The following is a 70,230-nucleotide window of genomic DNA, read 5'->3' as shown; positions in this document are numbered from 1 at the left end:
TTCCGCTCTTCCCCACTTTTTTGCTTTCGTCCTTTAGACGGGTACTCTTTTTCCTTTTTACGGTTTTTCCCTCTGGGTTTTCCGTGAAAAGGTTTTAATGAGGCTCGGCCCTTAGTCTGCTTTTCTTGTGCTTTCAAGGGTTCTCTTAGGTTTTTTCCTTTCTTTTTTCTAATAATTTCGCATTTTAATAATATATATATATATAAGGTTAGGTTCAATTGAGATTTCTAAATATTTTGCAAAATTACGAAACGTTAAACAAATCAATAATTGTGATGAACATGTTAATAATTTTGATGAACACTAGTTCGAATCCTGAAGTGAACATATTAAATAAAATATATTGCGTTTATCAAAATTATATACATGTTCATTAAAAAATTTCAGCGAAATTGATAACCATTAGATTACATAAAATAGATGGATGAGATCTAATCTCAATTCTATAAATATTTAGAAATCTCAATTTAACATTTCTCTCTATATATATATAGAGAGAGTTATTGTTCTTAACTTCTTATAATGAAATGTTTTCACTAATTTTTAAAATTGATGTATAAATATTCGCATTGGTACAACACTAATATATAGAGCTTAAAGTTTTTTTAGGCCCATAACTTTGACTATTTTGCAAATGTAGGACAAATTTTTTCGGGCTTGCAATTGTAGGACAAATTTTTAAAATTTGAGCATAAGTATGACAAATTGAGTCCGAAAAATCAAGTTGTCTTGCAATTGCAAGCCCAAAAATTTTTGTCCTACATTTGCAAAATGATCAGAGTTACGGGCCTAAAAAAACGAGAGAGAAGATAGAATTTTTTTAAAATTTTTAATCTTTAAATAAATATAACTTTTACAATTCAAATCAAATATTTACATAAAATATGTCAAATTAAAGCTCTTATTGTGATCTTTAATTTGATATGCATATTACATATTTTATGATTAGTCGAATTTTACAATTTTAGAAAGAAATAAAATAAAATAATTAAAACATAAAAAAATTAAAAAATATAGTTTATAAATAAACCTTGAATTCTATTATAAATTCACATTTCCCACTGAAATTGAAATCTTGTCTTTTTAATGGTTATTTTATTTCCTTTTTTTCTTCCCCTATATTTCTTTTCTTGCATGGCAAAAAATTTAATATTTTGCCACTCCAAAATTGTCACTCAAAATATTTAATATGCATATCCAATTAAAGATCACAATAAGAGCTTTAATTTGATATATTTTATGTAAATATTTGATTTGAATTGTAAAAGTTATATTTATTTGAAGTTTAATTTTTTTAAAAAAATTCTTTCTTCTCTCTCTATTTTTAGGACCGTAACTTTGGTCATTTTGCAAATGTAGGACAAAAAATTATGGGCTTGCAATTGCAGGACAAATTGATTTTTCGGGCTCAATTTATTCTACTTATGCTCAATATTTAAAAATTTATCCTATAATTACAAATTCGAAAAAACTTATCCTACATTCATAAAACAGTTAAAGTTATGAGCCTAAAAAAACTTTGGGCTCCTTATATACACTATATTTCGGGGGTTTAATTTATTTAATTGACGATCTCTTCGGACCAAAACGAACTTATAAATGTTCATAATTTATTTATTGTGGTCCATTTAACTCCATATCCACATGTGACGATTAGCTTTTTGCGTCATTCTTGAAAATGACTACTATTAATTAATTGAATTTTATCATCTTAATAAAAAAAGCAGCCAGTTCATTGTTGTAAATTAAATTTTAAATATTATGTGATTGGTGGGTGAGCCTCTTTGCCGACTGACCTAAACCGACCTACCAATGTATATATATTTTAAAGAAATAAAAAATTACTCCCTCCGTCTCACAAAACATGACACAGTTTCCTTTTTGGGTTGTCCCACGAAGCATGACACAGTTTTGTAAATGGCAAAAATTAAAAATAATTAGGGGTTATAACTATACTTAAGTAATGGACTAACCCATCTCAATTAATAACCCAATTTGATTAAAAAAAATCCTGAAACCCTAAAATCAGCCCATTTTACATTCTGCCCCTTATGCTTTCTTCTCTCTCGCCCCAAGCGCCGCTCCCCCTAATTCGGATCTAGGGTTTTCTTCCGCCGCTCTCTGTCGTCTTCTGTCGCCGCTCTCTCCTACGTTTAATGGCAGGCGACGATGGGTGGGTTAACCCTCGCCTCACCCTCACCCTTGTCTCGCCCCATCGTTGGCCATATGAAGTTCACTCTCCCCCTCGCCGCCCCTCCACTACGATTGTCTCTGCAAGCGGTGGGCTCGCCGGCGGCGAGGCAAACGAGCATCCATCGGGCCCCCTCCTCCTCCCCCACCCCAAGTGGAGGTATGGTAATTTACGGCGACCTCCTCCCTCCTCCTCCGTCCCACTCCATCGCCACCCCCCCTTGTCCACCGATCCGTATTGGATCCGCGGTGGTCTTCAACCATTCGAGCTAGAAGCTGAATTTGACAGGGATGATGAGTATCCCGATAGGCTTGGGGTCGCCGGCAGCATGGAGAAAGCACGGTACGAAACTGGAGTGGAGATGATGTCGCCCATGGATTTTGCCCCTGTCTATTTTTCTTGGAAGCCGAGCACGGAGGAGTGGGCCGAGTGTGTTGCCATAGCAGATAAATAGTGCAAAGAAGAGGGTTTCTTATCCCTTGATGAGGTGATGACGTTCTAATTTTTGCTCTGAGTTGTTGCTCTGAATTTGGTGGTGCGCACTGAATTGCTGCTCTGAATTGCATAGCTGATTTGTTTTGATTTGAAAAGAACAGATAGTAAACATGACTAAAAAATGTTAAAACATTGTTTATGAGCTGCTAAACATCTGTGCTCTGATTTAAAAAAAAAAGGTTAAACCATTGTTTATGAGCAACTACATATGTGCTCTGATTTACAAAATGAAACCCAAAAACTTAAGTTATATGCTTATCAGTATTCTTCAATCTCATCTAAACCAATGCTTTGCACTATCTCTGTGATTCCATCTTAGCTGCCCATCTCATTTAAGTAGTCTATACACCCTTGAATTAACTCCACTGGGACTTCCAAGTTCTGTGGCAGTTGGTTTGACCTTCTAAGTGCATCTTTTTCCATGTGTGGAATCTTGTAACAATTCTGCCCCTTAAACTTCATGATTTCCATCATGCATCCCTGTAAACTAAGGAAAACATTATTAAGGGTATGAGGTGATAGCTTCTCAAAAGAATCCACAACTGCTTGTAGTAGTTCATCTACTGTTTTGCACGCAGTCTCATGTTGTAACGATTGAATGGCTCGGAACCATCCCAAGTCATTTACGTTACAATCTGGGCTGTTTGGTGATTGTTGTGTGAGTCTAATGTTGAAGCCTCCTTGACTAGCTGCCTTTCAGAAATATGGATCAATATCTAGTATGTGAGGCCTCGCATTGTCTTGTTGAATGAATATATCTTTGCTAGCTCCCTCTGGCCACTTAGCCATTATATAGGTTCTATATATACTTATATGCATTTACTTTTTACATAACTCGAGTATAAAATAAAACATCGCTGATGCACCCTTTCGAAAATGAAAAGAAAAAAAGAACATCTCTGATGCACCCTTTCGAAACGATATGCGTTAGCATTGTAATATTCTCTTCACATTTAAAATGTCTCACGTTTTTCTTTTTGAGATGTTTTATTTTAAATATTTTATTTATTTTTGTGGAAAAAATTAAGTTTAATAAATGAGATTTTTTTAGATTCAGTCATATATCTTCTTTTTAATTCTACTATAACAAATCATTTAATTAAAAAAAAAGTTGAATGTTACATAATAAACATTAAGACGGTTTGTAAGGTAGCCATATAAAACAATGAAATCAATAATTGTCCTTAAAACATAATTTCAATAAATTATAGTCAAAATTAAGTGTTATGGACAGAATTATCCCATTTTTTTACGGATGAAAAAACACCGATAACTCTATTTTCCTCACTTTCGTACTTTCTCACTCTTTAAAACTTTAGTCCGCCGTCGCGCCTCCACTCCACCACTCTAAAGTACCTCTCTCCAAATATATACACACACACACACACATATATATATATATATATATATATATATATATATATATATATAGGATCGCATTATATAAGTAGAGAATGGAGAAATATTGAACATGTCAATCGAAGTGGTTGAACATATGAATATATATATATATATATATATATATATATATATATATATATATAGGAAGAGGTTCTAATAAAAACCTCTGTTAAAATGAGAACTAGGAACCTAATCTTGACCTTTTAAATATTAGATCTAACAGTTATGATTTAGTCAACAAAAGAAACTGTGCATCTATTATACTTTACTGTGCACTTAAAAAATATGCAATTTATGCAATTGAAACCAACAATGCAAAATACTCAAGAAAATCGAAATTGTGCATCTATGCAATTGAAACTGTGCATCTATGCAATCGAAATTGTGCATCAGTAGTTTAATCTCAGCCATCTATTTTATTTAAATCAATGGCTTTAAATTGGTTCCTAGTTTTCATCTTAAGAGGGGTTTCTATGTTAACCCTACCCTATATATATATATATATATATATATATATATTCTATGGAGACCACGAATTGTTGAACGTTCATCAAATTATATTGAATATGTCAAAAATTTCGTTGAACGTTATCAAATTATATTGAATATTTGGAGGTTTTGGGGTTCGACCCTATATCCATTCAACATAAAAATCCGTTGAACGTTGCGCGAACAAATGTTGACCGTTAGATTAGATAAGATCAACGGCTGAGATTTGGTTTATATTCTTTGAATATTTAGTGGTCTCCATTGAACTTCTACCTATATAGGAGGAGACTAAAATAAAAACACATTTAAAATATAAAATAGGAACTATTTTCAGCCTTTAAATCATCAAGATCTACGGTTAATTCATCACCTTGTTGGATGAATTCATGATCCTGAATTCGAATCTCATAGATAACGATATGTTTACTTTTTCGGATTCAAACATTTATACAACGAATTCATATGTTCAACATAGAAATCATTCCTTTACATATGATTTTCCTAAAATTAAATCTTAACCATTAGATTGTGAGTAGGTCAATGGTATAAATATATTCTTATTTTATACTCTAAGGGCCTGTTTGATATGGGTTTAAAAGCAGGATAAGTTAAATTAATATTGATTTATGTAGTGTTTGATATTATGTGTTACTAATATGGTCAACTCCAAGTTTATCCCAAGACCCTAGCTTATTTTGTGGGATTAACCCACACTAATTATCCCACCTCCCCCATGGGATTAACCCACACTAATTATTCCACCCCCTCCATAGGCTACTAATTTAGGTATTTGATATGTTAATCCAACCTATTTCAATGGATACCAAACACTTTTTGGGATTAATTACCAATGATATCAAACACCCATCTGAGATTAGAAATCATGACTAATCCACACTAAATTATCAGGATAATTTATATCCTGATTAATCCAATACTGAAAATCAAACGGGCCCTAAGAGCTGTTTATAGCCTAGCCCTCCCATATATATAGGGAATGGTTCCAATGAGATCACGTTGAGATTTTAGATTGATTTGCAAGAGTTGATTTAATGCATCCTATGACTTATATTTATTTGAAGGGGGACAAAGTTTTACCTAGGTATGAATCTTGGAGGGAGCAAAGATTTTATAAATTTTTATTCATACATAGATTTTATATAAAAACACTCATAAGTGTATAAAATATAAACGTTTCTTAATGTACGAATTTTATGTAGAACACGTATGAATTTATCCAACAGAGTTACGAATTGTGAAAAATAAATTTTTGTTACCTTTTGGATTCGAACTCAGGACCACGAATTCATCCAACAGGGTTACGAATCAACCGTAGATCTTGATGATCTAAGCGCTGAAAATCATTTATGTTTTATACACTTAAGAGTGTTTTTATTCTAGCCCTCCCCTATATATATATATATATATATATATATATAGGGTTGCGTTAAAATAAAACCCAAGCTTAGCCTATAAAATAAGACTAAATATAGACGCTTGATCTGTTTGTAATGGACGGCTAGATTTTATTGAGATGTAATATATGCCATAATTGCATATTTGGAGTAGGGGATAAGAAAGTAATTACCATTTTCCTTTAACTATCATCTCCATAAATAAAGGGATCACGTTTCCATCATTATCTCATTCCATAATCTACGAAAATGGAATCATCTCCATATGATTCGAATTTAGCGCACCATGATATATTCATTTCATGAACTAAATTTAGCTATTAACTAATATTCACGCTATCATGAATTTATTTCTATATGATCCTTTAAGTCCATGAATTTTACATCTTTTCTGTACGAATATTTTAATGATACCTATATCAATGTTTTCGCTCCTTTACATCGTTTCTGTATGAATTTTAAGCATTCCATAATTCATACAAAATAATTCATACATAAACAAAAAACAATTCATGCAACCAGATTATCCCAAAACCTAAAAATTCATACATAAACCAAAAATAATTCACGCAACAGATAAAAATTCATACATAAACCTTTCATCTGTTTGAAATAGACGATCAGATTATGTTCATGAATCAACACGTATTTATTCATGCAGGGACTGTGTTTTGATTCATGGAGGGACTGTGTTTTAGTTATGCTCATGGATTATTTTGTTTTTCATAATTTTTATTTCTGGAATATGTACTTGAATATATTTTCATCTACATTAAGCTCTTTATGATCTCTTTCATATCATTGCAATTCATGAATTTTATATTATGTCTGTATGAATTCTTCACTTAAACAATGCTCATTTCTCTAAAATTTATGTTTTTTCATTTTACTTGGCAGAATCGTGACATAACATGAGTCATCCTAATATTTGAATTCATCATTCTTTAAGATGGGCTTCCAATGTTGCACTTATTCATTAAAATGTATAAATATTTATCTGTCAATCGATGAATTAAACAACTCATGATTTACATCAAATCTTACCAATGCATGAATTTAACTAACAGATGTTATGAATTTTTCCTGTTTCAGATTTAACTTTATGGAATAAGAAATATATATATCATGCATAGTGTAGCACGAAAATATTTCAATCACATCAATTATCAAACTACTGAAATGGCGTCACTCCCTGGAATAAACTAATATGTAATAATTGCAAATCTTAAATTTCCTATTTAGTTGTTGCTTGAGGCTACAATAATTCATACGAAAACCAAAATAATTCATACGTAAACCAAAAATAATTCGTACGCAAATAGAAAATAACTCGTACGAAAATAAAAAAATAATTCACGCCTCATCATCCCCAGTTGAACGCCGAACATAGCACCGCCGCCAAATCCAGACGCCGAGCAGCAGTGCCGCCACCACCACTGCTCACGCCTCTTCACACCACCTCACACCAGGTATATCTCTCACGCCTCTCTGATGGGTGTGTTTTAGTTATTTATATTCGTGTTGTTTGCCATGGATTATATTCGATATTACCCATGTTGTGGTGCTTTTGGCGCAGGAATTAGATGGATTAGAGATGGATGCTCGTGGATGGAAGAAGTTGGTGAAAGTCGAGAATTATGAAAGAAGTTGATTAATTTTGGAAAAGATTTAGAGATTTGGGCTTTGGAAATATTTATCTTGTAATTTATTTAAGCCAAATACTCTTTCAATTAAACTTTTGGGCTTTAGTGTTTTGGGAAGGGCCGAAACCCACAAACTTTAGGGTGTTCGGCCACTTTGTGTTTAAATAGATTAGGACTCTTAATTTTTGGTAGTAGCCGCACAATAGTTAGAATTTAATTAGGTTAGCATCTTTTTGTTTATTTAACAATAGCCGCAATTTGAGACCTTAGGGGAGCAGTTGACTTTCTTGGAGATCACTTTAAATTCATGCAATTCATACTACACGTTGGGAACAACATTAGTGGAGATAGGTTTTAATTGTTCTGCTTTAGTTTTAGTGCTTTTTGGAGAATTGCGGCTGGATTCGAGTCAAGGGCAGAAGACTTTGGTTAAACTATTTCAATTATTTTAATTCAATCGCTTTTAATTATTTCGTTAGTTTTAATTTACGTTTTATTTGTTTATTTCATTTTGATTATTATGTTTTCTTTTATTTCTTTAGTTGTTGTTAATATAATTATGAGTAGCTAAACTTTTAATTCGGCGAGAATAATGAAACACTAATTTAATTATCTGTGAGACCTAATTGGTTTAAAATTGATTCCTATTGATTTCGATTAATTCCTAGGTTTAAAGATAATTCCAATTTTATTTAAGTTTGGCCAACTTAGGTTTAATTGGATTACAGTCAATTAGCACCTCCAATCCGTAATGGTTGGAATAGGGCTGATTAGTGGCAAAACTACTATGTTCGTAGTAGGAATTAATTGGTATATTAATTATTACTAGCGTATCTAGGATAATTGGTATAAATTGGGTTCCTTCACCTTAATGCTATTAGAATATTAAATCTAAGACTGGCGTATCCAGCTAGGTTATATTTTAATAAGGGAAATAGACAAGACTAGCGTATCTAGCTGTCTATCGACAAAGTGAGTAGGAATTGGGGTATGTCAGTGCGTATCACGGTATCCTATAACTAATTGGTTGATAGGGATTAATTAATTATTGCGTCAAGGATCATAGATTAAATTAGTGTGGATTTATTTGAGCCGAATTACCCTTTTTATTGATTTACTTCAAGAGTTATTTTTATTTGATTAATTTTGCGTTCTTAGTTTAATTAATATTTTCTCAAATTTAAGGCGTGGTGGCATCACCAAAATATAGATTTTAGGGATTTGAATGATTTTACCTGCTCTCTGTGGGATCGACCCTGCTTACCATGATACTAATTTATTTTGGTAATTCCGCATGAATTATTTGGTGGTATACGACGTCCACCACTCTCACATCAGGTTTCTTCGTCGTTCATCCTCGCACCACCCATGTTCGCCGCTCCTGCTCATAGTGCCGCCGCCAGATCCAGACGACGAGCAGCAGCGCTGCCACCACCACTGCTCACGCCAATCCATCCCCGTCCATTGTCGCGTCGTCCAGATGCGATTCAGAACCACCGCGCCACTCTTCAACAGAACGTGCGACGACAACCGTCCTCTACCTGTGCCGATTGTCAGGTGTTTCTGGAACAAAAAAACTTTTCCAAAAAAATAATAGAGAACATGCGATTCATCTCACCCGATGTATTACCCTTGGTCCGCGCCATTGTCGTCGCCTTGTAAACGGAATCAGAATATCACACTCGACGGAAATGGATGAACTTTAGGTTCTACTCCTCTACTGGTGCTCTTATTTGGTTTTAGAGAATATGAGAAGATGAGTTTTTGATTCAAATCTTCAATTCCCTAATTAATTGTGAGAGAATCGGAAAGTTGTGGGTGTAGATATGGAAGGTCAACATAATATGTCAATAATACCCTTCTGTGAAACAAACGTATGAATATTTTGTTTTATCTAATGAACTATGCAATCCACCTAAAAATTAATCCAAACCCTTGATTACCATATTATCTACGATCATAAATAAGTCTTATTTTATAGACTAAGGACAGTTCATTGAATAGCACTACCCTATATATATATATATATATATATATATATATATATATATATATATGAGAAGTCTAAAATAAAAACATATTTTAAAATATAAAATACTAACTATTTTCAGCCCTTAGATCATCAAGATCTACGGTTGATTCATTACCTTATTGGATAAATTCATGGCGAATCTCATAGATTGCAAAAAATTTATTTTTCGCAATTCATACATTTACATAGAAAATTCAGACGTGTTCTACTTCTACATTGAATCTATACATTTTAGTGAGTTTGCATTTTATATTTTAAGATGTGTTTATGCCGTAACCCCTCCCTATATATATAGAAAAAGTTTCAATTGAGATTTCTAAATATTTGTAGAATTGAGATTAGATCTCATCCATCTATTTTATGTAATCTAATGGCTATCAATTTCGCTGAATTTTTTTGATGAACATGTATATAATTTTGATGAACACGACATATTTTATTTAATATGATCACTTCAGAATTCGAACTCGTATTCATCAAAATTATTTACATGTTCATCACAATTATTGATTTGTTCAACGTTTCGCAATTTCGCAAAATATTTAAAAATCTCAATTGAAACTAATCCTATATATATATGGGAGGGCTACGGTATAAACACTTTATGAATTATATGTAAAATATGTATAAATTTTGTTATGAAAATATATTAATTCAAAAACTAGGTGGTGTTGGATTTGTATACTGAAAGCAAGAACGTTTTATGCTTGTATACAATTATTCCTGTGTTCACTATTTAATCTTCTATCTGATTGTGTTCATGATTGCATATGTATGTCCTTTATCTCTATATAAGTTGATTCTATGGTGATTAACGGATCACAGAAGGTCATATAATTGGAATAAACTTAAGAGATATAAATAGATCACAGCCGAGATAACTCTAGGACGAGTCGTTTGTCTAGGCTGCAGTATAGATGAAAATAGTTTGTCTTGACTATTTGTCTATACTGGTACGTCATAACGTATTGATAGGATCACAGTGAGATGTATTCTTCTATCTGACATAAGTGAAGAATCAAGATCTCGGTGACATAATAGAATCTTAATACTAATAAGATTTCAGATATATATGTTGATTCGTGTATCGCTTTGATTTACTATGGGTGAGAGTTATATATTAACTTGAGTACTCTGTATCTTGGGTGATAGCGGTCAATATATGATATTTGGTTATCTGTATTAGTACCTGTATCCGGTATAGGATAATGACATCCCTTTAAGGAGCTCAATAAGGTTTATTGCGTTAAACCATGCAGGTTGATTAAGTTCAGGCGCAATAATAAGGTTTGAGTGGTACTGCTTAAGGATTACAAAGAGATTAATTAATTTAAGTTGTTAGAGCTTTAATTAACAGCTTAAATTAATTAATGGATGTCGGATATTTTAAATACAGAGATTTAATAAGTCTAAATACAAGCCCCGACTCATATCGGTAATAAAGGGGTAAGTCAGTATTGATTATTTAGTGGAATGAATTAATACTTATGAATTAATTATGATCTGGGCTGATCATCAGAATTAATTCATTAGAGGCCCATCTTTATTCCTTGTATCTGATCCCTGGACTGGCCCAAAGTCTCCTGAGCCCAGTAAGAGTAAAATTCGCCCACTTCAGTTGTTGGAGTCCTAGGACTGTGATATTTAAATACAGATATCTGCTCACAGAATAAGACACACAAAAATTAGGGTTTTATAGAGAGCAGTAGGGGGTGCCGATTTCTAGGTGGTCGAATTCTCTGTGGGAATTCTCATAGTTCGTTGTCCATCCAACGTTGGGAACTGAGCGGGATACAGTTCAGAAGATCTGAGCTGGAGTCAGATTTTCGCAGGAAATTAAGTTTTGGCAGTTTCCGAAGAACAACCATAACTTACTCTACAGAACTCGAATTTGGACGAAACAGGTGGCCACGGAAAGCTCTTTCGAAAAGAAAGAAGTCGTATTTTTGGGCAAAATATGATTGGAGGACGTTTGAGGCTTCAAACAAAGGATTGAAGTTGGCTGACCTGTTCAGTGACGAATTGATGAATTCTTAGGAATTCTTCAGGTATTTCTAACTCCAAGGTGCTACACTTGAATTAATAGAAGCATGCTAGGTTTAATGAATTAAGATAATCCAAGAAACGATCTTCGGGCAAATCGAGTATTAATTAAGTTTAATATTGCTTCAATTGGTATCAGAGCCCGGATTAGCTTTCTTGGCTCTATCTGATAATTCGCGTTCGATTAATATGTGCGTGTTTTTTTTTTTCTGCTGCTATTCTTCGTGGTCTGTTGATTCGTGGGATACGCCGTTTTGACGTTGTAATCATTTTTCCACCACGAGAAAATTCATGGTTAGATTAGAATTTCAAATTGTACTTTATTTTTCGGCTGTAATCTGTAATTATGGTAAAACGAGACGAAGACGACGACGATCAGACGTAGAACGAAGAACAGGTTTTTGGAATGGATGAACAGGTTTCAGGTTGTGCTGTCGCGAGCGTCCGCGAGCTGCTGCACTCTGGCCTCTGGTCTGTATAATGCTCTGGCCTCTGAGCTGTCTTTGCTCTGGCCTCTGGTCTGTATGCTACTCTGGCCTCTGAGCTGTCTTTGCTCTAGCCTCTGGTCTGTATGCTGCTCTGGCCTCTGAGCTGTCTTTGCTCTGGCCTCTGGTCTGTATGCTTCTTTGATCTCTGAGCTGTGTTCTGCTCTGGCTTTGAGCTGACTCTACTATGGCTCCGAGTTGTTTCTGCTCTGGCCTTTGAGCGGTCTCTGCTCTGGTCTCTGAGCGGTCTCTGCTCTGGTCTATGAGCGGTCTCTGCTCTGGTCTCTGAGCAGTCTCTGCTCTGACTTCTGAGCGGTCTCTGCTCTGGTCTCCGAGCAGTCTCTGCTCTGGCTTCCGAGCAGTCTCTGCTCTGGCTTCCGAGCAGTCTCTGCTCTGGTCTCCGAGCGGTCTATGCTCTGGCCTCTGACCTATCTCTGCTCTGGCCTTTGAACTGCTGCAGCTCTATTTAGCGAGGCTACTGAGGAAGTGGCGCACGAATCTCGAGGCAAACCCTAGGGGTTCCCAAACCCTAGTTTCAAAGACAGGCCTGATGGAGCTGTTTTGGGTCGAGTTTTTCATTTTTAAGTTTTTCTTTTCTAAGTTTGTCAGATGAGATTTCATAAGTTTGTTCTTCATGTTCCCAAACATCCACACGCGTGGCTTACTTCATGTTTGTTCTTTCATAAGTTTGTCAGATGAGATTTCAATAAAAAAATATTTAAATCCATTAAAGTAGTGGGAGTTATGCAGTAAATGACCACACGCGTGGCTTACTTGTATGATTTTCACGAGTACTTTGGAGAATAGAATTAAATAAGATAACCAAGAAATTAAATTGAAAGCGGCATGGTCCTAGTGAGTATGTCAATTTCGAAGAATTTAATTGTCAAGGTTAAATTGTGGTCATTGCTTAGATATCATATCAAGTACAATGTACAACTCCCCGCGGAGTCCCTTCTTGATGATGATATGGTCTAGTTAAGGTTCAACTATTAATTTCTTTTGTCAAAAGGTTAAGTTGACATGGATGGAAATTAAAAGACTAGATGTATAGTCTGGTTGAGGAGTTCGTGTGTAAACGTCCACACGCATGGCTTGCATATGAGATTCCTTGGGCGGTTGGAGGTTTCAATCAATATTGTTTTATCAAAAGGTTACAATATTATTGTTACGAATTATGTGCTTCATGTTTTTACATGTTTAATTGTTTACTTTCAGATATGTCTATGTCTCCTATTGTTTATTTATTCTTGCACAAAGTCTTTAGCCGGTCCATATATATATATATGGAAATGCATTTTGGAGTTTATCTTCATCACGAACTAGCACAAATTTTGTGCTTCTTATTACTCCACGTTCTATCTGTCTGAACGATGAGTTAACTGATGGGAAAAATGAATTGCATAAAAGGTGACATAAGACGAATAATGTGGTTATATGCTATATTATGAGAATAATGTCACAAATCTTGCAGCTCTAACATCAGGGCATGGACGATGCTCTTAGCATCATGCTGAATCTCAAGAAAATGTTCGAAGAGTCGGACCGAGCTGCTCGTTTAAATTTGATGAGAATAATCTTATTATTTTTATGAGCGAGCATAGCTCAGTGCACGAGCATGTCATGCACTTGGCAAACTTGCTTGATAGACTTGACTTGCTTAGTGGGAGTATCGACGGTGAAGCAAAAGTCGATATTATCCTGAGCCATCTTCTCAAGTCTTTTAATTAAGAACTTCTGCCTCAACGCTGTTATGAGCAAGAAAGATAATACTCTTTTCGAGTTGTCGAATGCTCTAGTTACGGCTAAGGTAGTTATGCGAAAGAGATGTGCAAGCACTTGTTATTGCCAAAGGAGGGCCATCTTCTTTGTCGAAAGACGGGAAGAAGAAGGGTCCAAGGGGCAAGAAAGACAAGGAAAATAGTGGGAGTAGTGGTGTGATAAAGATTGAGTATTGGAGAATTTTTCTTTCAATACTCAATGCAAAGGGTTAAGGTACTTCACTTGCTATAGTAACTGAGACATGTCAACTCGTTTTCTACTCAGTTGTGAGTAGTGGATAACGAGAGAAACTGATCATGATTGTTGCACCTTGCATGGCTTTTTGAGTTGACAAGGAAGCTGAAAAGTGATGAGATGATTGTCTTCATAAGCAACGCGACAAGAGTCGCAGTTGTTGCAATTGGAGACTTGTCTTTATGTTCTAAAAACATAGTTTAGTTTTCTAGAGTTCCTTATCATGTTCCAAAAGTTTGAATAGATGGATATTATGTCATTTTTTATAGTGGTGTCTCTATCATAGGAAATGACAAAATTGTCTATTCTGGTATTTTTGAACATCTCTCTTTATACTATAACTTGTCTACATAATACCTTTATATTGCATGTACATCATCGAACAAAAGAAAGAGAAAAGTTAAGGCTAATCTCTAATGAGGATCTTACACATATATTGATACCCTAGATTAGCTCACATCTATCTCAACAGGATCCAAAGGCTAGTGTCTAAATAGTACATTGGATTCAATCCAGGTTGTACCATTTGGAACCTGCGAATCCTGTATAGAGGAAAAGATGGAGACCGGGTCATTCATGGTAAAGGGGATAAAGGGCCAACAATGTGTTAGGAATGATCTTTTCTTATTTATTGTCAGTGTTTGGGATTCCAACCCAGTTTACTACACCATGTAATCCCTATATAAGATGGTGTGGTGGAGGGAAGAAATAGGTCACTCTTGGAAAAATATGTTCGATGATGAGTTATGCATCTTTGCAATTAGTCCTAAAGAATCATAAGGTGGTTATTAGCAATGACAAACGATTCTTAGAAGTGGATTATGTGAATAATAATTCATCCAAGTCAAATATTGTACTTCAAGAAATTGAAAGCAATAGACAGGCGATTCCATAATCCAGCCAAGTGTGCAAGAGTTTGTACCACAAGACACTACACACACTGTTGACATATACGTGCCACCACAACTCCATTGTAGTGGGAGGGTTGTGAGACAACTCGATCGATTTATGTTCTTGGGAGAATCTTTAGATTCGGTCCGTGATAGTGAATATAAGAAAATCGACCCGGATATCTACTTAGAATTAGTGGGAGACGAGAATGATTATTCCTGGCACGCCTCAATGGATTCAGTAATGCAATCCATTAAGAAAATGGGTGTATACTAGAAAATCTTGCTACCAGAAGGCAATAAAGCCATAGGTTGCAAGTGAGTATACAAGAGAATGATAAGTCCGAATGAGCAAGATCGTAGCTTTTAAAGCTAGACTGGTGGCGCAAGGTTATACTCAGTATGAGGGTATAGATTATGATGATGTTCTTTCGCTAGTTTCTATGCTCAAGAATTCGGACCATTTTACCCATAGCAGCTCACTTAAACCATCCAGGTCTGGCAAATGGATGTCACAATTTTTTTTCTAAAACTGTTACCTTGGAGAAGGTAGGGACATCTATGTGCAGTAGCCGTAAGGTTACGTGGGGGAGGAAGAGAATCATCTCGTGTCATCGGTGATATGGTTTACATTGCATTTTATGTAGATAGTAGCCTCCTAATTGGCGACAATATGGAGTTATTATCAGACATAAAGTAGTGGTTATCCGAATAGTTTCAGATGAAAGACTAAGGAGGTATAGTATACATCTATGTGATCAAGGTTATAAGGGATCACTAGAAAAGGATGTTGGGCTTATCTCGAGTGTCTTACATTGATACTAAGAATACTCGTTTTAGTATGCATACCGCCAAGAAAGGATTGCAACCTTTGAGCTATGGCGTTCCTTTATCTAAAGACATATGTCTTAAGATGCCTATTGAGGTTGAGGAAATGAAGGAAGTATTCTACGTTTCCGCAGTAGATAGCCTCATGTATGGATTGCTATGTACGAGATCTAATATTTGCTATGCAGTTAGCATGGTTGTAAGATATCAGTATAGTCCTAGTTAAGGACACTGAACTGTGGTAAATTATATTCTCAAGTCCCTGACTAGAGAATAAGGATAGTTCACCAGTTAGACAGTTTAGTTCCTTTTTGGATTATACGGTTTCGGATTTCCAGGCTGACCGGAACAAAGAATAATTACCGCGAGCTATATGTTTTCCTTGGGAGGTAAAACCATTTGGTTTGACCACTACCTCCAGGATCTAAGAGTGATTTCTAGTTTGCGTGAGAGGATCACCTTCGTGATAACTCAAGTGCAGTTGTAAACTCTAAGGAATCCATGAACCACAAGGGGTCAACACATTGAGAGTAAGTACCAAGTTATACGATTATTCATAAATCGAGGTTATGTGCTCATAGAATGAAATAACTCATGTTGGAGAAATTTACTAATCTTTCACAAAAAGACTTATCGCAAATGGTCATTGAACGATGGGAATGCGATTGAGGCCACCCACTTAGGAAACTTTAAGTATAAGTGGGAGAAGTATTAGGTGACTGGTTTTTAGATGCATTGTATACTAAAAGTTTGCTTTAGTATAAGTGGGAGATTGTTGGATTTGTATACTGAAAGCAAGAACGTTTTATGCTTGTATACAATGATTCATGTGTTCACTATTTAATCTCCTATCTGATTGTGTTCATGATTGCATATGTATGTCATTTATCTCTATATAAGTTGATTATATGGCGATTAACGGATCACAGAAGGTCATATAATTGGAATAAACTTAAGAGATATAAATAGATCACAACCGAGATGACTATAGGACGAGTCGTTTGTCTAGGCTGCAGTATAGATGAAAATAGTTTGTCTTGACTATTTGTCTATACTGGTACATCATAACGTATTGATAGGATCACAGTGAGATGTATTCTTCTATCTGACATAAGTGAAGAATCAAGATCTCGGTGACTTAATAGAATCTTATTATTAATAAGATTTCAGATATATATGTTGATTCGTGTATCACTTTGATTTACTATGGGTGAGAGTTATATATTAACTTGAGTACTCTGTATCTTGGGTGATAGCGGTCAATATATGATATTTGGTTATCTGTATTAGTACTCATATCCGGTATAGGATAATGACATCCCTTTAAGGAGCTCAATAAGGTTTATTGTGTTAAACCCTGCAGATTGATTAAGTTCAGGCGCAATAATAAGGTTTGAGTAGTACTGCTTAAGGATTACAAAGAGATTAATTAATTTAAGTTGTCAGAGCTTTAATTAATTAATGGATGTCGGATATTTTAAATACGGAGATTTAATAAGTCTAAATACAAGCCCCGACTCATCTTCGGTAATAAAGGGGTAAGTCAGTATTGATTCTCTAGTTGAATGAATTAATACTTGTGAATTAATTATGATCTGGGCTGATCATAAGAATTAATTCATTAGAGGCCCATCTTTATTCCTTGTATCTAATCCCTGGACTGGCCCAAAGTCTCCTGAGCCCAGTATGAGTAAAATTCGCCCACTACAGTTGTTGGAGCCCTAGGACTGTGTTTTGTCTTTAAATACATATATCTGCTATCATAATAAGACACACAAAAATTAGGGTTTTATAGAGAGCAGTAGGGGGCGCCGATTTCTAGGTGGTCGAATTCTCTGTGGGAGTTCTCATAGTTCGTTGTCCATCCAATGTTGGGAACTGAGCGGGATACAGTTCAGAAGATCTGAGCTGGAGTCAGATTTTCGCAGGAAATCAAGTTCTGGCAGTTTCCGAAGAACGACCATAACTTCCTCTACAGAACTCGGATTTAGACGAAACAGGTGGCCACGGAACGCTCTTTCGAAAGGAAGAAGTCGTATTTTTGGGCAAAATACGATTGGAGGACGTTTGAGGCTTCAAACGAAGGATTGAAGTTGGATGACCTGTTCAGCGACGAATTGATGAATTCTTAGGAATTCTTCAGGTATTTCTAGCTCCAAGGTGCAACACTTAAATTAATAGGAGCATGTTAGGTTTAATCGATGTACGGTGAATTAAGATAATCCAAGAAACGATCTTCGGGCAAATCGAGTATTAATTAAGTTTAATATTCCTTCAGATGGTGCATTTGTTGTAGAGTCAGTAGGATTTTTTTGGACTTTGAAAGTTTGAGGGTATTTAATCCAGACTTTTGAAAGTTTTTAAAAATCTAGAGGTATTCAATATGAATTTTAAAAAGTCTTAAAGTACTTAGGTATCCAAAAGTCTGTGAATTTTAAAACTCTATGGATTTTGATGGATTATCCTTCAAAAATACAAAGAAAGAAATCTCACCTTGTTGGAAAATTTATGGAATATCCTAATTCCTTGTTTTGATGATACCAAAATCCATATGACTTAATTGTAATAGACTAGAACCTTTTGAACTCAAGTGTTAGAGTTCGTTTCTAGTTTAGTTAGCAGTTTTGAAGACTGAAGACTGAAGGACGAAGGATTGAAGACTGAAGACTGAAGATACCAACTGAAGTATCAGTTGAAGAATCAGTTTGGAACTGATTACTTAATGCATGCCGCGTGGATTCAGCGGACTGATACTAAAGTCAAGTTAAACATTCTTCCTCGGACTGAACCTCCAACGTTCAAAGGAAGCAACGTACTCAAAAAGTACAGCCGCATTAAATGCAGAGATCTCAGGATCATCCCTCTCTGCAGAGGTCATTCCTATTTGGTGGCTACTTTATCAGAGACGTCACATCTCCTGCTCTTCAACATAGCCGTTCTCACCAAACAAGGAACCTCGAAGATTGAAGCCTCAGCCCAAATTCGAAAAGCTCTCCAACGGAAGAAATCTTGAAGACGTTCTCTGCCAACGAATCTATTCAAGACCTCTCCTATAAAAAGCGCTCGAGGATCACTTCAATCTTCACCGATTCAACAACATAAGCTGAAACTCTGCCAAAATAGTTTCTCAGCCAAAAGCTTAACCTCCCCAAAGCTTGAATCGAAGAAGAGAATTCCAAAGCCAAAAATCAGTCACTGCTGATTACACACATTCTCTTAGACCTTAGGCAAACCTCTGTTCACCCAGAAGCCTAGGTCAAACTAGCTCCAAAGAACTTGTTCTTTGAAGTTTAGTTGGCAGGATTTCAAGCATCCCTTCGAGATAGAATCGAGTGTTTGAGTGAAAAGGAGTTCAGAAAAGTACTCTGACTCCTTGAGATCCTAGTGTAAGATCGTGCTAGGAGTGAGAAATCCAACGGAGTGAAGTGTTGGTACTGAAGAGTGGAATCTTCAGTGGTACGGTTGTGTGCACCCGGCAAGCACACGGTTCGGTTTGCAGTGCATCAGTTAAGCACTTGCAGAGTAGATTGTTGGTCTGATCAATCGACCTGGATGTAGGAAGTGTTTTCCGAACCACGTAAAAGTCTCTGTGTTATTTACAGCTTTCACTTTTACATTCTTACTTGTGTTCTTACTTTTGATAAACTGAATTCTGATTAACTGCAAAGAGAAACCTAAGACTAACAACGTGCTCAACCGAGGCTATTACGAAACAAAGTTATTTCCGCTGCGTATGTTATCAGTCTGACTGATCTGTCCTCTGATAGTCAGGAAGACTTGTAACATCTCTGTCTTAGCAAACTCGACTGAAGCCTTAACGTGCATCAGTTAAGTTCCAGTGACTTAACTGATAACTTCTTACTGAAGAGTATTTCAGTATCAGTCGTCAGCCCTGTTTGGTCAAAACTCCTTTCTGTTAACAGGTGTCTTGTTTGCTTGTAAAGTTTCGTTTTGATCTCTATCTTGAGATACCTCTGTTTTAGAGGAGAAAAATAGCCCATAGGTGTATTCCCCCCCCCATACACCTATTCGAGACCCTCCGGACCTAACACACCTCATTACACGAGATTTCTATGAATTCTTTCACCTCTCTTCTGTCCAGTGCTCGCTCGAGACCAACGAGCGTTTGTGCTTTGAGCATCAAGCATCTCAGCGTTGGGTGAGCTGCAGCGGACGTTAGTGCTTTGAGCATCAAGCATCTTAGCGTCGGGTGAGCTCCAGCGGACGTTAGTGCTTTGAGCATCAAGCATCTCAGCGGTTGTTGTGCTCCAGCTCTAGTTCCAACAATCGTTGGGTATCGGCTGACGTTGGGTTGCTCTGATTCCAGCGGTAGCGGGGCTCCAGTCGACGCTGGGTTGCTGCATTCCTAATACCTATCAAGTCTATGAAAATTCATGAAAATCAATATAAAAAAAAAAGTCAGCCAAACTTTGCATAGTCTATGGATTTCCTAAACCCACGAAAATCCATGGAGTTTTTAAAGTCCAAAAAATCCAATGATTAATGATGATCACAAAGGGATTGGAGTGCAGTGCTTCTTAGGTTAGATTTACTTGTTCTTCTCTGGTTTATTTTTCTTTTTCAGTCTTCGGTTTGTTTTGGTTGTAATTTTAGATGGTGAGAGCACGGGTTATTTATGAGCGATGGTTAGGTCGGAGCTCCTAAAGTAGCTTCCTTTCATTCTCCCGTCATTTTTTTCGTAGACGAGTACTCTTTTTCTTCTTTAAGGCTTTTCCCGATGGATTTTCCTTAAAGAGGTTTTAATGAGGCTCGACCCTTAGTCTACTTTCTTGTGCTTTCAAAGATTTTTTTTAAAATTTTTTTATTTTTCTTTTTTCAATAAAGTCGCAATTTAATGATCACAAAGGGATGGACTCGCCGTGCGATGAGATGTATGAGCTTTTGTGCATGCTAAAGAGATTTTTGTCTTTGATATTCGTCAGGCTCGTCGAGAGGCTAATAGAGTCGCTCGTTATTTAGCGAATTTCGTTATATGATCTAATGGCGTAATGATCTAAAAATTGGATTTTGCAATATGACTGACGGATATTGTACATCATAATTTAATACTCCCTCCGTCCGCCAAAAGTGGACCATTTTTACTATATTGGGCGTCCGCAAAGAGTGTACCACTTTCCTTTTATAGAAATGGTCCCACCATCCACTTTAATCTTTTATCCTTACAAACACTCTTTATTTACAAAAAAACCACCTCAAATCCAATTTCAACCACACATCTCATAAAGTGGTGGGACTCTTTCTCCACTACATCAAAATCATCACCAGTTTTATTAAATCCCGTGCCTAGCCAAAGTGGTCCACTTTTGGCGGACGGAAGGAGTATAAAATTTCACTTTTGCCTAAAAAAAATCATCATGAATTTAATGAAAATCTTTATGGTCTTAAAATAAATTTTTACTTTTAACACGTAGTACTCCCTCCGTCCCACGAAGCATGACACAGTTCATTTCGACACGGGAATTAAGGAGAGTGTGTTTAGTGATTTAAATGTCTTTGCTAATAAAGTGAATAAGTGTTTAAGGATTACTTTTGTTATTCCTTTTATTTTGATGATTCCAACTTCGTATTTTATTTATATTTTATTATGATTATTAAGTATGATAAATTAATTAATTAATTATTTAAATAATCAAAATACTGAATTTTTTTAATTTCTTTTTATATACTGTATGCAAAATCTTATAAATACTAAAATTAACTAAAAGCTGGACAAATAATCTTATAAATATGAAATCATTTCAAATTCACTTGAAAAAGTGGCGGCAGAAAAAGTGTGCATCCAAATTTTGTTGTCTGCCAAAATACAAGGCAATTTTCCCACCAAAACCTAAATTACAAGTCTATTTAACTACAAGCTACCACAACAAAGACAAACCTAACAAGCTAAAATGAGAAAAGATCTAACTACAACATTAAGAAACCAAGTGGTGCAATTCATCCTCCAAGGCAACATCAATGGAAAAGAGCAATATGGCATATTAGAGGAAGCCCGACAGAAATTTTGTACCTCTCGTTCCACTATTGCTCGGCTGTGGAGGTCTGCAAAGAAGCAACATGAAGAAGGCGAAGTTATAAACAGTGTAAGTCGAAAGATTACTACAAAGCGTAGAACTCAAGTTCACCTAGATTTGAGTATTCTTTCAAATCTTGAATACACCAAACGAGGCACAATTACGAGGCTTGTAGTTGGTCTAGAAATCAGTAGGAGCACCATAGGCAGGTGGGTGAAATCTGGAAAAATCAGAGCACACACAAGTTCTCTAAAACCAGATTTGACAGCCACCAAAAAGCTATTGAGGTTGCGATTCTCACTTGAATCCTTAGAATTGGATTTAAAAAAAATCAAATTCAGAGATATGCATAACACCGTTCATATAGACGAGAAGTGGTTTTACATTACTCGAGGTTCACATAGGTACTACTTAGCACTCGGAAAGCCCGAGCCACATCGAACATGCAAAAACAAGAAATTCATTACCAAGATCATGTTTATGTGCGCTGTAACAAGGCCATTGATAGCAGATGATGGCACTATTTTATTTGATGGTAAAATAGGTATATTTCCATCCACCATCCAAGTTCCAGCTAAGAGAAACAGTAGAAACAGACTAGCCGACACCCTAGAGACTAAAGCAATCGAGTCAATCACAAAGGAAGTGATCAAACATTGTTTAATCAACAAGGTAAGGTTGTCGCACTTAAATTATTTATGCAGTTTATTAAAGGTTTAACCTTCTGTAGTATCTAGTGTTGTTGTCTCAGATTATAATATCATCATCGACATGTTTAGTATTTGTTCTTACTATGTTTAGTATCTATTGTAACAGATCATACCAGCAATAAAACTCATCATTTCATACATTTTTGTAACAGATCATACCAACGATAATGGCTAAGTGGCCAGAGGGAGCTAGCAACGATATATTCACTCAACAAGATAATGCGAGGCCTCACATACTAGATAATGATCAGAAAGGCAGCTAGTCAAGGAGGCTTCAACATTAGACTCACACAACAACCACCAAACAGCCCAGATTGTAACGTAAATGACTTGGATGGTTCCGAGCCATTCAATCGTTACAACATGAGACTGCGTGCAAAACAGTAAATGAACTACTGCAAGCAGTTGTGGATTCTTTTGAGAAGCTATCACCTCATACCCTTAATAATGTTTTCCTTAGTTTACAGGGATGCATGATGGAAATCATGAAGTTTAAGGGGCAGAATTGTTACAAGATTCCACACATGGGAAAATATGCACTTAGAAGGTCAAACCAACTGCCACAGAACGTGGAAGTCCTAGTGGAGTTAATTCAAGGGTGTATAGACTACCTAAATGAGATGGGCAGCCAAGATGGAATCACAGAGGTAGTGCAAAGCCTTGGTTTAGATGAGATTGAAGGATACTGATCAGCATATAACTTAAGTTTTTAGGTTCCATTTTGTAAATCATAGCACATATGTAGTTGCTCATAAACAATGGTTTAACCTTTTTTTGTAAATGAGAGCACAAATGTTTAGCAACTCATAAACAATGCTTTAACCTTTTTTAGTCATGTTTACTATCTGTTCTTTTCAAATTAAAACAAATCAGCTATGCAATTCAGAGCAGCAATTCAGTGCACCACCAAATTCAGAGCAAAAATTGGAACGACATCACCTCATCAAGGGATAAGAAACCCTCTTCTTTGCACTGTTTATCGGCTATGGCAACACACCCAGCCCACTCCTCCGTGCTCGGCTTCCAAGGGAAATAGACAGGGGCAAAATCCATGGACGACATCACCTCCACTACAGTTTCGCACCGTGCTTCCTCCAAGCCACCGACGACCCCAAGCCCATCGGGATACTCATCATCCCTGTCGAATTCAACTTCTAGCTCGAATGGTTGAAGACCACCACGGATCCAATACGGTTCGGTGGATGAGGGGGGGTGGCGATGGAGTGGGACGGAGGAGGAGGGAGGAGGTCGCCGTAAATTACCATACCTCCACTTGGGGAGGGGAAGGGGGGCCGAGGGATGCTCGTTTGCCTCGCCGTCGACGAGCCCACCGCTTGCAGAGACAATCGCGGTGGGGGAGGGGGGGCGAGGGGGAGAGCGAACTGCATATGGCCGACGATGAGGTGAGACAAGGGTGAGGGTGAGGCGAGGGTTAACCCACCCATCGTCGTCTGCCATTAAACGTAGAAGAGAGCGGCGGCAGAAGACGACAGAGAGCGGCGGAAGAAAACCCTAGATCAGAATTTTAGGGGGAGCGAAGCTTGGGGCGAGGGAGAAGAAAGCATAAGGGGCAGAATGTAAAATGGGCTGATTTTAGGGTTTCGGGGAATTTTTAATCAAATTGGGTTATTAATTGAGATGGGTTAGTCCATTACTTAAGTATAGTTATAATCCTTAATTATTTTTAATTTTTTCCATTTATAGAACTATGTCATGCTTTGTGGGACAACTCAAAAAGAAAACTGTGTCATGTTTCGTGGGACGGGGGAGTATCAATTATGAATTATAATTATGTGGGCGTATATAAAGAAATGGAAAAGAAAATTATTTGAGGGAGAGAGAGAGGTGGCGTATAAAATATGGTTGATCCGACTAGCCTATTGCCCAATTTCAGAAAAAGCGAAAAAAAGAGCTAAATGCAACGACTGTTTCTCTGTTTTCCCTGCTCTCTGCAAATCAAAAAACTAGTAGTTTTAGAAATCTTTACTCTTTTCGGCCTCAAAATATAGTTTCTTGTTTATCGCTCTCTACACACACTCATTTCACACTTCGGCTTAAGCAATCTTTGTTTCAATTTTAACTGGGCTCGGTTCAATTGGTAGTTGGATTGGTGAAATGAGCATCAATTCTTGAATTCACAGCTGAGATTACAAATGGCGATAAAAGGGGTTGATTTCAAGTGGTAGGTCTTCCACTGCAACTTTCAACTCCATTTCGATGAGTAAATGAAGCAGAAATTGTGTTTTTCTTTAATTTAATGGGTGGTATAGTTCCTGTGTATTTTCTTGATTTTGGGCGCTTAGGGTTTTAATTTTTATTGTTTAATGTTCTGAATTTTGAATTTGGGTTCTAAAATTCTTGCAGGTATGATGGGTTCTTCTTGTCTATGCTTGCTACAAGTATGTATCCTTTCAATGAATGGATGTTGTTGTAGAATTCATTTCTTGATTCTGGATATCATCTTCTAATGTTTAGATTTTTCTTTAGCTCTATTAAATTTCGAATACTGGGATATTAGTAAAATTCTGTCAACAATTGATCATGATTGATGGAATATTATATAATATATCTCGTACAGTTTCTTAACTATTTTTCTAGAATTATTGTGGCAATCAATTGGAAGCGATACCATTCGTGTACACACCCGTTGCACATATGGATTGTGGTAAGCTTGCTCAAAGCTTTCAAGAAGGAAAAAATGGGATGTTTTTCTATTGCGGAGAGAGTTGAGGTTGAAAATAATCACAATGTGTTTTTTTTCCTCTCTTCATATTGTTAGGTTGACTATACGACTGTGTTCATTTTCCGGCTCTTGATGTTTGTGGATAATGGGTTGGCTGCTGGAATGGGATTGTAAGGATCTTTCTTCTCCAAGCCTTGGTTCTGTTTATGAGATATTATAAAATTTCTAATACAGGATTGATGTAATTCTTGGTCACATCATAGGAGAATCATGTAGTAATAGATAAAGAATAATAACAACCATCATTCATTGACCAAAATGTTTGAATTCTGGAGATGCTTTTACTCTTCTTTCCCTTATATAATAACCTTAGCCTTGTCGACATTTACCCAGGGATCTCGGTTGGCAGCAGAGATATAAACGTTTTTATGGAAGGATTGTGGTACTGTCAGTCCTTGTTCTGCTACTTTATCCCTTCCTTTTGACTTGGACGGTCATTGGTACTCTCTGGTTCACTCGTTCAAGAAACTGCGTAAGTTTCACTTTGTCTCATCTGAGCGTGAGCTAGTGTATCTTAGCTGTAAAACTGGAACGGATATAATGTTTAGAACCATTTTTCAGCTGCCAGAAGATGGTCAAAAGTGGGGTTTCCTTATTTGGCTGCTTTTCAGTTATTGTGGACTCGTGTGCATTGCTTGCATCTGTATGGGAAAGGTTGGTGATGCCTTTACTTAGAAATTGCATTACTTTGTCCGAGCTTTTGTAGGCTTGTTTTTGCACGGAATGAGCCTCTAAAATGGCACTGATGTCATGTGCGTTTAACAGATTGTTCCTTTTAACAATTTTTTATTTTATCTTGAGTTTATCTTTTTCCATATCTTGCAGTGGTTAACGAGGAGGCAGGCGCATCTATTGCGTGCACAACAAGGGATCCCCGTTTCAGAATATGGAGTAAGTTCATTTAGCTGATTGAACATTTAATAGTTTTACACTTATGTGCAAATATACTATGCTTAGTCGAAGTAACAATTTTTTGCTTGACAATCCTTGACAATGAGTTTGCTAGTTTTACGCGTATATGTACATATATCTTTGACATGTTGTCTTTGTGGAAAAAATTTGCATATGCTGAAACTGCACGGTGGAATACGCCGTCTTAGGACAGTTAAGTTACTATAAACAGAGATTAAACGACAGCGGTTTCTCGATAATAGCAGTATAATTTTAGTTTTGATAGTGATCAATTCTCACTCGAACATCATTGATTGTTCACTATGCAATACGCTTTGTGTCTAACCTTTACTCCTTCTGACCTGATGCTGGGCTCGGTCTCGTATAGGTTCTAGTCGACATGGTTAGAGTGCCAGATTGGGCAATTGAAGCTGCTGGGCAAGAGATGAGAGGGATGGGTCAAGATGCAGCTATGTACCACCCGGGACTCTACTTGACCCCAGCTCAGGTAACGAACGAGCTACTGATTTCAGAAATCTACCTTCGTTTTCATAAGGACAATGAGCTACTTATTTCTTTTGACATACAGAGAGAAGCAGTGGAGGCACTTATTCAAGAACTTCCAAAGTTTAGGCTGAAGGCAGTTCCGACTGATTGCAGCGAGTGCCCAATATGTTTGGAGGAGTTTCGTGTTGGAAATGAGGTAAGAGTCTATTTTGGTTGAACAAGAGGTGGTGTTCATGTGTTTATAAGTCGAGTGAAGGGATTCGCTATCTGCTGTAGGTTCGAGGTTTGCCTTGTGCTCACAATTTCCATGTGGAGTGCATCGACGAGTGGCTCCGGCTGAACGTGAAATGCCCGAGATGTCGTTGCTCCGTCTTCCCGAACCTTGACTTGAGCGCATTGTCGAACATCCACACGGATACGGAGAGGTCCTCCACCAATGTTGTCACCACAACTCAGTATATGAGAAACCAGACTCCTAGCCAGAGCTATCTGTTGAGACTGCTCCGCCCCGTCCGAACAGAGAACGGCAGTGAGGGGGAGACTGCAGAAACACCGTCGAGTCGAGGGCAGTCGGAGCATGTGCGGGTGGTGGTGGAAGAGCCTGCTCCGCCTCTGCCTTGAGCTATTTTTTGAGGTTTCTTACTTTGTTTTCATTAGCCTAACCACCTGCATTTCAAGACCTAACTTGAATTGCTTACTTTTGTTACTTTACAAGTATACAACTAATGGATGGGGAAAAAAAGGGGTTAATTTTGTGTATCCTTGATTTGCACACTGCTCTAACTCTTCTCATGATTTTGATCAATGTTATACCTGATGAATTACATTAGATCATATATAGTTGGTTTGAATTCGAGAAAAATGCCAAATAATTTGTTGCTTTGCTTGACTATCTCATTTGGATCCTTGGTGTGAAATTAGATCTTGACCTAGCTAGCTTTCGAATATTAGTTTATAATATGCTAGCATAGCAATCGAATATTCTAGTTTGGAGATCGATGGTGTCCGTTAATTTATGCTTAATCAAATTGAGTCAAATATATAACATAAAAAATTGGTGATCAATGTTGTCCATTATACATTAAGCACACAGGCGAGTGCGTGCTTGATACGAATTTTTTTTTAGAGCGCTTTAAAAATAGTTATTTTGAAGAAGAAAACACAATATTTGGCTACTAATTGAAAAAACACGAAATCTGACCATTTATTATGTGTAAAGACTATTTTGTCCTTAATTAGGGCGGACCGGATTCGGACCGAATTCGAGTTTGCGCGCGGGTTAGGCACATATGGCAGTATTAGTTCTATATGTGCCAATCGAAAAAAGAAAAAAAAATTAAGTATATGACACTAATGGCACTAAGAGCATCTCCAGCCCTTGGCGCTAATTGGTGGTCCCCATCTTAGCGCCACTCCTCTCCAGTGTATTGGTGCTTAAAGTGGCGCTAAAATCTCCATTTCCAATTAATCCCATTTTTCACTCTTTTAATTTAAATTTCAACATTTCATTTAAATTAAACATTCAACATTTTATTAATTAAAATTAAATAAAGATTGCATAAATTTAAATAATTAAAATAAATAAAAATTACATAAATTTAAATCAATCCTCTACACCTCATCACGTCCTGGGGCATGCTATTGTGCAATGCTAATTGAGCCTCCGACATATTCGAAGTGTCTGTATTGAGAATTTTGTAATCGAGCTCTCACAGCCTTGCCTCAACTTCTTTGGCTCGCACGTCGGCTTTTTTGGATTTTGCCTCGGCGATAGAACCAGTTTGAATGGCATGTTTTTTCATGCTCTCGGCGACATGTTCAAGTGTCATATAGTACGCCGACTTGTCCGACGATAATTCCTCCTTCTTCCCTTTTTCTTTGTCGCGCTTCGCCGCTTTCTTGCCTTGGGCCGCATCGTGATGCTCGGCTCCGAGGATGTTGTAGTGGCCGCTCTGTCATATCCCTTCGACTTCTTGGAGGAATGAACATCCTCGCCCTGAAGATGCGAAATTTTGACATTCGCACAAAATATGCCAACATTTGATGTACTTGAATCGAGCTCCATGGTTGGATTCTAAGATTTCTTGCGCGGCTTCACTGATTTGGTCGTCACTCATCTCGCTTCCCCAATTGCCTTTACACTTGTCGTACATCGCCTCCCAAACTTTAACACTCTTTTGAACGCGTTGAAAGTGGGATTTGATAAGTCAGAACTCACGGTGAGTAGTTCCCGGTGGCCTTTTTGCGTTATATTTTTCTGTGATGCTACCCCAATATTCGGGAGCCCTTTGACTATCTCCCAATACGTAGGGGTGAGCAAAATATCCAAAATTCGAATATCCGATCCGATCCAATCTGAAATTTAAACTTTGGTTCGGATTAATCGTGTCTTCCATCAGATCGAATTCTAAGTAATTTTTGGATCTGCGGATCGAATCGGATCGGTACTTTTAAAATCCGAATTGTATTTATAATATATATATATATATATATATATATATGTATATATATATTAATTTGAAATTTTGAATTATTGAATATGCTAAAAAGTAAAACCTAAACCTAAACTAATTCAGCGCCTCAAATTTCAACTTGCAGCAGCGCTGCACCGCTTCTCTCATCGTTCTCTCCACCACCGCGCGGTCCAAGCTGCCCCACCCCGCCACAACAGTGCCGCACCGCTTCTCTCATCGTTCTCTCCGACTCTGCGCTTGCAATCCCTAGAGCAGCTCGAGGCTCGAGCGCCGCAGATCTGCGCCTCTGACCTCAGAGTTTCAGACGTCTCAACTGTTGTTCCCTACCATCGTCATCGGCACATCATTCCTTCAGGCTGGTAGGTTCGATTTTAGCTTTTTAGTGAACCTCAATAATTAAATCCCATCTTATGTTGATGCTTAATTATGAGTGTGTTTGCCTTGTCATTTGAATATTTGAAATTCTGAATCGAAATGCATACATAATGAGATAATGACAATTAAATTCTAAAACGGCTTTTTCCCTTGTATCAAAACAAGAATGTAGAAATTTGAAACACGTGCAGCCGTATATGTGTTCGAATTTTAATTATTTTATTATTTGTAGTTTGTTTATATATAGTTTGTTTCACAAATCACAACAGTATGCGATTGGTTCTTGACTTCTCTCGGACGTTTATTTTCTGTCATAGTTTCATCTCATAATAATTATTTGATTCAGTTCTCCAGTTGGACCAACTCTAGTCTCTTCTCTAATTTCCATCTTAGATTCTTCAGCGTCAAGTTGCAATGTAAATTTATATTCAAGATTTCAAAGATTTTTGTTGCAATTTATCTATCACTAATCTAAATACATTTTTTCTTTTGTAGATGGATGTAATTGAAACATTTGGAGATACATCTAATGATGCACCTGAAGATACACCTGGGATACTTCTCATGGTGGAGGTGATGGACCTACCCAATCCACGCAGCCTAAGAAGAAGAGAAAAGCTATAGAGAAAAGGTCAGAGTGTTGGGCTTATTATAAGAGTGTTGGGCTCATTATAAGATGTTCATAGATAAAGATAAGAATCAAAAAGCTAAATGTGTGCATTGTGGGGGTATATTTGGTGTTGATTCTAGGAATGAAACCACTACACTTAAAAATCATTTGGCTAAGTGCAAAAGGTTTTCAAGTGTAGATATTAAGCAACCACAATTGATTTTACCATCTGGGCAAAATTCTTCTCTTAGTAGTTTGAGTTTTAACCAAGAAGAGGTTAGAAATGCCTTAGCTTATATGATTATTGTTGATGAGCTACCCTTTAAGTTTGTTGAGAGGGAGGGGTTCCAACACTTTGTTTCTAAGGCTTGCCCAAATTTTCGAATTCCATCTAGATGGACAGTCGCACGTGATTGCTTTAAATTGTATGAGGATGAAAAAAACTTTCTCATGGTATTGCTAAAATCCACCCATCAAAGAGTGTGTCTCACTACAGATACATGGACTTCTACTTAAAAAGTGAATTTCATGAGTTTGACAGCTCATTATATTGACAATGATTGAAAATTGTACAAAAAAAATATCAATTTTTATCCAATTTCTAGTCATAGGGGTAGAGACATTGGTTGAGAAATTGAAAATTGCTTGCATGATTGGGGAATTGATAGGGTGTTCATTGTTATTGTTGATAATGCTTCCTCCAATGATGTTGCATTAGTTTATTTGAAAGGATGTATAAGTCAATGGGGGGAAAACATTAGAAACTGTAACCACATGCATATGAGATGCATTGCTCATGTATTCAATTTAGTGGTGCAAGATGGTTTGAAAGAGATTGGGTCTTCTGTGAAGAAAATTAGAAATATTGTGTGATTTGTTAGACATTTAGGCACTAGAATGAAAGGTTTAAGAAATGTTGTGAGCTAGAGAAAATATCAAGTAAGAGTATGTTTTCCTTAGATGTTCCCACTCGATGGAACTTGACATACTTGATGTTGGAGGCTGCAGTTACATTTGAGAAAGCATTTTCTAGGTATGATGTGCTAGACCCCTCATATGCAATTGATCTTGAATCTGATGGTGGGGTGCCCGGTAAGGTTGATTGGATGAAAGCCAGGAGGATGTTGAATTTTTTAAAGATCTTTTATGAGGCAACTTGTAAGATTTCTAGATCTTTATATGTCACATCTAACCTTTTTCTTCATGAGATTTACAAGGTGCAAATTTTGTTGCAAGCCTTTATGGAAGGTAAAGATGGTGAATTGAGTAAAATGACAAAGAACATGGAATAAAAGTTTGATAAGTATTGGGGAATCCGAGGAAGATGAATAAGGTGATATTCATGGCTGTTGTTGTTGATCCTCGATACAAATTAAAATGGGTGAAACTTGCATTGACCAGTATGTATGATGTTGAGTTGGCTAACTGACTCATCCAAAAACACCTAGCGGATGGACTCGAATTTATACGAGGTCGTCCTAGGGCGGTAAGGTGACTCAAGTCGTCTCTCAAGGAAGGCTTAGCAGGGCTTCGATCGTGCTACTCACAGGAAACAGGAAAGGAAACCTAAACACTCTAATCGGGTAGTTGGGTCTGACACTCTCTCTTTAAATCTAGGCGTAATTAAATAAAGCTTGTAAATTTATCTAATGCAGAATCAACAGAAAGCATATAAATCTATCTAGGCGAAAATAGGAAGCAGATTAAGAACGCAGGGAACTAATAAACCTAGGGTTCTAGCTAGCAATCTAGAAAGCATTAGATAATTCAATAAATCATAAACAACGATTATCTAGGCGAGAATAAAGAACAACTAATTCATCAAGTAAACTCGAAGCAACAATAATCTACGCAAAGGAAATAAACTAGAATTCAATCCAAAGAAAACATAAACTGAATTCTTACAGCGAGAACAATCCGAAACTTCAATCCGATGTAATGAAAACTAACATGATCTTCAATCTACAAGCCAAAAGATGTTTGTTGATGGTTTAACTACTCTAAAACTAAGAGAAAACAAGTGGAAATCGCCTAGGAGGCTGCTGGGGTCGAGAATGGTTCCGAAAACCCTAAAAATCGACTTTAAAATGGAAAAACGTAACTGCCGCCCAGTGACGGCGGCCGCCGTACGGACGGCGCCCGCCGTGATACGGCGCCGCCGTCTATGCCTTTCGCAGACTGCAATGCGCAGCGTTTTTGTTTTGGTCCGTTCTCCCTCGTTTCATGTCGGATTTTGGATCCGTTTTCGCCTACGAACTCGTATCGAGACGAACTTCGATTCTTCTTGAGACCAATCAACTAAATTCTGACTTTATTTTTTGTCCACATATCAATCAATTTGAACATAAAATCCTGAGACAACAAAATTAGCACAAAAGCTCAAATCAATCAACTCTTGAGTGAAAGAGACCAAAATAAAAGTCAAAATAAGTCGTAAACACCCACAAATTCATCACAAAATAGGGCTAAACACTAACTTCATCGCAAAAGAAGTTGAGAATGAATTGGTTGACATGTGTGGTGATTACAAACAACCAGTTGTTATGGAAAAGGTTGATGAGCATGGGCAGATAGAGTTGCCAAATGCTGAACTTGAGGATAATGATCCGTTAAAACATGCATGGAAGAAGTTCAAGTCCATATATAAAACTTTTCACCATAAGGATGGAAATGATATTCATCAGTTTCTTAAAGAAGATACCGAAAGTGGTGGGCCAAAATTTGATACCTTAGCATGGTGAAAAGTGAATGAATCTAAATATCTCGTACTCTCTCAAGTGGCTCGTGATATTCTGGGTGTTTCTATCTCAACTGCAGCATCGAAATCGGCATTTAGCACGAGAGGACGAGTACTCGATCCATTTAGGAGTTCACTAGGTTCTAAAGTTGTGGAGTTTTTTGTTTGTAATCAAGATTGGCTTCGCAAGTCCCCTGATTCGGTTAATGTTGAGGAAATTTTTCAAGATGTTGAAAAAATGGAAGAAGATATTTGAAAGTTTAAACTAAATCTTTTGAATGCATTTAAGTTATTGTTCTTAATTAATTAGTTTATTTTGTTTAATATAACTTTATTTTTTCTTGTGTAGGTATGTAAAAGTTATCATTGCAAGCTCCAACAAATCCAACAAATTAATCAATCTCCATTATTTGTTGGAACTTGGAAGCTTAGTTAGAGATGAATGATTATATTGAGTATTATGCTATGTAAACATTAAAACATAGAACTATTTTGTTATGTGTTGATGACAGATGGATATGTTGAACCCTTTTTTTTATTGTTGGCAGTGAATGGATGAATGAATGACTCATTATTTAGGCTTTTAATGTGGTTGTAAATTGTCTAATTTGTTAGGTGTATGTATTTCAGATTTTTTTTTTTGTCTTTTCGGATTTTCGAATTTTTGAAATTTGTATGTATTTCGGATTTTTTCGGTTCGGATCAGATTTTATCCGAAAAATTTGGATTTTCATATTCGGATCTACGGATTATATGGTTCGGATTGGATTTTATTTTCTTCAAGCTTCGGATTTTCAGATCGGATCAAGCAAAAATCCGATCCGTAATCCGAATGCTCACCCCTACCAATATGGAGTTGTGGGTAGCCTTTGCCCACAACATTCATATGAGCTCCGACTCAGCGGAGGTGTAGCCACTACGGGATCCCTTTGCAACCTTCGGCTTCACTTCGTCGGCAATAGGGGTAGGTTCGCGGGGGTGGAACGTTGTCCACCTCTAACGCGTTGGACGCTTAAGAGAAAGGAGCAAACCCCATCATCGGGTTGGTAGTCGGAATGACCGCATCTTGAGAATACTTCTTGAAAATTTTATCAAAACCTTCCTCCATTCCTTGAAATTGATATGAAATTTAGAGAGTGAAGAGAAATTATAGAAAGATTGTAGAATATGTGAAAAAGAAGAAAAGAAAGTGTAAAATTTATAGAAGAAAAAAGGGGAAAAAAAAAACAAATTGCAACGGTCAAAGGAAAAAGAAAAAGAAAAAAGACACAAAAAAATTGATCGTTCGGTGGTCTGCAACGGTTACAAACCTGAATTTATTTATTTATTACAATTTTTTTAAATCACGTGTGGCATTCACGCGCCTTCTCTATTTCTCTTCATGCCGAAGCATGAAGGCTCATGCCTTCCTCGAGCCAACCTATACCGCCAGCCCTCCACCACTTCCTACATGCCAGGTCGATCCAGCATGAATTTTTGGGGCTGGAGATGCTCTAATATGGCCATAAGTATCATTCGTGTAATACTACATAAGTGAGTATATGGCACTAATGACACTAATATGGCCATAAGTACTATTCGTGCAGCACGCTGAATGGAGAATCTAAACCCTAAATGGGGAATCTAAACTCTAAATGATAATCTAAATCCTAAATGGATAATTTAAACCCTAAAAGGGTAATCGAAACCTACGGGGAAGTGTTCAAAATGGTCATATAATTGTACTCATCTAAATATTATCAGCACACATGTATATGACACTAATGTCACTAATATGACCATAAGTATCATTCGTATGGCACTAATTGAACTAATATGACCATAAGTATCATTCGTACAGGACTGAGTATATGGCATTAATGGCACGCCATGTGTGCCTAATTCGCGCGCACACCCGAATCTGACCCTAATCTGGTCCGTCCTAATTAAGGGCAAAACAAACCTAAAACGTAAAAAATGGCCAAATATTGTGTTTCCTTCTTCAGAATGGCCATGCGAGTATATTGTTTCATTTTTTTTTCATGTTTATTACTTTGCTTCTGAAAATTAGTATAATACTATCTTCGTCCATAAAAAAATTATTTTGCCATTTTTAGACGTTCACAAAAATTAATCTCTTTTTATTTTGAAACTTTTTATTACATGATGTGTCCTTTTCTTTACTCACAATATAATTAATTATTACTATTAATACTATTTTTTAAGTGGAACCCTTTCTCCACTCACAATACACTTAATTATTTTAAGTGTCGTCTCTTTCTTGGACAATTTTTTGTGATCAAAGGGAGTAAGACTTTTTGTTCCAAAAGTTTGTGAAATGTATTTTGATTCAATATTAGAAACTCAATATTATAAAGTTACACACATCATTTAACTTTTTAGTGTTTTTAATCCAATACTTAACATAAAATGTTTAGATGTAAAAATTAGAAAATGATAATCATTTAACAAAAATGTGTGCATTTTTATATCTCTAAAAGTTTCATATTACTAGTTATTATACAAGTTGATGCTGAAATGTCACTTATTTATGTATGTATCGATTTGTTATAAATATAATATTGTCAAAAGAAATACATTAGTTAATTTTTTTAATAAATTTTCAAACCTAACTAGCTCGATGGGTTAGCCCAAAACCCGAATGTTTAGGGTTAGAATTGAAAATTTTTAATCTATTTTTTTCAACTAGATTAGTCCGCATTCGAATAACCCGACAATCCAATAGGACTGGCTCGAAACTTGATGGATTGGCCCGATTGACATCTCTAATTAGTATATACCAGCTTCTTTTTTCTTTTATTAAATAGGATCAGCAATAATTTTCTATTTTCTTCGTGGTGACTCAAACTTCTAGCCTATTAGTTGAAAGAAATCGTCTTATCAATTGAGTTGTGTTTCATTGTCTCCGTATATACCAACTTTATTGTATTTTATTTTACATTTTATTCTTTTTCTTTGTTGACGCTCTATGATTTTGTCAAAAGATTGCACGAGCTTTTCTTACAATACACTTAGAATGCCGACAATTTTTAAAAATAAAATTGGAAATTGTTGAAATAAAGTGATAATTTTCCTAAATAAAATTAATAGTTTTACATACTTATTTTAATTGTTATGAATATAAGTGATAATCTTTAGTGGGAATTATCACATATAGCCATTTTTGTTAAAAACATAAGTTTTATAGCCCTAGTTTATAATAGATAAGTTATATAGCCATTTTAGGCTTAAAAGACTATAACACCCTTTGACGTTTTTGAAACTTTGAGTAGTCGATGGTGTACTCGATGGAACCATTGTGTACACCATCGAGTAATGAAAAAAATGAAGATTTTCTACAACACTATCGAGTAATCGAAGTACTCGATGGTGTACACGATGGCACCACGAGTACTCGATGGTGTACACGATGGCGCCATCGAGTACTCGATGGTGCCATCGAGTACACCATCGAGTACAAAAAAGTCAAAGGGTGTTATAGTCTTTTAAACTTAAAATGGCTATATAACTTATCTATTATAAACTAGGACTATAAAACTTATGTTTTTATGAAAGAGGGCTATAATAAGATTTCCCTCTAATTTTTATGTGCATATTTGAGGAGATAGTATCGTGGGTGTGCATCTACAATATGATTTCAGAGATGCAGCGCTTATATGGCATTGAGATCAATTACAGCTTCGCTCTCCCAGCAAGAAATATTACGATTGGAATGACGTGTGGTGATTTCGATAACTCCTATCAGATGCTCCCGTCATATTTGTATTTGCTGAGATTGAGCAATTCCAATACGTTATATGAAATTGAGACGAATACTGATAGCGAGTTCCTGCATATGTTTGTTGCTCTTGGACAGAGTGTGGCAGCCTTTGAGAGTTACTTGAGATTGGTCATCATTGTAGACGGGACCCATCTGATGGGAATGAACAGAGGCATTTTGTGTGTCACTGTTACGAAGGATGTGAATGAAGGAGTGTTTCCTCTCGTAGTTGGGATTAGTCCAATTGAGAATGATGAGTCTTGGACTTGCAATTGTTTTTTCTACTGACTAAGGAGTTGCTTTGGTAAGTCTGATGATCTTTTAATTGTGTCTGATCAGCATAAGAGCGTCAGAAATGTTGTGGAGTGTGTGTATCTGAATGTTCCGCATGTGCTGTGTTATTACCATTTGCAGAAGAATCTTGCACATTATGGGTTGCATGTAGCTGCAATTTTCAAAGCACAACGACATATTCCTAGATCAGAGAATTTTCATAGGAGTTTTTCAGCGCTCAAAGTCCTCAAAGTCAATGCGCACAGACATTTGGACACTATTGGGGTCGAGCGATGAGCTATGTCGAAGTGTCATGTACGACATACGAGCTTCATGACTTCGAATGCTGCTAAGACAATTAATAGTAGATTGTTATGGGCACGACGCCTTCCGATTTCCTCATTGATCGAGTTTTATAGAGCTATTGTGGAGAAATAGTTTGATGAACGATGAGCAAATGCTGCATCAAGATCACATGAGTTGACTGAGGAGGTCGCGTCAAAGTTGCAAGTCGTTGTTGAAACAGGTCGCTAATTGATTGTTCGTGGGATGACGATGTATATGTTTATAGTTGAAGAGGAACATGCATCCTATGTTGTCGATCTTGAAAATCGGACATGTGAGTGTTGTTAGTTCCATCTGGACGAGATTCCATGTCGTCATTCTTATGCAACTATTAGGTACGTTAATTATGAATATTTGAATTTTTTTATGTTTATCTCATTCTATATGTGGTATTATAAGGTATGTTTTTGTTTATTTTATTAGGGGTGCAAGTTTACAAGTCATTGACTTTGTTGGGCGATATTTCAAACATGTGTTATTAGTCACTTACATGCCTCAATTTGTGTTTGTGCCACATCCGATATATTGGGAATATGATGTGCTAGAGATGATATCAATATATGTTGTGAAACCCCCCGTCATCACACATCAAGTAGGTCGCCCGAGGATGAGCAGGACTCGCTCGGCTATTGAGAGTTTGTCTAGGTCACGTCGTCAAGTATACTCACGTTGTATGGGACAAGACCACAACAGATAGGGATGCACATCGTCGCTAGCATTGAACTTGAATGTGCCAGTAGATGAGAACGAGGATGTCGAACAACCACCCATTGCACGAAGGCGACGTAAGAAGAAATATGGTATTTGTAGGAGTGAAGAACATATTAGGAATGCATGTCCTATGCGGGCGAATGAATGAATAGAACTATTGTTGTTTGGTGATGATTTTAATTGCTTATGTTGTTTGAGACTGATTTATGTTTATGTTATTGTTTGATATTGTTTGGTTTCATTATTTGCTGTTGAATTGCACATGCATGGAAGTCAAGAATTGCAAGTGCATACACACCACAACTCAACGAGTTCTCTTGGAGGAATTGCACATTCTCGGGCATCATTACAAACTTCATGAAGTTGTCATCACTCTTTGCATACTTGTTTAAGTTGTTTGACCAATAACCCACAATATGCAACAGTCTAGGCATCAAGCAAGTGATCGACTTCATCGCAGTCTGTCTACGATCTTTGACTCCTTCAACATGGGATAGTGAATCATAGACCTCGATTGTCCATCGGGCGATAGAAATTACCACAGTGCACCAATGACTACAGTGCCACATTCAGATCAAAACCCTGTAGGGATAGTCCAAAGTGCAATCCCATCACCAAACAGAATTCAACGTGCCCAAAACATATATTGTGTCCACTAACATGGAACCACTTCTCTCATGCACCAAATGACGGGTCTTATAACCTAGTGAAAGAAGCTGGTGCAATACTGCATTGGCGCTCTATTCCCTCTCCAAATTAATTAAATGGCCAAACGGACCACATTCAAATTCCTCATAATGCCCGTAGCGCTCCAAACACGTCCTCACATCTTTTAGTATAGTTATTCGGATATAGTGATTAATACATCCCAGAGAACTTTGCATGTGTGGACGTAACCAAGTATACCGAGGAGGCTGCAATGAATGATAAATTATTAGAATCATCAAACATCAATGAAAAATAATCAAACGGTGCACAAATCAAGAACGAACTGTGTCAAACCAAGCACACAACAACCTAAAACCTATATCTAGTGATATAAAACATGCGTACAATATCAAATAATACAGAAAAATACAACTTGCACACCATTAAGCTAACTGTGTACAGGCGAGCAACCATGCACGGTGAAATCAGTCACGAATTAACTGAAAATTACACAATTAATGCATATAAATACTATAAAACTTAGTTAAACACGATTTCATAAGATTACGTAAACCGTGCACGGATGAACTAAGTGTGCCCGGAAGAACTCAGCGTGCACTGTTAAATTGTGTTCAAAAAAATAATTTTAGTGTTCCCAATATACACTCATTGCATATAACATCAAAGGCATCATAAAAATATAACTGATACACAAATAAAACGCAGTCGTGTACTTAGGAACTAACCGTGCACGATTAGTTCAAAATAAAATTTTAATCCCTAATTTTCTATTCACGCTTTAGTTCAAGTACGAAATTAACTATACAATATTTAACAACATTAAAATTCAACGTTTTAAATTAAATATCATCGTCCAAGAAAGAATTCTCACCGCAAGCAGCGCTGGATATAGTTTTTTTTCCCTTGAATTACTGCTGGGAATTGACTGTTGTCTCTACTGTTCTTCTTCTCTCTCATAGTCTGATTGAGTATCACTATCACTCATTGTTAATTTAATAAAAAGAATTGACTAAATTAAGGAGTTCACGACTGCTCTTTCTTTCTTTATGTATGGATTGCACGGTAGTGTAGCCGTGTTTGGCTTTAAGGAGTTCATGGTATGTATTGTAGGGTTTTTGTTGGTTCAGTTGTGTTTAGCTTTAGGGAAGAGAAACAGAGAAAGAGAGAGAGAGAGAGAGAGAAAAAAAAAGGGAATAACTTGAAAATGATAGAAGATTTTTAATTTGACTAATTTTCCCACTTTTTAGAAACTATCGATTTTCTTTAAAGTTGTTGAGCCAAAAAAATCACCTATATAAAAATGCAGGAATTTACGTGGTTCGATCGTAAAGATCTACATCCATAGAGGGCAGGCCCGTACCTGAGGGCATGCTCAACATGCTGCCGCATAGGGCCCAATTTTTTGTTTATATAATATACATATATATATATATATATATTATTTTTATTTAACAATAAAATATGATTACAAAAACATATGCAGTAGTCGAAAAGCCTACTAAACAAAAGTGAATCAAAAAGCTATTAATTGGAGCCCACTTTTGGAGGCCCATTAATTAAACAATTACAACTTAAATCCTAATAGGAATTAGGAACATGTGTGTTCCATAGATATCAATTGGGAATAGGCGTGAAATCAATTGGGAATAGGCGCGGTTAGGGTTTTTCTTGAAGTCTGTTTTTTTCAATTTTCTCCAATTTTGAGTTTTTACGGCTGATTCATGATAGTGTGGGAAAAGCGTGAAGAGAATTGTAAACTTGATTGAAGCTTTCAAAAACATTAAAATAAGGTAATTATTTTTTTTCATGTTGCTTTTGTGTTTTTCTTTTTCTTCTTCTTATTTGCATATTTTTTTTAAGTGTTCAAATACTCAAGTATGAATTATTTAGTGAATTAAATTCATTCATATATTATTTATGTAATCGAATTAGATTTATGGCATCAAAATTCAACCATGTTCTCTTTATCTTATTATCTTAGATAATTGATCAATATAATGGTTTTGTTGTGATACAAGATGCCTCTTAAGTGTATATATGGTGCTCAAAAGAGGAAAAGGAAACAAAGGGAGGATCAATTAATTTTAAGTCAAGTTGGTGATATTAATAAATATTTTAAGCTTGGCAGCAAAAAAGAATCATATGAAGAAGCAACAGTAGTGGAATATCAAATTGAAGAGGAACTTGAACAAGAGAAAGTGGTTGAACATATTGAGTCACAATCAATTGAGAACGAGGAAGTGACCGAAAAAGTTAAGATTGAAAGCTTGATTCATAATTCAGAATCTCTTTTACTTATAAATTTGCAAGATCCTGCAAATTGGAAAAATATTGATCAAAAGATGAAGGATTATCTAGTTGAAATGGTCCACAAAGAATTGATGGTGTAGTATATCCTGCCAACAAAAATGGTAGACACTTTGAGTCATCACAGTATATAAGGATTTTACCGAATGACCAAAAAGATAACAGGAGATGGCTAGTTTACTCAACTTCTTTGGACCGAATCTTTTATTTTTGTTGTAAGCTGTTTGCAACTAAACATACATTAAATAAAATTGGACTTCTAGCTACCGATGGATTTTGTGATTGGGGAAATATGTACACTCGTCTCCGGAGCCATGAAAGGAGTAAGGAACATATTCATAGTATGGCTAGCTGGAAAGAATTGGAAGATCGACTTGGGCAGAGAAAGACAATAGATGAAAGTGTTCAATTACAAATCGACAAGGAAAAAGAGCACTGGAAAAAGGTGTTGAGAAGAATAGTTATAATTGTCAAGCGACTTGCTAAAAATTGTTTGCCTTTTCGAGGAGACAATGAGAAGCTCTTTGTAGAGAACAATGGCATCTTTTTGCACATGATAGAGATGATGGTTGAGGTTGATCCAGTACTAGAGGAGCACCTTCGGCGTGCTAAAACATGTGAAATACAATATACATATCTTAGTCCCAAGATTCAAAATGAATTTATCTAACTTTTAGCAGGTGAAGTCAAAAGTGCAATCATAAAAAAGGTGAAGCATGTAAAATATTATTCCATTATACTTAATTGTACTCCGGATGCAAGCCATGAGGAGCAAATATCTTTAGTTATACGATGTGTGGATGATTCCACAGACTCGCCAACTTTAGAAGAATTTTGGAATGAATTTTTTAAGGTGGATGATACTTCTGGACTCGGGCTTTCGGTAGAGCTCATTGAAAAACTTGATCTTGATGTGGATGATATACGAGGTCAAGGGTATGACAATGGATCAAATATGAGTGGAAAACATAAAGAAGTACAAAAAAGATTACTTGAGTTAAACCCTAGAGCTTTATATACTCCATGTGGTTGTCATAGTGTTAATTTGACAATATGTGATATGGCAAATAGTTGCAGAAAAGCTAGAAGCTTCTTTGGAGTGATACAACGTGTCTACACATTGTTATCTTCCTCTACAAAGCGCTGAAAAAAATTTAAAGACCATGTTGTTGGACTCAGAGTCAAACCATTATCACAAACTCGGTGGAAAAGTCACGTTGAAAGTGTTAAGGCTATAAAAGAGCAAACAGTACAAATTCGAGATGCTCTACTATTTTTAGCCGAGAAAAGTGAAGATCCCAAAATGCAAAATGATGCTGAGACCTTAGCAATAAACGAGCTCAATAATTTTGAGTTTTTGCTTGGAATGGTGATTTGGTATCTGATGCTACAAGCAATCAACAAAGTGAGTAAATTTCTCTAATCTGAAAATGTAGATGTTGAAATTGCTATTACACTTTTGCAATGACTCATTGCCTTTTTTGACGACTTTAGAGAGCATGGGTTTCATCATGCCATGGATGAAGCTAAAGCAATGGCAAGTGAACTGGGTGTTGAAGCTATATTTCCAGAAAAACGCATCATCAATAGAAAGAAAAGATATGATGAAAGTGGTAGTGATGAGGTCAAAAAATCACCAGAGGAATCTTTCAGAGTTGATTATTTTCTCTATATAGTTGATCAAGCCCGCTCTACACTCCAAGAGCGGTTTGAAAAATTTAAGGAGTATGAACTTGTTTTTGGATTTTTGTTGAAGGTGGAAAAGTTGAAGACTGAGTCATGTGATAGTTTGTTGAAGTCTTGTCTGAATCTTGAGCAATATTTGAAGTACAATGGGAATGCAAACAGTAGTGGTGATGATCTATGCACATAATTATTATGCTTGTAGAGCTATTTTTCGAATAAAATGTCAAGAGCAATAGATGTCCTACGATTTTTGAAGAGGGTGGATTGTTTTCCAAATGCTTATATTTCCTACAAGATTTTATTAACCATACCAGTTACAGTGACATCAACTGAAAGATCTTTCTCCAAGTTAAAATTGATTAAGACTTATCTACGATCAACTATGTCGCAAGACATGTTGAATGGGTTGGCTATGTTATCAATTGAAAGAAAATTGGTTGATCAGATAGATTACACAAACTTGATAAATACTTTTGCATCTAAAACTGCAAGATGTGTTGTATTTAGATAAAGTAAGAAACTTATTCCTATTTTGAACTAATTGTTGTTGTATGTTCTATCAATATTTCATACTCCCTCCGTCTCACAAAAACATGAACGTTTTTCCATTTTAAGGTGTCTCACAAAAACATGAACCTTTCCATTTTAGTACATCATGGCCCACCACTACTTTTCCTTAATTAATTCATTACTCTCACAACACCTTTTAAAGTGTGACCCATTTTCCACTTACTTTAACTCTCAACTGACATTTCTTAAAACCCGTGCATTTCTCTTTGTTCATGTTTTTGTGAGACGGATGGAGTATTATTTATTTTTTCTCGAATCCTAATATTTTTGTCCTTTTTATCCTTGCTAGATACACAAGAAATTGTGGGGATAGATTGCATTCAATATTGTTTCTATGGTTAACAATATTATAAGGTACTTATTTACAGAGCTTCGTCTTATGATAGTTCTTTTCATCATTTAGATCATACCGTTAGTGTAGAATTCTTAGATCTTAGTAACTTATCTTTTCTTCTCTTTTGATTAAAAACTCTTTTGAATAATTGGTTAAAAAGGCTTATGTTAATATATTATCGTTGTTTCGTTAATATAAAAAGAAAAAATTATAAGGGCCCATTTTTTAATTTTTGCTTAGGGTCCTGTGAGATACGGGATCGGCCCTGACAGAGGGTTTCCCACTGTGCTTTGTGTGTGTTTACATTGTACAGAGTTGTTCCTTGAATAATGAATATTATGCCTCTATTTATAGGCAAAATATTAGGAATTCTAGTAGAAATGTGACTTCTTTTAGACTTATAATAGGACTATAATTATTTGTATTTATCCATATATTCGTGGTAATCTCATTCTTTATCAGGTATTTGATAGTCTTCAAGATAGCTCTAAATCCCGAAAAATCAGGACTACTAGACCATAAACAGCGCTCTTATCGTTGGATTGGCCTTAATCTCCCGATTTTCAAGGGATGCATATTTTTGTCCTCATCAAAAGTGAGACAACCGATTTTGCTATTATTTGAATAAATATATTATGTTTTTAAATAAGTTAAAAAGTATGTGAAAAAATTAAGGATATATTTGTAACTTACAACAAAATGGCTACAAAACTCATAGTTTTATGGAATAAGATATAAAACTTATACCTTTTATTGATTTGACTATATATAAAGTTGAGCCTAAAAATAATTTATTTAATTTGAACATAAAATACACACGCACACACACACACACACACACACATATATATATATAGGGGAGGGCTAAAATAAAAATATTTTTTAAAATATAAAATATAAACAATTTTCAGTACTTAGATCATCAAGATCCACAGTTGATTCGTAACCATGTTGGATGAATTCGTGGTCCTGAGTTCGAATCTCAAAGGTAGCAAAAATTTATTTTTCACAATTCGTAACCCTGTTCAATGAATTTATACATGTTCTACATAAAATTCGTACATTGAAAAATGTTTTATTTTTATTTTAAGAATTGTTTTCACGGTAGAGAGCAAAGACCAAATCCTGTGCGTCGATCTTGCTTAATCTAACGGTTCATATAATTTCATGATTTGATTTTTCATGTAATTAAATATTGGTTGATTAAATCCACTGAAATCTGGGATCACGTTGAATAAATCCCGGGAATTCCGAAACTTCCTGTTCTGGGACCTGATCCGTCAATGAACATAATATGTGAATATTATTATGTTTGATTTGTTTTCCTACGAAAATATCAACGAACATTAGTATGTTCATTTATTTTTTTACGAAAATATCGACGAACATTAGTATGTTCATTTATTTTTAATGAACATATCAACGAAAATTAGTATGTTCATTTGTTTTTTTACGAATATATCAACGAACATTAGTATGTTCATTAGTATTTTCTACGAACATATCAATGAACATAATATGTGGATGCATTATTTACGTAACAGACTCTTCATCAAATTAATATTCCATAAATAAAAGATTTGATTGCCTATATCTATGACAATTAACGAAAATATCAAATCTTCACCAGATGAATCATCACCCTTGGATATACCAAGATCGACGCACAAGATTTGGTCTTCGTTCTTCGAATTTTTTATGGTCTCCATAGAACTCTATCATATATATATATATATAGGGTCCCCTGATAGAGAATAAAGACCAAATCAAGACCATTCATTGAATCCCAATCAGCGATCCAGATTGCATCCGAATTTAATTTGTCATGTAAATAAAAATAGGTGATTAACATTGATTTAACAAATCCCGGAAATTCCTCTCTTCCCATTCTGGGACCTGATTTATTTCGACGAACGTTAGTACGTTCATTTGTTTTTATACGAACAAATCGAAAATATGCATTTTAAATTTCACCATTTATCAATTACACTGCTTAAAACTTCTCAATTTTATTATAATTTTTTTTTATATTGTATCAATTTTATTATTGAAATTTTACCCCAGTAGTTAAATCTTGATATAAAGTGTCAGTCGGATGCCCTATTATTTTACTTAAATAATAATTTTTAATATATATTAATATTTCATTTTAATTTTTTTAAAACAACTATTTAAAAAATTAATATTGATTGAAAAGATTAAAAAATTGAAATAGAACTGATAAATCTTAAAAATTATTAAAAGTTGTGATAAATTGGATGTTTTTTTTTAGACAGATAAATTGGATTGTTAATCCAAAGGAAAAGGCAAAAAGCCCTCTAAAAAAAAAAAGAAAAAGAAAAAACCATAATTCCTGTCTCGTAGTAGTCGTAGAAACAAAAAGAAGCACAAGAATTATCTTGTCTCCGATTCCATCATTCTATCCATAACCAATCTCTGTTACTCCCACACATACCCACCGCCGACGCTACACATGGCGGTTGCCAACGCTTGGGCTACGACGGGACACTCTGCCGTGCCTCCGCCGCAGCTCCGCCCCTCCTCCTCCGCCGCTTCCACCGAAAACCTCACCCCTCTTTTGAAGAAGAAGTTCTCACCCAATTTACCCAATAAGTCTATCATCAGAAGAAGCAGGAAATCTAAGCTATTCTGCCACTGCAGCAGCGATTTTCAAAACAATAAGAATCACAGTGAGAGTGGCAGCAGCGATTTGAGTTCTTCTTCGAGTTGCTCTTCATCGTTGTGGGCGCCATCATCCGTGGATTGGGATTGGAATAGGTGGACTCGCCATTTTTCTGAAATTGAACAGGCGGAGAACTACGCCTCTGTTCTAAAGGTTCAATCTTTAACACGAATTGAAGGATGTTTAGATGTTTTTGAGTTGGAAAAATATGAGTTGGGTTCTGTTTTTGTTGCGTCTGATTGATAATTGGTTTGCAAATTGCTGTTAGTGATTGGTTTCGGTGCTTCAAATGGACCAGATTCGAATTTGTTATCAATTTATAGCAATTTTTTAAATTATGACAAGTCTTTGAATCTTGTGGAAAGAGCTTCTGATGCATTATACGCAGAGTTGCTGCTTTGGAAAGACAGTGTTAATTCTTATATCATGTGAGATCATCTGGATTCAAATTGCTTGAATTTCACATTTTTTACAAAGTCTTTTAGAAAATTCAATGTAGTGTAACCACTCCCTTACTAGCCAACTGATTAATTATCCAATGAATAAACATGTCTTTAGCACAAATCTTGTAAGGGCGTTAACTTTTGAGGATTAGCCTAGATAATAAAAATAGTCTAGGCTAATCCCTTGTTACTAAGATGGATCCCAAGGCCCTTGATAATTTCTATTATTTGAGTTAATTTTGCTTGATTCCTATCCCATTGAAAGTGTGGGATTGGAGGTATCTTAGTAACAAGGATAAAAATAATCAGTCATGATCTTATCAATCATGATAAGTAAACTCCCCAAGAGTAGTTGTTCTATTTGGAGCATCTCAAAATGTGTCTACTTGGGAGAGGAACTTTGTTCAAAATTTAGTAGATTAATTTTGTCTATTTTTGTATGAATATATCTCAAGAAACAGAGTTCAAGGTATAGATACTACATAGTGGACACAGTCATATATGTGTATATATATTTATGTATATTGTTTTACTTTACAGTTCCAATTAGAAGAAGCAATAGAGAAGGAGGACTTTCAGGAAGCTGCTAAGTTAAAAATAGCCATAGCAGAGGCAACATCAAAAGATAGCATCGCTGAAATAATGTCGCAGCTCAAGGTAAACATAATGGCTGATGTGATTTCTCATACTTCTAATATTGCATATGATAATTTCTTTTCTGTTTTCCCTTAGAGTGCAATTGATGAAGAACGCTACCATGATGCTTCGAGATTATGCCGAAATACAGGAAGTGGGCTGGTAAGTTGTTACTTGTTAGCAATTATGTTCATCGGTTTTGATCATTAGAAGTTTTTTTTTTGTTTAAATTATGACGTTTACCCTTTTAAAAATCAAATTGCTCCCAACATTAGAAGTTATTCCTTGGCTTGCTTGTTGTTCAGTGAAGTGAGCAATTCCTGGCGTTGTAATTCGTATGATTTTCTGCAGGTTGGTTGGTGGGTTGGCTATTCAAAAGATTTGGATGATCCTTTTGGAAGAATAATTCGGATTACTCCAGGGACTGGCAGATTTATAGGCAAAACTTATAGTCCGAGGTAGTAATCTCTGAATTGAATTGAGAAAATTGTTTATTGGTTTGTAATCTTAACTCTAGTTTAAAGTCCCTGCTTTGGGTTAATATTACAGGCAGTTGGTCACGTCGTCTCCTGGAACTCCCCTATTCGAAATATTTGTGGTTAAAAATGACGATGGAAGATATAGCATGCAGGTGGTGTGAATTTTATAGAGTTCTGCATTGTTGGCTTAATCGTAAAACCAGTCATTTTCGTTTTCCTATTTAAAATCTTCTCATCTTAATTGTTTTTTCTCATATACAGGTTGCATTTCTAAAACAAACTAAAGGAATTTCGGCAAATTCAACTTCTTCATCTGACAAATCCACCAAGGGGGGGCTGTCAGCAGGTGAAGCCGAGAATACATCTGTGGTCGATGTCAAGCTGGAAGACAGTGAAGCAGAAAAAGGCGAAGGGAAGAGCATTGATTTGGAAGGGGCTGCTGAAGAGGGAATAAAGGGTGTTATAAATTTCCTCAAGGAAAAGATACCCGAACTGAAGGTTAAAGTAATGAGAGTCGATGTCACTGAGGACATAACTGAGGATACTTTGAAGCAGTTCATCGAAGAAGACAGTGAGAGCAGAACCGGCAAGGATATAGAAGAGGATGCTACCGAAATAGATAGTAATCAGCTGGATCGGGTTTCTGCACAAGGAGATAGCGACACAATGGAAGATGGAAACAACTTAGACATGAAGCTTTACATTGGTGGGGTCTTACATAACAACGAACAAATTCCTAGCAAGGATGAGTTCATTCGTGTCCCTGCTGATATTAAAGATATGGAGAGGGATTCTTTTCTGTTGCATATTCCTAAGATAGATCATGATAGTGACCCCGAAGAAAATGTCGCATCTAAAGTTAAGGTGGCTGCGATAGCTGCCCAAAGTGTTTCCGATCTTATGCCTTCTGATATTGCCAAGGCTTTCTGGAGTTCCGAGAAAGTTTCTCCTAAGGTATAAGCAAAAAGGAATTTAGTAATCTTTCCTAAAGTAGGCAATAACATAACTGATTATAATTTTTTACTCATGACTATGTACAGATTTCCAAAGATGTACGTGAAATCGTGAAGCTTGCAGTCGGCCAGGCACAGAAGCGGAATAAGCTGTCCGAGTACACAGATTTTAGTCGAATTACTGCACCCAGTGGTGATTTAGATCCATTTGAGGGTGATATACCTATCTCCTCCGATCTCTTGTATGTCGATTTTGAAGGGAGATGCTGACTTGCCATTTCTTGCAGGTTTATACGTTGGTGCTTTCGGCCCTTATGGCACTGAAGTGGTGCAGTTGAGGCGCAAATATGGTAACTGGAATACGAGTAGTGACAAGCAATCTTCTGATGTCGAATTCTTTGAGTATGTCGAGGCTGTCAAGCTGACTGGGGATTTGAACGTTCCTGCTGGCCAGGTATGTTGTCTGGGTTCGTTTCCGCAGTTAACATTGCTTACGCATTGAACTCCTAGTCAAGTGATGGTGTCATTGCACACGTGCAGGTAACGTTTCGTGCTAAAATAGGGAAGGTTAACCGTAATGCCAACCGAGGAATGTACCCACATGAACTAGGAGTGGTAAATCCTCTCACTCAAACCCAATTCTAACTTCACTAGACTGATCATGTGACCTTCTCTCTCCAGCTTGCAAGTTACAGAGGCCAAGGAAGGATCGCAGAATTCGGATTCCGGAATCCCAAGTGGGTCGAGGGCGAGCTTCTTCAACTGAACGGCAAGGTAAGATCCACCCCGTCACAGCTCTCACCAAACACGAATTTGATCTTGTCACGATTTGCTTCTTCAATTTTGGTTTTGCAACAACACAGGGCTTGGTGCCATACGTGAAAGGTGCAGACCTCGGCTTCCTCTATGTTGTCCCCGAGCAAAGTTTTCTCGTGCTGTTCAATCGCCTGAAGCTACCGGAGTGAGGCGACGCCTACAAAAACCCGATACACCACCGGAGTTAAGTGTGTTTTTTTTCTTTGTTTAATTATTAGAACAATTTTGACCCTACATTACACGTGTTTGAAATAAGCTACTCTATAGTTACATATAATCTTATACTTGTTATGCTTATACCTATTAGGAAATGTCATCTTGCTCATCTATATATATGGAAGTACAAGCGTTGCTCAATGCATGCTAGTACTGGCCTAATGGTAGAGTGGTTAATATTTGATAATAAAAAATTCATGTTCGAGTTCACGTTCATGCAGTTTCTAAAACTTTATTTAATCGCACGAGCCTAACACACACTTGAGGTGCGCTACGCGCCATATATTGCATGCATGCATGCCACTAAAACATCATAAAGATTAAAGTGGGAAGGAAACCGTGTTGCCTGGCAACTTTTCCATGCACATAAAGTAGTAAAGCCTCCATTAAAATATACACTGCTTTTGCATCAAGTAGCAGGCAGAAAATTGCAAGACTTGCTTGTGGAAGACATCATGGCCCCACTAGTTGAAGGTAGTGGTGGATGTAGAAAAAAATCTAGATAGAGGTTGTATTTAGGGTGGAAATCGGGTCGGGTTCGGATCCTCTATTTGAAAAAATCTGGTATTCGAATACCTACCCATTCCGAAACCCGATTCTAAAATCAAATACCTTGATACTTGATTCTAAATTATCTTATCGATAAGGAAGTTTCGAGTCAGGTATTCGTATACCCTGAATTACCTTACCTATAGTGAAGTTGTAATTGGGCTGCCAGAAATCGGAGGAAACTCACGAAAGAAATAAGCAATAGCACAAACTTTAATTTATTCTAGAACAACAAAATTCTCACAAACCATCCACATACATGCAGTGGCGCCAAGATATCCTTTACTCAAAAAGGAATATTAAAACATAAAACAAAGCATCAAAATTGAATTGAGTATCAGCAAAAAATTGAAAGATTTCTAACATACCTGTAACCTGACGGAGCTCGGAAGAGGCGTGACTAGAGAAGAGGCCGAAGGCGGTGCTGCTGCTGCGCGGTCGGACTTCGGAGGCTCAGAGGTCGGAGCTGCGGGGCCGGACTTCGGAGGCTCGGAGCTGTGCATCTGGAGCTTCTAGCTAGAGGCGCGTCGGCAACAGGTCTTGAGGCGCGACTTTCGGCGAAAGGGGGTGGGACTTGGGAGTTAGGAGAAGGGAATCAGAGTACAGATGCAGGTGTGTTTCTTCAAGTTCAAATTGCATTTAGGGCTTATTATTACTTTATTTAATCAATTTTTTTTTTTGGATAATTTGGATATATTCGATACCGAATTCCCTTAGCTTCTAATACTCGATCCCGACCCGATACCGTAATTTATCGAATATTGGGTACCCTATACCCGATCGGGTATAGGGTCGGGTTGGGTATACCCAATACCTTATACCCTAATTTCTACCCTTAGCCAGGGCCGGCCCTTTAGTGTATTTTGTGGGGCAATGGCCCAGGGCCCCCAATTTTTGGGGGCCCCAAAATATTGGCCCAAGAATAGTATTATACCCATACCAAAAAAAAAAAAATTACTCTACCTATTTCTAACGAGTGAGGAGTTTGGAGGCAACAATTAAAAAAAAAAAATCTCTCTCAAACTCAATAACTCATCAACGGTCAAGAGGAACGGCTCTCATCTCTCAATCTCTCTCTCTCTCCTTCTCTTCGTACTCTCTCTCTCTCTCTCTCAATGCTCTCTGAACTCTCTCGATTCTCTCCGGCGACTGTACTCTCGGCTCTCACTTGCGCAGCCGCAGCAAGGCAGCAAACGTCTGTTCCTGACCTCCTGTTCCTGCCTGGCTGCGTTCTGCCGGCGCCGGTGCTCCTGCCGGAGGAGTGCTCCTCGCCGGGGCCCCTTTTTTTCCTCTTCGCCTAGGGCCCCTGGAATGTCAGGGCCGGCCCTGCCCTTAGCTGCACTTTTTAATTTTTATATTGATGATTTTTTAAATTAAAAATTAAAAAAATGTTTGGTGGGACTGAAGTTCTCCATTCCCCCTCGTCTATGTTTACCATTGGTTGGAGGTAAGGTTGTAAACAAGTTGAGTCGAATATTTGCAAACTCGAGCTCGACTCGCTTGATTTGAGTTTTGTCTTGTTGATCGAGTTCGGTTTGTCACCATTTGCCGAGGTTGAGTTTGGCTCGTGTGATACTCGATAATATCGAATTTGAAGTTGAGCTCGAGCTCGGCTCGTTAGATGTTCATATACATGATGTTAGAGCTTGAGCTCGTTAAAAACTTAGAAAAAACTTGATAAATGTTTAAAATGTGCTCTTGATCTTACTTAATATATTGCTCGAGCTCGACTTCGACTCGTTTAAGGCTCGTGTACTAACTCGATTGAAGGTTCGTGAACATGCTCGCAAATAATCGAATCTGAACATGTTCGCGAGCTCAACGAGCCGAGTGCTGTTAGGCTCGAGCTCGACTTGATAATACTATTGAGCTTAAAATCAGACTCAAGTTCGGCTCATTTATTATAAAATCGAGCTTCGGGCCGAGTCTCGAATAATTTGCAAGTAGCTCTGTTCATTTATGGTTCTAGTTGGAAGTCGATATGAAATTGTAGAGACGAAATATTATTTTTCCTCGATATGAATGGAATCGAGTGCGGCTATTAAAATGTAGTCCAAATTTAGGTAGCTTGAGTCTGCCATGGGAGGGGAGAAGCAAAAAGAATCCTGTGAGAAAATGAGGAGATTATTAGAAGACAGGAATCCAATAGCCAGGGATAAAGAGGGGGAAATTTTTTGGAAAAGGGCAGGAATTTGGATGACATCCAAAAAGAGATTATGTGAAAGAAAGAAATAATTTAAAGTGTTTTTGCTTAGTTTTTAAATGTTACTCCTTTCCACGTGTTTTAAATAAGTTTCTCCACTTTTTTGCTTTGTAGAAAAGGCTTATACACATTTGTCCATTAATAGTAAATTAATATATTATGGAAGCAATTATTGTTTTTTCCTTTGCTGAAACGTGAAATCAATTACTATTACATAGAATCCCATACTACTATATTTGTCTGATTAAAATAACACAAGTTTATATGAATTAGAAAAATCTGTTATTTTTATCGGACTAGAAAATGGTGTCTTTATTCTAACACAATAAGATAATACTATTAATCACTCCTAAGATAATACTATTAATTCTTCCTTTTGTTCTATCAATTTAGTCCTCTTTTTCAAAAAATATATACTAATTTATATGAAATTGCTCCATTTTGCTCTTATTTATTGTTTCATTATTTTTCACAAATATTCAATAAATTATTTTAATAAAAAATTAAGATAATTTAAATTAAGAAAATGAACTATATTTCGAAACACTTCAAAAAAAGTAGAGCATTAATTTTATTGACAGAGGGAGTGAGTAATATTGCATCTTTTTTTCTCTAGGGAAGTTCACGTCGGTATAGTCAACATATATAGAATATTTAAATTTTCTTAAAAAAATCTGAGAAAGAAAAACATAGTGGCAATCTATGTCATATCAAAAATGCTCTGAGTGTGGCTGAAAGTTAGTAAAAGCATAGTTGAACATGAAGACTGCTTTCTGTGTTATCTCAAAAGACAGGATTTCAGCACCACAATCTAAAGTTAAAGTTAGGTTTCATTATTTTTCTTTTCTTTCTATATGTATTATTAGAAAATTCTAAATGCTCCATTATTACTTAATCAAGAAGATATACATTATTCATTGTTACACTTGTCAACATATCAACCATTACAATTATATGGTGGTTACATTCCTGTTCTGTTTTATTTTACTAAACTAATAGGAAGTTTGGAGTTATGTAGTAATTTAAAAAATCACATGGAAAGTTATACTATTTGAGATGACTATAATCCAAAGTTTGGATCTAAAGTCGGGGAAAGAAAATTGGCGTTTGACATTAATTTGATTATTAAAACTTTATGTGAATACTGTGGTTAAAGATTAAAGTAATATAGTTTACTAAAATGACCCAAACAAAGTACTCCATTAAAGCTTAATTTGAGCTCCACATCTATATTCTAGTGTAATTTTGAGTCTAATAATCAAGTGAGCATTATTACCAAAATTTGAATAGAAATAAATTTGAAAAATGAATCGACTCAACAAACTTCGTTATTTTTGCTACCCTTTATGTGAAATTGGATACATGTATATGTTTATTTGATCATTTTCAAAAGAAAAAAAATGCTATATTTTTCTAATTAAGTTCCTATATTTTTAGATTAGATTAGAGCTGACTAAGAAAATTGAATATGGTCAATAATAAAATGTCCGAAGTAGTTTTAGTTTATCATTTAAAAAGAGTAGCTGTCTATATCTACTATTTTGTTTGTTTAATCATTTGAGAAGTTAGGGAGTATTAATTTCACAAGAAATTAACTTGATTGGGTTTGTATCTTAGTAGGCAATTGGCACAATTTTTTCGACATAATATATAGAGATGAATGATCGTGACTGACATTTGAATATTTTCTAATATACATACACATATTACTTGTACATTGATGCGACCTCCTGTGTGTGAACAGTGAGGTCCCGGGTTCAAACTCTACTGCTCCCTTTCCCCAACTCCCCCAAGTCAAAAAAAAAAAGTATGTGCGAAACTCAGAGGATTATTTTTGGGATACAAATATTACTTTACCCGCTTCCCAAAAGTATGAAATTTTTTATTGGCACAATTTTTAATAAAATGAGTGATAATTTTTATGTAATGAAAAATTGGTCACACCATTATATGAAATGAGTGATTGGGACTGAATTAAGGATAATTTTTTTTAGAAATAAAGGATATTTTCTAAATTAAGGATAGTTAAGAATAATTTTTTTTAAAGATAGAAGATAAGGAAAAAAAGTGAGGCACTTTTCTAAAACTAAAAGTATCGTATTTTTAGCGGATGCTAAAAATGACAAAAGAATCATACTTTTCGTAGACGAAAGAAGTAATTTTTTTTAAAGATGAAAATATATATTAGTTGATATGTCAATAGCATATATTTAGATAAAAAGTTTATATTTATTATCTTAGATAGTATTATTAAATCCAAATTTGTTATAGTAAAAAATCCTCCCTTCATCTCAATATTTATCATTTTTTTTGGAGCAGTTCAAATATCTTGGCTTGCTATATATTTTTAATATCATTTGTTATTAGGCCTAGCTCAAGTGGCTAAGTTGAGGCATTCAAAAACTCTTTTTTGGGAGAAGGCTTGGGTTCAATCCCGACTGCATACGGGTAGTTTTCCCATTTTTATGTGAGTAATGATCTCGCTTGCAGGCGGATTGCTTATTTGATTATATAATATACACATCTTATAATTCTAAAAAATATATATATACTACATATTATTTGGTTCATAGTATATACATTGTAATTTTACTCTTTTAAATACTTATTCTTAAAAGAAATAAGTCATGAATATTGAGATAAGTGAGTAGTTCGATTTGACGGGTACAAATTTTAATAAATTTTTTGAGATTTATTCATCAAAACTAATTTTAAATAATTATTAAATGACTTTTTCAAAATATTAGCGTGAATTTAATTTAAAATATAATGAATTAAAATGAAAACACAATATTGGCTGTGGATCAAAATCAGAATAATAATTATAAAAAAAAGCATCGTAAAATAGAAAGCAAATTTACGACGATGCTCCAAAATCCATGCAGCCGTCCAATCAAGTAAAGAATCGCCACTGCCGCGAAGAGTTAGTAGAGAATCCCAACTAAAACCCCACTCCTCTACATTGCCCCTCCACCAACACAACCCTAAACAGCAAATCACCATCCGCCATGTCAACAAGCCATTTAAAACCACCATCTATGATCCTAGGACTCACCGTGCTCATCCCCGCACACAAATAAACCCGCTCGCTCCTTTTTAATTTTTTAAGCTTTCAATTTGAAAAACAAAAGTTCCCTTCAAATTTCCTTTCCATCTGCATCTCCGATCACGCTCTTTCACAATTCAAAACGCAAAATCAAGGATTCTTTCCAAGATTTCCGTTGTCTAATGGAAAATCAAGATTCGAGCAACAACAATCGGCGAACTCTGCGCAGAAACAGCAACAGTCACATATCAATGTCCGACACCGAGTCAACAGCGAGTCAGGTCGATTCCTGGCACTCGCCTCTCCGATTCGACTCGCCCCTCCGCTCCGACGACCCGATTTTCCTCCCGGAAAACGACAATTGCGGCAACAAGAGCAGCAAATCGCTCGTCCCCACCGAGAGGTTCCACTCTCAGGTGCCGTCTCCCGGAAAATCCAACTTCAAGGCGACCTCTCCGGCCGCCGCCGTCGCCAAGGGGTGGCGGCCCTGGCCGCATTCGGTGAAATCCCCCTCGGGAAACGGCGATGCCCCCGCGAGTCCTCCGGCGGGGAAGGGCGGCCGGCGGGAGAATTCGTCGGCGGAGAGGGGGAATTCGCCGGTGATTTTGGGGCTGAATAGGTTGGTGAAGGAGGAGGCGCCTCGCGGGGTGAAGAAGGTGGGCGGCGGTGGCGCTGCGGTGGAAGAAGGGTATGGCGATGAGGTGGGTGGAGATAGGCGGTCGAGGGCTGCGGTGGAGAATATACTGCGGCGGTCGGAGAGGGGCACGGAGGTGACGAAGGGGGCGTTGGTGGTGAGAGTGTTTGAGGTGATCGCGTGTTTGATTTCCTTCAGTATTATGGCTGCTGATAAAACCAAAGGATGGAGCGGCGATTCCTTTGATCGATATAGGGAATATCGGTATCTCTCTCCCTACTTCTTCAATTTTCAATCTTCATTTCGGGCAAATTTAGCCATTTCTTGTTTGAATGAGATTGTTTAATATTCTCGTTTTGATCATACCGATTCTTATTTTTAAAAAAAGGAGTATTTATTCACTATTTTAGTGTTACTTCTTGTTCTGCTACTTGCCCTCTTCTTGTACACTTGCAAAAGTCCAATGAGTTACAATGAGCTCATAAACTTACAACACAATTACTTTTGTAGCCCTACATAGAGAATCCAACATAATCTATCTGATGCATTGCTTAGTGAAAATGGTTTGTTTGCATTTTGGTGGTGTGATGTTACTAATGCAAAATTGTACTTGTGTTTGCAGATATTGTCTGGTTGTAAATATCATCGGGTTTGTGTATTCTGGTTTTCAAGCATACGATCTGGCATACCATTTGGGCACAGAGAAGCATGTCATCTCTCACCATCTTCGTTACCACTTCGATTTCTCAATGGATCAGGTTACTTATTTTTCAGCTGAATTCGTCCTTCAATTTTCAATACAACTATATTGATAAGGCTGTAGTGTAGGTTACTTATCTAAAGCCTAAATAGAAAAGGGACAATGTCAATATTGCTCTCTGTTTTAGTGTTTCAAGCATTATCAAGAACGAGCTTTGCCTGTTATGTCATTCGATTTTTCACATTGATCTTTGTTTCTTTCTTCTTCAGATTTTGGCTTATCTTGTTATGTCAGCATCCTCATCGGCTGCTACAAGGGTTACAGATTGGATTACAAACTGGGGGAAAGACGACTTCACGTTGATGGCCAGCGCCTCAATCGCCATGTCATTTTTGGCTTTCATCGCCTTCGCCACAAGCTCTCTGATATCTGGTTACAATCTCTGCAACAGGGATTCAACTTGATCACTCCATTACCATCACTTTTTCTTTTCTTTTCCTCGTATTCTCAACGAGACGAGAGTGCTGTGTACATAGGCAGTGATAAGTAGTATGTGTAGGAATTACTTTTTTCTTCTTGGTAGTGTTGCTGCTATAACATTGTTTTTTATGTAATAAAATAGATGATTCTGGATTGGCCTCATGATATCAGAAAGATGAATACCAATATTGTATCTAAATGAGAAAATATATTTAAAGCAACAATGGCAGATACCAAGTAGCAGCCAGCAAATACTATGGGATGACCATCTGTACCGACGGAACGAGTACTGCAATAAGTTTTGAGTTCTATCTTCTAACGTTGTTTGTAATAAAATTGCTGAATATTAAAAATTGTGAAAATTAAAAAGATGGTGATTTAATTCGTCACACTTCAAAAATCACATTAGGGGGTGTATTCGTTGTGGAATTTGATGGATTTCTATGGATTTTAAAAGTCCGGGTGTATTCGTTCAAGACTTTTAAAAGTCTGCAGAAATCTGGGTGTATTCGTTCAAGACTTTTAAAAGTCCATATAAATCTGGGTGTATTCGTTCAAGACTTTAAAATCCATACAAATCTAGGTGTATTCGTTATTCCATTGACTTAAAATCCGGAATGACTTTCATGGATTTCATCCAAAAAATACACACGACGAAATCCGGCCAAGAACCACGAGAATTGAAATCTATGAAGTTTTAAGCGAGCGCTGAGTTCCAGCGCCCACGGCCAAGAAGCCAGCGAGCGTTGGAACTCAGCAATCGTTAAGATTGAGTATAACATACCTGACAACAATGTAGACCTTGCTGGGGATGGGTTAACTGTTTTGGTTGGGCTCAGTATGGGATCAAATGACGTAAATAACGTGCATGAGGTGCAATTAGGAAGAGAATTTGAGACATGTCAGCAGAGCAGGCAGGTGGGATCTTTAACCTCTGGGTCAACTACCAGTGGTATTCCCATGCAAATGATAGACTCACCAGAGCATGCCATGGGGATTGAGTGGGAGAATGCAAATAGTTCTATATCATTGGACCTGAAGACACCTTTGAATCACTTTCCACCGCTTCGTTTTGCGTAAGTCATACCTTGTTCTGCCACATCCATTTTGCTGGAACCCAGCGGTCGCTGGGTCTTTTCTAGCGGGCGCTGGTTTCATGGAATTCAATTCCAAAATTATCCCGTAAAGTCTTCGAAAATCAGTGAAAATCGAGGTGAAATCCAACCACGAATTTTTTGAAAGTCGTCTGAAATTTATGTGAATTCCATGGAATTTAAATTTCATGGACTTTTTACAGTCTGTGGAAATCTACAACGAATACACCCCCCTAAAATTACAATATTCGTGATGTTATTTGTCAAAACTCCTTTCTTAAATTACCTACACTACATATCCATTGTAATTTTAAATCCATTCTTTTGTCATGACCGACCGACCGACCGAGATCTAGTAATTTTATCATGACCGACGGAGATTTCATAGAAATTTTATGACTAGGTGAATCTATATATATATATATATATATATATATATATATATTGAAAATCACGTATAGGTAATAAAAAAACTTGCTGAAAAGGGTCTGAAATAGAAAATCATTAATTATATAAAAAATAAAATTGAACTGGACAAGAATCGACTGGACTGGACCGGACCGACTAAGTACTGAACCAGAAGCAAACCGGACTGACCAGGGCTGCTAAAAATAGCAGATGAAAATTTGGGAGAGCGCGCGAAGTAAGAGTCGAACTCACGATCTCGTGCTGATGAATTCGAACACCAAACTGCTCAATTGATTTTAGGTCCATTCTTTTCGGCCGGGTCAAATTCAAGATCCGAGCTTACCGTAAGCTCAGAGCTCACAGGAGACTTCCTCGTTAGGAAATTGTGCTTCTAATTTCTTTCCATTCTTACATGTCTCTTCCTTTACCTTTTTAATCTTCAAACACAATTAGATTGCAACACAAAGCAATATCTTTTTACAGAAGGAGAGATGAGAGAGTTTTTGCCCTAACCCTAAAAAAACCCTAGTTCGCCGTCTCTTTGCGGCGCCTGTTGATTGAGTCCGGCCGGCGTGATAGCGTTCAACTTCATCGGAGAGACGGGCTCAACCTCCCCCCGGTCTCGTCTAATTTTGCTTCGTATTCTAAGGCTTCTACGCCTACGTCTGGTTCTATTACTTCTGCGGGGAACACTAAGATGGTTTTACATGAATCCAATCCAGAACATGCTGGTACGTTTGGAATGGACAACTCGATGGAAGGTTTTGTTGATAAAGTGGATTCGCTTATCCCTAGGAACCCGCTGCATGGAAAGGGAGTCGATGTTGGAAAAGGATCATCTTCCTATGCAGATATAACAGTTAATCGGGTTCCTCGTCGACCGGATCTGCCGGCTCATCGGTTTCATGCTTTCAAGCCTACTAAAGAAGGAGATCAATTCTCTTTTAAAATCCCTAAAGAGGAATATGCTAAGGCGGTTCAGGAGTTCTCTCATGCTGTCACTGGCAGATTATTGCTTTGAAAAGGAGACAAGCCGAAGCCGGCGCTTGTTGTGAAGCAGGAACTTCAGAAAATTTGGAATCTACGGGAGGATTGGCAACTTATTCCTTTGGGTAAGGGATACTACACTATGGTGTTTAAGAATGCTGGGGATAAGTCTCACGTTAAGGAGAAAGCTTTATGGGAAATTTTTGGTGGGCACATTCGTATTAGAGACTGGGTAAAAAATTTTGATCCTTTCAAAGAACACTCTTCCTTAGCCAACGTTTGGGTGAGAATTCACTACCTCCCCATTGAATACTGGAGGCCGGAGTTATTAACTGGTATTGGAAGGTTTGTTGGGCATCCCCTGAAGATTGATGGAGCTTCAGTTACGCGGGACTTTGGGCAATATGCTAGGCTCTTGATCGAGATAGACATGGCTAAGAGTCTTCCGCATTCTCTTCTTATCGATGGGGAGGACACATCCTTTTATGTTGAATTTTCTTATGAGAACCTCCCGTTCTACTGCTCGAGGTGCAAAGTTACGGGGCATTCCTTGGACAAATGTCGTAAGAAAAAAGATAATGGAAATGGCGAAGGGAAATCTGATGATAAACAACCACAGGTTCCTTCTGCACGTTGGCATCCTGTGCAGGATAACATACTTCATGAGGGAGAAAGGGTTGTCTCGGCGGGAGTGGATGCGGATGGATTTAAACAGGTCACTCCTAGGAGTGGAAAGGAAAAAACTTTATCACCGGCGTTGCATGATTTGCATGATAAGGTTGCGATTTCTCATGAGAAAAGTCCTAAGGCGAATGTTAGTTCTGGAAGTCGGTTTGAGGTTCTGCAACAGGAGAATGAAAGCCAGGGGGCGCGAGGTCCTGACTTGCTACAATCTATCCTTATTCCGGTGACACATTCGGTTCTTGATGAGCCTCTAGAGGCTGACAGTTCTGACAGCGATGGCATAAGTGAACAGCCGGATGACGAGATTGTGGTTGAACAGGAGATTATGGAGGAACAGAGGAAAAATATTGATGTCCAGCGGGACAATACCGAAAGGGTGGATTCGGACGTTCTTGCGTTGGAAAATGCGGTGAAGGCACAACGTCTGGAACAAATCTTGGCTATAGCTAAGGCTCCGGTGCAAGTTCCAGCTAGTAAGCGCCGTGGGCGCCCAACTAAACAGGAACAAGCAGCTCGGGCGACCGGGAAAATTACTAAACAAGCTGAGGATAGTATTAAGGCAAGGTTAAGAAACTCAGGTGAAACGGGGGTCAAATCCCGGGAGTTTATTATTGACAGCAGCAACAAGGATAGTATCCAAGCTATGGATAACGTCGCGAAGGAAAGTTGGGCTGACGAGGTGGAAAGAAGCGGAGTTTTTTCCGCGAATACACAATGTTAATTATGAACATTATTGCTTGGAACGTCCGTGGTCTGACGGATGAGACCAAAAATCTGTTAAAAGAACACTGTCGTTCTTTTTCTCCTATTTTGGTGGGTTTAATTGAGCCAAAGACGGCTTTTCATAGAATTCGTCCTGGTTTTTGGCATTATCTTAATATGGTTCCTATTCACTATAATAATCGAGGTGCTCGGTGTTCTAATATCTGGGAGCTGGCCAATCCCTCCTTGGTTGTTACTGTTATTTTTTCGTCTGATCAAGTGGTTATTGTTGATTGCATTTGGCAGAGCTGGGATTTCCGGATTGCTGTTGTTCATGGTGCAAACAACCATATCGATCGCAGGATTCTTTGGGGCGACCTTTCTCGATTTGTTTCGGGCCGCACTATCTTTATAGGTGATTTAATGCTGTCAAGGGTGCACATGAACGTCTCAGTTTGGTTTCTCCGCATAGAGGTTCTTGTACGGAGTTCTGTACCTTTATTGACAATACACAGATGCTTGAATCTCCGACAGAGGGTTTGCGATTCACCTGGTCGGGTAGGAGGTTTCTCCCGCGACATGTTGAATCTGTTTTGGATAGAGCTTTCTTCTCCCAAGAGTTTGCTGATATATGGGATTCTATTGTGACTTCGGCACTCCCACGTCTCACCTCAGATCACTCTCCGTTGGTTTTGCAATGTAGACAGAATGTTCATACGGGTCGCAGTCAGTTTCGTTTTTTGAATATGTGGACTTCTCACTCCAATTTTATGGACTTGGTCTTGGCTTCTTGGAGCCAATCGGTTGATGCTTTGTGCCCTATTCTTCGGGTTATGCTTAAGCTTAAAAGAATGAGATTGGATCTTAGAGTGTGGAATCAGGAAATCTTTGGGAATGTTGATGTTTCTATTGCGAGAGGTCAGACGGATTTGATGAATCTTCAGAATAGAATTTCTGAAACGGGCTATACGGAGGAGCTTTTTGATGCTGAGGTTAGCTGCCAAGCTAAGCTCAATATTGCGCTCACAAGGAAAAACAGTCTGTTGCAGCAAAAAAGTCGCGCGAAATGGTTGAAAGATGGTGATAGGAACACGGCTTTCTTTCACAGAATTGCTAAATTCAAGAAGAGAAAAACGCAGTTTACCAGATTATTCATTGATGGAGTAGACGTTTATGATCCTACGATTATTGAAAGGCACATTCTTGACCATTTTTCTTCGCTCTTCACCGATGACGGGAGCCCATTGGAGGATCAGTTGGTAGTTGATGCTTATATTGATTCTTGTATTTCGGAAGCACATAATAACATGTTAGTTCACATCCCGGACGAGAGCGAGATCGCGGCGGCTGTGTTTGGTATGGATGCTAATAGCGCTCCGGGTCCGGATGGTTTTTCGGGTATGTTTTTTCAGACGTGTTGGAGTGTTGTTAAAGATGATGTGGTTAGGGCTGTGCAAACCTTTTTTCGAAGATCTTATTTGCCAACTGGGTGTAATGCTAGTAATATGATCCGCATTCCTAAGAAAGAGACGGTGACGACTGTTGCGGATCTGAGGCCTATTATGCTTTCCAACTTCTTCTTTAAAATTATTTCAAAGATTTTGGCGCTCTGCCTTAATGTGGTCGCTGCTACTCATGTCTCGACTAATCAGTTTGGGTTTATCAGTGGTCGTAGCATCCATGATTGTATTATGCTCAGCTCTGAGGGTTTTAACTGTATGCAGCGCACGGAACGGGGTATGAATATGGCTTGTAAAATTGACATTCGAAAGGCGTTTGATACTATTCGCTGGGGCTTTATTCTGCAGGTCCTCCGCGCTAATGGTTATCATGAGAGTTTTATACGTTGGATTCAGATTATCTTTGATTCGGCGAGGCTTTCCATTATTTATAACGGCCGACTCAGTGGTTATTTTGAGTGTTCTCGAGGCGTGCGGCAAGGAGATCCGTTATCCCCCATTTTGTTCGGGATTGCTGAGGATGTGTTAAGTCGCATTTTTAGCAGCTGTGTGAGTTCTCGCCATCTGGTTCCCATGGGGTTTAGTCGTGCTTTAACTTTCCCAACTCACCTTTTCTATGCGGACGATATCATTATCTTCTGCAAAGCTACTGTTCGTAATGCCCGGAAAATTCAGGATATTCTCAGATACTATGGCTCGATTTCTGGCCAACACTGCAGTCAAGATAAGTCTAATCTTTTCTTTGCTAGGCGTGTGCCAACTGACAGAAGGAGGGCTATCCGTCGGGAGCTGGGGTTCTCCATCGGCAGTTTACCGATGAACTACTTGGGTGTTCCTATCTTTGTTGGTCGCCCAAAGGCCTCTTACTTTATGCCGATTTTTGATAAGATTGTTAATAAGTTTGCTAGATGGAAAGGAATGTAGCTTTCTATGGCGGGCAGACTTTGTCTGGTACAATCGGTGATTCAGAGTTTGATTGTCCATTCTATGATGGTGTACAAATGGCCGAAGTCTCTGCTTAATTCGCTTGACAGGAAGTGCAGGAACTTTGTGTGGACAGGGAGCATTGATTTAAAACCAAACTGTTCGGTTAGCTGGGGTCGTGCGTGTTCGCCAAATGAGGAAGGGGGTCTGGGTGTTCGCTCCTTCACTTTGATGAATCAATCTTATCTTATGAAGTTGGCTTGGCGAATGATAAAAGGACAAGATTGGGCTCATAACATTCTTCGGTCTAGGTACCTTAATAGATTCGGTTATGCTAAACATTCTATTGCGAACTCTACTGTCTGGATTGGTGTAAAACAGGAAGTGAACCGACTGGTGGATGATTCCTACTCCTGTATTGATAGAGGCGAGAGCACTTATTTTTGGAAGGATGACTGGCTTGGGTATAAACTGGTGGATAAGCTCAATATTCCGCACTACATGCATGACTTCCTTAATTTTTCGATACAAGATTACTTCTATGATGAGGTGTGGCATTTTTCAGCCTCCTTTGTCAATCGTTTCCCGGAGATTGTTGCGGATATTCTTTTACTTCCTATGACAGGGGATAAGGACCATCGTTTTTGGAAACATTCGGTTAAGGGGGAGGTTACGGCGGCTCTGGCCTTTTCAAGTCTATGTCATCGTTTTCCTCAGGTTTCCTGGGGGAAGTGGATTTGGGAACCGTATATTCCGGTTCGTCGCTCTATACTATGTTGGAGGGTCATTCACGGACGTCTTCCCACTCTGGATATTCTGATTCGTCAAGGCATGATTGTCCCAAATGGGTGCCCCATTTGTCTTATGGATGGAGAATCAATTGATCATATTATGTGGCAATGCGGGAAGGTGCGTTCAATCAGGAAAGATTTCCTTTCTTGGTTCGACAAAGACTCTCTTTGGGAGTGTATGGACATTCACTCCTTTCTGGTTGAGGCTTGGAATTCTTCTTTTAGCTCGCAAATTCAGGCCTTATGGAAGGCTGGCATCCTCACGATTATGTGGAGAATTTGGGACTGTCGTAACTCGGCGGTGTTCGACAGTGCTCGGTTTGAGCCCCGTGCGGTTCTTGTTTTTGTGAAGTCTTTTTTTAAAGAAATGGATGGTAACTTCCGTGCTTTGGGGAATAGCAATAATACTTGGTCCGACTATTTGATAACTAGGAGTATTGGAGTTTCTACGCGCCCGGCTGCGCCTCCTCGCATGGTTGAAGTTCACTGGTGGCCTCCTGTAAATCATTGGATTAAAGTAAACACGGATGGTTCGGCTTTGGGCGCCCCGGGTGCCATTGCGACAGGTGGTGTTTTCAGGGACAAGTGGTCGGTTGTGCGCGGTTGCTTCCACATTAAAGGAGGCGTTGGATATGCTTTTGAAGCGGAGCTTTTGGCAGTTATTACTGCTATTAATATTGCTCATGATCGAAATTGGTTGCATTTGTGGATTGAGGCCGATTCCATGTATGTGGTGCATCTTTTGCAGTCAAAGTCTTTTGATGTCCCGTGGCGTTTTATGGCGTCATGGAAAGGTGTTATTGATCGTCTGCAAAATTTTAATTTAATGGCCAGTCACATCTATAGGGAGGGCAACAGGCCGGCGGATATTATGGCTAATGGTGATCGGAATGAGGGTTGGTGGCCCTTTGCCATTAATGAGATCAAGCATGCTGTGGCTACTGACATGTCCACGCATAGCCACGTTAGAGAGGTCCGCAGATGACTGGCGGACTGCTTCGTCTGGGGGGGTTCGGTTCTTAGGTATGTGGGCTGTTTGCTGTTGTGCTTGGGATGCTGTTGGTTTAGGGTCTGCTGCTGTTTGTGCGTTGGTGATTGCCTGGAGTTCGAGGTTTGGTGTTTGGGCTGGGAGGGGCGCTGCGTTCGACTGCACCAGTACCAACAGGGGAGTCCTCGGCGCCGGTTTCTCTCCGGCCATTGGGCTCCTCCCGCTGCGTTTCCTAGGTGGGTGGTGTCTTTCTTTTGCTCCTTGGGGATCTCCGGCGAAGTTCTATCTTCGGCCTTCTTCATCCGCTGCTTTCCTTTTTGTTTCTCGCTGTTAAGGTTTTTTTGATGTTTTTTAGGTTGCTTGTCTTTTGCTTGTTTGTTTTTTGGTTCCGTTTTCCTTGTGCATCGAAGCCGAGCAACTTAAGGGTGATGGTTCGGCCGGAATCTTTGAAGTTGCCTCACTTCCGCTTCGATGACGGGGTTTGTTTTCTTTTTGACGAGTACTCTTTTTCCTTTTAAGGTTTCTCCCTCACGGGTTTACTTAAAAGGTTTTAACGAGGCTCGGCCCGTAGTTTTCTCTCTTGTGCTCTCACGGGTTACGTTGGTTCTTTTTTCTTTCTTTTAATAAAAGCTCTATTTAATAAGATTGCAACACAAAGTGGGTAACATGAATGCATCATGTGTTGAATTTAAGCTACTTTGAATTCATAATAACTAGTATACGTCAATTCGTGCGATGCACGATGGATAATTAAATTAAATGATAAATTTAAATAAATAAATAATAATAATCAAAATATAAACAAATACGTAAAACATATGTTTTAAAAATAAAATATAATAATTCACATCAAGTAATCAATAAAATTCTGAATTTAAAAATGTAAATTTTCAATTTATAAAAAATGTAATAATAATTATAGTTATTAAATAAATTTAAAAATTATTCAATAATGAAAATTTGCATTATGCGTATTATTATATAAAATATTCATCATTATAAATATTTTCATATATAAACATAAATAAAAGGTTGTAAATTTTTAATAAAGAGACAGAAAATAAAATATTTTAAAAATTTTATAACTTATTCATTTTAAATTCATTTTTGATGATTTTTGTACTATATTATATTTAAGATACATATTGAATATTTTGTTCATGAATTAAATTTGATGACGTTTAGAAAATAATTAAAATATAAAAAAAATGAAAAGAAAAAATTAGTGAAGAAAATGGTGGAAGAAGAGAGGGAAAAAACTTCTCTTTTATATATTATATAGATTATATAGATTTTTTTTTGAAACGTTTTAGTTCTTTTTTTTCTTTTTTGCACTAGCAAAAATGAAATATAAATTGTGATCCACTACATTCATAGGAAATGGAGTAGTAGAATTGGGCTCTTAATCAGATTTCATCGGCATGTCTTTGGGCCCTACCTTCTTATAAAAATATGTTTGGGCCCAAATACATTACTAGGTTATCCTCAATTTCAATTATACAACGTTGTTGAATTTTTATTTTTATTATTTTTATTATTTTCCAATATTTCGTTTAACTAATTTGGTTATGCCAAGAAAATCTGTACGCACTTTGCAAATTGTGCAATTCAGAAGATGTATATGTGTGTGTATATTTGTGAGTTGGCAATCTAATTATATATTGAGGCTCACGTTTGCTCTCCATCATCAGATCAGATGTGCTCATAAGAATTGTCAATTTTATTTATAAACATAAATTTTATTTAAAACAATCGTCACATTCATAACCTTAAACCTCCACCATCATTTACGCTCATAAAAATTATCACTTTTACTTATAGTTCTTAATTTTATTCAAAGTGACTATTATTTTATTCAGAACAAATCACTTTTATAACAACGAGAATTCATACAAATTTTTGTTTATATTTTAATCATAAAACTACAATTATAAGGCTAGAAGGTACAGCACAAAGACAAAATCTCGACATACCCAAACAAATCCCTCATTCTATAATAATACGTATAAACACGAACACGTCGTATAGTATTCAGTCCTCGACTTATATACAATTATACATGTCAGTTGAGGGAATTAAATAGGGCTAGAGGGAATCAGCTGTTTTAAGACCTGTGGACCACCAAAAGAATTCATATCTATGAAAATTGAAAAGAATAAAATGAACTTGCAATTCCCCCAACTCAAATTTTTTTTTTAGAAAAAGTGATGAAAGAAACATAAAAACAAGGCATGTGATAGTCCATCATCAGCCATGTTCTTGCAGAGTACAAAATTGAAGTAGGTGACAAAAAATCCTCTTGAAATAAAACCAGTCTTGTTGTAGACCAACCACTTCTCTCTCTCTCTAGCCTCACATTTTCAGTTAATTTTGTTGGCATTTGTTTGAATAATGTGGCTGTGACCATAGCCCAACCCCCCTACATGCCCACCTAACTTATAGGAGAACAAATAATCAATTTGCTTATAAATGTTTATTTTCTATGACAGTGACATGACATTTCCTAATTCTAAGGCCAAAACTTTCAAGATCCACCTCATTAGTCTAAGTTTATGAGCATAAGAGGCTCAATTAATTAAATGTCTGCCCTTTTCTTTTCAGAGAGAGAGAGGTACATGTAACTATGGGGGCCTATGTGGGAATTTTACATTGCCCTTCTAATATTGGTTTTAAATGCATATACATTTATAGGAAGATGGATCAAATAGAAAAAATAACTTTTTTATGTTAATTAAAAATTAAGTTAGATTGTTAATCTTTCAATGATCTATGCTTATCATAAAATATACGAGTATTAGTAAAATAAAAAATATATATATTAATACTCCGTTAGTCCCCTAAATATATGCAAGAATTTTAATAAAAAATTATTAAGTGTATTGATAATAGAGAAAGAGTTTCACAACGAGAGTATTGTTAAGTTGATTATGAGTAAATAAGTGTAAGTAGTGCCCCAAAAAAAAAATATTGATATATTTAGACCTCTCTTTTATACGAAGAGGTCTCATCGCTTGAATGATCGAAAGTAATTTTTTTAATGATATTTTATTTAACAAAACTACATATATTTCTTTTTTTGAATTAAAAACTACCGATAATTTTATTACTGAAATTACACAAAAAGTACAGTATAACTTAATTTCGTGCACAATTTTTTTCAAAGAAAAAAAATGATATTATTGGGACTTACTAAACAAAATGGTTGAATTCAAAAAAAAAAAATGGTCTTCTATTCAGATCAAGTCCTGATGATGCCTCACCTAACTCAGACATGCTCATTTAATTTAACGCGTAAAAATGTCTAATAAATTAATCGACACTATTAACATCTAATTAATTAAAATGAGCATAAACAAAAGAATGAATAGCTCCAAATAAGATAAGATATTTCTCATTTGGTACTAACTACTAACCGATACAAATAAAAGTTGGACCGTACCTTACCGTATTGCACATGGGGGCCTCTCATTTATCTATAACCCACAAATAAAATGTCTAAAATGTCCTCCGTTTGTTTGTTTTTTCTTAATTGCCTGAGTTATTAAATCAAGGATTAAAAAAACAATTTATCCCCAAACAAATATTAATTAATCTCTAGGTAAAATAAAATATGTACTCTCGACTTCAATTATGAAAATAAAATAGGGTTAATTAGTCTATATCATATGTAGACTAATTAGTATTGATGAATCTACAATGTACCGAATTTACCTAATTGAAAACGGTTTCTACAGTAGCCAAATAAAATAGTGAAAATTACTAATTATTCTTAAATATTTCCTCCGTCCCAGTTAAAATGATATATTGATTTTCGGCACGAAATTTAAGGAATTGTATATTAGTGCTTTAAGTGTGTAGTATAAAAGTGATAAAGTATGAGAGAAGGTAATAAATGAGTGATTAATTAGTTGTAATTCTACAATTAAAATCCCTTATTTTTTCCATATTTAGAAATGTAACATCTTCGTTGGGACAGCCCAAAAAGGAATATGTAGCATTTTCATTGGGACGGAAGGAGTATAATTTTAATAAATTATAATAAGATTAAGTATTTTGGACGATATTACTCTGTCATTTCTCCCATTTACGTACAAAAAAACATTGACACTCTATTTTTATTACTTTTGCCCTCTCTTTCTCTTCGAAACCCTAGTTTTGTCGTTGCGCCTCCACCGTTACTATCTCTCTCTCGCTGATCTCATTCTCCGTCTCTAATGTCACTCGTACGTCGTCGTCAACAGTCCTATTCTCCAAGTATACTTTTGTTCGAGATCTACAAGAATAATAAGATGCAAATCAAGATCTAAGAAGATTTGAAACGAAATGGTATGAATTCATATAATTTGTTCCAAGATCTATCGTGTAAGGCACCAACAAAGTCATTAGCACCACCATTCGTGCCAGGATGGAGAAGAAAATAGTCTCCAACCATGTGAATAGGTCCTTTCGAATGAGGCGAATAGATCCTTTCGTACCATGTGTCCCAAAATTTAGCACAACATACCTTTGGAGGAATGGTGCGAATAGGTCATTTCGTACCATTTGCCCCAATATTTGGACGACAAGTTTTTGGACGAATGGTGCGAATTGGTTCTTTCGTACCAATCTTCCCAATATATGACATGACATCTCTTAGGGGCGGATATTATAAAATCAACACTAAAATAACACAATATTGAAATAAACACAAAT

At 36.8% G+C, this 70,230-nt stretch overlaps 4 protein-coding genes, 1 long non-coding RNA gene and 1 pseudogene across 7 annotated transcripts; all 6 read left to right on the top strand.

Moving 5' to 3' along the window:
• The first annotated feature begins 21,837 nt into the window (after positions 1-21,837).
• Positions 21,838-23,359, top strand: LOC131023317 (uncharacterized). Its single transcript, XM_057952861.1, has 2 exons — positions 21,838-22,632; positions 23,138-23,359. Exons 1-2 carry the CDS (start codon positions 21,838-21,840, stop codon positions 23,357-23,359), a joined length of 1,017 nt encoding a protein of 338 aa, XP_057808844.1.
• A 1,131-nt stretch (positions 23,360-24,490) lies between these two features.
• Positions 24,491-27,680, top strand: LOC131019968 (E3 ubiquitin-protein ligase SIS3). Of its 2 annotated transcripts, XM_057948608.1 has the most exons (10): positions 24,491-24,852; positions 25,035-25,073; positions 25,269-25,335; positions 25,450-25,523; positions 25,747-25,885; positions 25,975-26,067; positions 26,239-26,304; positions 26,693-26,812; positions 26,894-27,007; positions 27,088-27,680. In XM_057948608.1, exons 1-10 carry the CDS (start codon positions 24,824-24,826, stop codon positions 27,430-27,432), a joined length of 1,086 nt encoding a protein of 361 aa, XP_057804591.1. In that variant the 5' UTR covers positions 24,491-24,823; the 3' UTR covers positions 27,433-27,680. The 2 variants fall into 2 exon arrangements, with proteins under 2 accessions (XP_057804591.1, XP_057804590.1); XM_057948607.1 differs by having other exon boundaries at positions 24,505-24,852; positions 26,693-27,007.
• A 1,675-nt stretch (positions 27,681-29,355) lies between these two features.
• On the top strand, positions 29,356-33,544 carry LOC131019967 (uncharacterized). The gene is made up of 3 exons (XR_009100561.1): positions 29,356-29,644; positions 30,156-30,291; positions 33,357-33,544. It is a non-coding gene; the product is annotated as an uncharacterized LOC131019967 (long non-coding RNA).
• A 7,641-nt stretch (positions 33,545-41,185) lies between these two features.
• LOC131023316 (uncharacterized) lies at positions 41,186-43,248 on the top strand (annotated as a pseudogene).
• A 2,772-nt stretch (positions 43,249-46,020) lies between these two features.
• Positions 46,021-50,098, top strand: LOC131019966 (protein EXECUTER 2, chloroplastic). Of its 2 annotated transcripts, XM_057948605.1 has the most exons (11): positions 46,021-46,498; positions 47,329-47,445; positions 47,521-47,586; positions 47,776-47,882; positions 47,974-48,055; positions 48,165-48,857; positions 48,944-49,070; positions 49,144-49,310; positions 49,397-49,471; positions 49,538-49,630; positions 49,720-50,098. In XM_057948605.1, exons 1-11 carry the CDS (start codon positions 46,136-46,138, stop codon positions 49,819-49,821), a joined length of 1,992 nt encoding a protein of 663 aa, XP_057804588.1. In that variant the 5' UTR covers positions 46,021-46,135; the 3' UTR covers positions 49,822-50,098. The 2 variants fall into 2 exon arrangements, with proteins under 2 accessions (XP_057804588.1, XP_057804587.1); XM_057948604.1 differs by having other exon boundaries at positions 46,023-46,498; positions 49,538-50,098.
• A 5,393-nt stretch (positions 50,099-55,491) lies between these two features.
• On the top strand, positions 55,492-57,662 carry LOC131019965 (CASP-like protein 4A3). Its single transcript, XM_057948603.1, has 3 exons — positions 55,492-56,584; positions 56,943-57,078; positions 57,290-57,662. Exons 1-3 carry the CDS (start codon positions 55,869-55,871, stop codon positions 57,482-57,484), a joined length of 1,047 nt encoding a protein of 348 aa, XP_057804586.1. The 5' UTR covers positions 55,492-55,868; the 3' UTR covers positions 57,485-57,662.
• The last annotated feature ends 12,568 nt before the right edge of the window (positions 57,663-70,230 follow it).

The sequence above is a fragment of the Salvia miltiorrhiza genome, chromosome 4 (genome assembly GCF_028751815.1).
Source record: "Salvia miltiorrhiza cultivar Shanhuang (shh) chromosome 4, IMPLAD_Smil_shh, whole genome shotgun sequence".
Taxonomy (NCBI): Eukaryota; Viridiplantae; Streptophyta; class Magnoliopsida; order Lamiales; family Lamiaceae; genus Salvia; species Salvia miltiorrhiza.
The sequence above is the reverse complement of the archived record's forward strand: the minus strand, read 5'-3'. Positions and strand labels throughout refer to the sequence as shown.

Excerpts from the sequence above, each read along its gene's own strand:
- LOC131019966 (XM_057948604.1), top strand. The coding sequence starts at position 46,136 with ATGGCGGTTGCCAACGCTTGGGCTACGACGGGACACTCTGCCGTGCCT. Across the intron at positions 47,883-47,973 it reads GGCAAAACTTATAGTCCGAG|GCAGTTGGTCACGTCGTCTC; the intron begins GTAGTAATCTCT and ends TTAATATTACAG. Across the intron at positions 48,056-48,164 it reads ATGGAAGATATAGCATGCAG|GTTGCATTTCTAAAACAAAC; the intron begins GTGGTGTGAATT and ends TCTCATATACAG.
- LOC131019965 (XM_057948603.1), top strand. The coding sequence starts at position 55,869 with ATGGAAAATCAAGATTCGAGCAACAACAATCGGCGAACTCTGCGCAGA. Across the intron at positions 56,585-56,942 it reads GATCGATATAGGGAATATCG|ATATTGTCTGGTTGTAAATA; the intron begins GTATCTCTCTCC and ends TTGTGTTTGCAG. Across the intron at positions 57,079-57,289 it reads TCGATTTCTCAATGGATCAG|ATTTTGGCTTATCTTGTTAT; the intron begins GTTACTTATTTT and ends TTTCTTCTTCAG.
- LOC131023317 (XM_057952861.1), top strand. The coding sequence starts at position 21,838 with ATGAGAAAAGATCTAACTACAACATTAAGAAACCAAGTGGTGCAATTC. Across the intron at positions 22,633-23,137 it reads AACATTGTTTAATCAACAAG|GGATGCATGATGGAAATCAT; the intron begins GTAAGGTTGTCG and ends CTTAGTTTACAG.
- LOC131019968 (XM_057948607.1), top strand. The coding sequence starts at position 24,824 with ATGGCGATAAAAGGGGTTGATTTCAAGTG. Across the intron at positions 25,886-25,974 it reads TCACTCGTTCAAGAAACTGC|CTGCCAGAAGATGGTCAAAA; the intron begins GTAAGTTTCACT and ends ACCATTTTTCAG. Across the intron at positions 26,305-26,692 it reads TCCCCGTTTCAGAATATGGA|GTTCTAGTCGACATGGTTAG; the intron begins GTAAGTTCATTT and ends GGTCTCGTATAG.